Source organism: Lactuca virosa, chromosome 8, assembly GCF_052849685.1.
Source record: "Lactuca virosa cultivar CGN04683 chromosome 8, Lactuca_virosa_CGN04683_v6, whole genome shotgun sequence".
NCBI lineage: Eukaryota > Viridiplantae > Streptophyta > Magnoliopsida > Asterales > Asteraceae > Lactuca > Lactuca virosa.
Window position 1 is genome coordinate 97,500,244 of NC_136433.1, and position 72,089 is coordinate 97,572,332.

A 72,089-nucleotide genomic window follows, 5' to 3' on the forward strand; every position below is an offset into this window, starting at 1 on the left:
ACCACTTTTACTTGTCCAAGTGGAACATTTGCCTATCGACGCATGCCCTTTGGGTTATGCAATGCGTCGGCGACCTTCCAAATATGCATGACGGCGATATTCCATGACATGGTGGAAAAATTCATGGATGATTTTTCTATTTTTGGCTCTTATTTTCATGATTGTCTTACTAACCTCGACTTGAAGCTTGCTAGGTGTGAAAAGACCAATTTAGTATTGAATTGGGAGAAATGCCACTTTATGGTGAAAGAAGGCATTGTATTAGGCCATAAAGTATCCAAGGCGGGGATTGAGGTGGATCGGACGAAAATTGACACAATTGCTAAATTACCCCCACCAACTAATGTAAAGGGCTTTAGGAGTTTTCTAGGTCACGCAGGTTTTTACCGCCGCTTTATTAAAGATTTTTAAAAAATTACTAGACCTTTAACTCAACTACTTTTGAAAGATGCACCTTTTAATTTTTACAAAGAATGTTTAGCTTCTTTTGAAATTTTGAAAGAAAAATTAACTAATGCCCCGATCATTATTGTCCCGAATTGGAACTTACCGTTTGAAATAATGTGTGATGCAATCGACTTTGCCTTAGGAGTTGTACTTGGCCAAAGGGTTGACAAGCACTTTCAACCCATTTACTATGCCAGCAAGACCCTTAATCCCACCCAAGAAAATTACATCACAACGAAAAAAAATTATTAGCCGTGGTGTATGCCTTTGACAAATTTTGTCGCTATTTAATTTTGTCTAAAACTACTGTCTTTACTGACCATTCTGCTATTAAGTACTTGTTTGCCAAGCAGGATGCGAAGCCAAGGTTGATCCGACGGGTGCTGCTACTCTAAGAATTTGACATATAGATCAAGGACAAAAAGGGGGTGGAAAATGTAGCCTCTGACCATCTTTCCAGATTAGAAAATTCGGCAAGGGAAGAAATAGATGAGAAAGGTATTGAAGATAGCTTCCCGAAAGAGTACTTGATGGTGATTATGGGGGGAGAACCGTGGTATGCTGATATTGCAAATTTCTTGGCTGGAGACTTTCTTCCAAAAGGAACTCATCAACAAAAGAAGAAGCTCTTCTCATAAATTAAATATTATTTTTGGGATGAGCCTTATCTTTTTAGGAGTTGTGCGGATGGGATTATTAGAAGATGTGTATTTGGAAAGGAAATCCATGACATTCTAGAGCATTGCCACAATGGGCCGGCAAGAGGACATCATGGTGTACAATTCACTGCTAAGAAGGTATTTGATGTGGGGCTCTATTGGCCTACTATCTTCAAGGATGCTGCTACATACGTAAGGGAATGTGATGCTTGCCAAAGAACGGGTAATATATCGGCAAGGAATGAAATGCCTCAAAGGAGTATTCAAGTTTGTGAAGTCTTTGATGTTTGGGGTGTGGATTTCATGGGACCATTTCCTTTATCCAAAGGCAATAAATACATACTTGTGGCGGTGGATTATATGTCAAAATGGGCAGAAGCACAAACATTACCGACTAATGATGCTAGGGTGGTGGTAAAATTCCTAAAGAAATTATTTTCTAGATTTGGAGTGCCAAAAGCTTTGATTATTGATAGAGGAACCCACTTTGCTAATGATCAACTAGCAAAAGTGTTGCAAAAATATGGTGTGCGCCATAGATTTTCAACGCCATAGATTTTCAACTTAAAAGGATTTTAGTGAGATCGGTGGGTAGCAATAGAAAAGATTGGGCGGATAAATTGGATGATGCACTTTGGGCTTTCCGAACCGCATTTAAAACACCCATTGGAACCACTCCATATAGGCTAGTATATGGTAAGAATTGTCATTTACCCGTGGAGCTTGAACATAAAGCCTATTGGGATTTAAAAACATGCAATTTTGAGCCAAATGAGTTGCGTGCCAATCGACTATTGCAAATGAATGCTTTGGAGGAAATGAGAAATGAGTATTACACTAACTCATTGATTTATAAAGACAAGACTAAAAGATGGCATGATGCAAGGTTGAAGGGTAATAAGGAGTTTGAAGAAGGGCAAAAAGTTCTTTTGTACAATTCAAGACTAAAGCTCTTTCCCGGAAAATTGCGCACTTGTTGGTATGAGCCTTTTACAATCAAGCATGTATATTCATACGGGGTGATTGAGTTATGGAGCAAGGATGGGTCGAGCTTTAAAGTCAATAGGCATAGGATCAAGAGATATGAAGAAGGAATTCCAAAGGATGAAGGACTAGAAGAAGGGTTGGACTTGGAGAAAGCCGCTACAACGTAGAGCGGGAAGGAGTCCAACTAAAGACTCCTCAAAAAGAAGCGCTTACGGGAGGCAACCCGCTGCTTGAGTTTGCATTCTTTTCACCTTTCCTTTTCGCTTTGTTTTTCGTCTTTTTTTTTTCTTTTGTGTGGTTTTCTTAGAATTTCTTCAATTTAAATCTTCTTATTCGTCTAAAATAATTGCTTAAGGACAAGCAAGGTTTGAGTGTGGGGTGTGGTAGAAGTATTTCAAAAAGATCAAAAAATTTTAATTTTTTTTTCAAACAGAATGAAAAAATCGCCGAGTCAGGATACCTGCTCGACGAGTCCATTTCGAAGTGAGTCAATTAAATTGCGATGCTACTCGCCGAGTCGGGACACCTACTCGACGAGTAGACTTTTTAACCCGAAAAAAAATAACTTTTAAACTCTGTGAATTAGGATTTTAGCCCTAATAGTAAAAACATTTTTTCATTCAGCCACCACAGCCTACCACTCGACGAGCAAGTTTTCTCTCAAGCAAGCATCCCCACTTTTCGTGATTTTTAAATTTCTCGCCAAAAGGTAAGATCTTTTAATCCTAATTCTATTAAAGGTTCAATCTTTGGTAGCTTCATGACTTAATTTGTTAGATTCCCGATTTTTGAACTTGACATGAATTTTAGGGTTTCGATTTTGGTCAATTTAGAGTGTTATAGTTAGAATTTTTTGTGAATTAACACTTGGTATACAACCCTAGACAAACCCCTGAAACGAATTTTGAGTATACATGGCTGATTTGTTCCGACTCAGGTCCGATTTCCGCAAGCAGTTCATCTGACTCGCCGAGTCTATTCATGGACTCGACGAGTCCATGCTGCAACTGTCCAGATTTTTAATTTTAATGTTTCTGTGGTTTTGTGCTTTTGTTTTGTGTTGATTTTGCAGAAAATGTTCAGAGTAGGCCAAAGCTCAAGGGGAATCCGAGGGGAATTCCAATGGTTTAATTTTCCACAATTCGTTTCAAAGTCCACTTTGGCTAGGTTGAAGAAGAAGCTCGAGACACTCAAGGGAAAGGACATTTACGTGCCAAATGAACTGAATTGGGAATGGATGGGTCAAGTGGGTTTGACGGAGGCGTTAAATCCTTAATTGACCAAGGTTTTTGTTCAAAATAGGATCTCAATTACTTGCAATGGCTGGAGGAGGTTGTTCCAAATTCAAGAACCAGTGTACTGAGAGCTTTGCCTAGAGTTTTTTGCCACGGTATCATTCCGGGGAGGGAATGATTTTTATAATCAAAATGTCTTAACTTTCTGCCTTGGAGGTGAATACCGTGAATGCAGTATAGCGGAGTTGGGTTGGAGACTGGGCATCTATGATGAATATGAGGTTATGACTGAAGCTTTCGGGTTGTTTTTGGAGAATTGCCACAAAGATCTTCCGTAGGGAACAGTTGGTGCAAATTGGTGGAACACAATATCGAATAGAGTCTACATTCCTTCGGCGGCTCAAGAGGGAAGCATAAGATCCCTCATTCACCGTTTGATTCACCGCTTGATTGCTAGTACCATAAACATGCGGAAAGATGACGACAAGGTCCCGACCCTTGACATCTTCTACTTGTGGAGAATTATTAAGCCAAATACATTTGCAATCTTCCTTATTGTTTGGCGAAGTATTTGGGAGAGGGAGCAGTGAAGAATCGGACTACTTCAAAGATAAATGGTGGAATGTTTGTGACCCGCTTGGCAAGGTCGTATGGTGTGTTAGAGAGAGGAGCTGGAAATATGTTGACTATGTTACCAACACCTTCATTTAGTGTTATGATTTATAGGAGGGAAAGAGTTGTGGAAGATTATGGTGATGGTCACTTTGCAATTCCGAATGATGATGATGTGATAGCTCCCGAGGAACCGGGTAGTGCAACACTATAAATAGAACCCTCATGATCCAAAATCGGTTACGCCTTCTTTTTGAGATAAGTAACTTATTCTCTTAAGCCTCCTTGCATATTGGTGTTTGTGAACCATTAGAGGCATCACACTTGGGGTGCTCAAGCTTTCAAAGGTCAAGAACTACAAGTACTTCTAAGAGGTAAGTAATCTAACTAGTTATATTGTTCATTTGACAATTTGTATGCTACTTAGGAGAATGCTTTGGAAAAAATGAAAATGCATGTATAATTAGAGAAAACATAGATCCAAAGCATATCTACTATATCATGGATCATTGGCCCACACTACAAGAATCATTGATTTACATAATCAATCCCCATATATTTAATTAGTCTCTTTTGACCACAAAATTAATTCCAAATTAATTCTTGATCAATACTAATTAAATAATATGATTTCATATTAATATATTATACTTGTAATATATTAATAAACCATAAATAACCTTATTCTCATAGTCCATCCTATCAAATTGCACTAGTGAAGGACTATAACACTCCTATGGTGCACATGCAACCCTAAATGCTTTGGATCTATGTTTTCTCTAATTATACATGCATTTTCAATTTTTCCAAAGCATTCTCCTAACTAGCATACGAATTGTCAAATGAACAATATAACTAGTTAGATTACTTACCTCTTAGAAGGACTTGTAGTTCTTGACCTTTGAAAGCTTCAGCACCCCAAGTGTGATGCCTCTAATGGTTCACAAACACCAATATGTAAAGAAGGCTTAAGAGAATAAGTTACTTATCTCAAAAAGAAGGTGTGTAACCGATTTTGGCTCATGAGGGTTCTATTTATAGTGTTGCACATGATAGGGTTACACTGTGTAAACCCTAATTACCCATGACTTTCCACATTCTCATGCTCCATGGATTTAATCTCCATGGACTATCCATGGATTAGTTTAGCCCATCTACATAATCATGGATCATTGGGCCACACTACAAGAATCATTGATTTACATAATCAATCCCCATATATTTAATTAGTCTCTTTTGACCACAAAATTAATTCCAAATTAATTCTTGATCAATACTAATTAAATAATATGATTTCATATTAATATATTATACTTGTAATATATTAATAAACCATAAATAACCTTAGTCTCAAAATCCATCCTATCAAATTGCACTGGTGAAGGCAACCCAAAAGGATCATGCTACAATCGGGTCAAGTACATACTAGTTATACTTATGGGCTTAGACACAAAAACCAACAGTCTCCCACTTGGATAAGTCTAATAACTATAGCTGCCAATGTGACTTCAGGATCCGACTTAACATTCGTAAGCTTTCAAAAACCGTTGTCGAACTCTGACCTAGTCAGTGACGCGTCCTTCAGATAAGGGATCATATACTCCTCTATTCTCAAGATATCTATGCGGATAAACACATGGAACATAGTCATACTTATTGTCCTGTAATTTGTTTCCCGATTTCCAATTCGTTTGACATAGACCATAACTGAACACATCAATTTAGTTCTGAACGGGCCCGACACATAGTCAAAACAAAATCATCGAGGGGCCCAAGATATCGCTTTTAATCCTCTTAGGATAAAAGGAACATATAAACTTCGACATTATATGCTTCTACTAACTACTCATCAAATCATGCACAACGACATGTTTTATAACATCAAGTTACTGATGCGTTTTCATGCCATCAATGCACAACAAACTCGTAGTCAACAACTCATATATCTTGGTTTGAAGATTATATGATATTATTGTCTCACAATCACTCGTGATAAATTCCATGAAATGATTCAGGTGAGCGCGGGTTGAATCCAATACTCAAATCTTATTTCAGGAGCACTCATGAATGGTGTAGCAAACTTTTGCTATGTCTAACTCCTTAGAAAATCTACAAGCCAAGTCATGACAGTCTTCTTTCATACTTACTTCCGACGTATGATCGAGTATGGATGGTTTGAATAATTTTATTATTCTGGAAGTCAAAACATGCAAAGTGAAACAATAGTAAATAATCTACACAAGACAATAACTTTACTTATAAATAAAACTCCTTTTATTTAATCATCAAATGTCAATTACAATTTAGCTATTACAAGTTTCGATTTATCTAATTACAAAATCTAATATCATCTGTTAGCCCAATGCCCCTCGCATGCTGCAAGTGCTTAACCATAGTCAGTCCCTTTGTAAGAGGATCTGTTGGGTTGTCCTCTGACGATATCCCCTTTACCACGAGGTGTCCTTCTTCTACTTGATGTCTTATGAAGTGTTACTTTCTGTCGATATGCCTAGATCTACCATGATCTCTCGGTTCCTTGGATAAGGCAACCGCCCCTTCATTATCGCAGAAAATCTCCATAGGCTCCTTTATGGATGGAATGACTCCAAGGTCTCCGATGAAGTTTTTCAACCATATCGCCTCCTTCGATGCTTTGCTTGCTGCTATGTACTCTGATTCACACGTTGAATCAGCTATAATCTCTTGCTTGGAACTTTTCCATGTCACGGCTCCCCCATTCAGGGTAAACACCCAACCCGAATGAGAGCGGAAATATCTCGGTCGGTTTGAAAGCTGGTGTCGCTATACCCTGTCACTCTCAAGTCATCACTCCCACCAAGGGTAAGGACCCAGTCCTTAGTCCTCCGCAGGTATTTAAGAATGTTCTTAACTGCAGTCCAATGAGCTTTACCAGGATTCCCTTGATATCTGCTGACCATGCTCAAAGCAAAGGCCACATCAGGGCGAGTACAAGTCATAGCATACATGATCGATCCAACTGAGGAAGCATATGGTATTCGACTCATTTCTGCTATCTCAGCCTCCGTACTCGGACTTTGAGTCTTACTCAGTTTGGTATTGCTTTGGACAGGTAAGTCACCTTTCTTGGCCTCCTCCATGCTGAAACGTTTCAACACCTTGTCCAAGTAGGTAGTTTGACTAAGTTCTATTAGCCTTTTACTCCTGTCTCACAATATCCTTATCCCTAGGATATAAGCAGCTTCTCCGAGGTCCTTCATAGCTAAACACTTCCCAAGCCAGGACTTGACCTCCTGCAAGGTTGGGATGTCATTTCCTATGAGTAGTATGTCATCTACATACAATACCAGAAAGCTCACTATACTCCCACTAGCTTTGACATATACACATGACTCATCCTCACTTCTCAAAAATCCAAAATCTTTGACTTTCTCATCAAAACAAAGATTCCATCTGCGAGATGCTTGCTTCAATCCATAAATGGATTTCTCAAGCTTACACACTCTATTAGGGTACTTTGCATTGACAAAACCCTCTGGCTGACTCATGTAAACATCTTCAGCCAACTTTACATTAAGGAAAGCGGTTTTGACATCCATTTGCCATATTTCATAATCATGAAATGAAGCTATGGCCAACATAACCCTTATAGATTTAATCTTTGCTACTGGTGAAAAGGTCTCATCATAGTCAACTCCCGGAGTTTGAGTAAAGCCCTTCGCAACCAATCGCGCTTTATATGTGTGTACTTTCCCATCCATGTCGGTCTTCTTCTTGAAGATCCATTTGAACCCGAATGTCTTACGACCCGGTACATTATCAACCAAGTTCCAAACTTGATTGTCATACATGGACTGAATCTCACTGTCCATCGCCTCCTTCCATTTAGCAGATTTGGGGCCTGCCATGGCTTCCTTGTAGTTGTTAGGTTCATCCAAATTTACCAGTGTGCTATCACTGATAAATGTATCACCCTCATATGTTATATGAAAACCATATAACACAGGTGGAACACTAACTCTACTGGAACGCCTCAGAGGTACGGACTCGTCAATCGGATCGAAAGGAGTTTCCTCATCAGGTTGATCGCTAGTGTTTGAGGTTCCTTCACCCCTTGACTCTTGAAGTTCTTCAAGGTCAATTTGCCTCTCACTGTTTCCTTGGCCTATGAGTTCTCTCTCATGAAAGACTCTTCTCCTCGTGATGAAGACAACATTGTCAATTGGTATGTAGAAGAGATATCCAAAGGATTTCTATGGGTAGCCAATGAAAATACATCGCTCACTCCGAGGTTCGAGCTTTTCGTGAGTTTCTTTTCTCACAAAAGCCTCACGACCCCAAACTTTAATGTGGTCTAATGTGGGAATTTTCCCTATCCATATCTCGTGAAGTGTTTTGGAAACCTTATTGGTAAGGACCAGATTAAGGATATGGGCGGCAATCTCTAAGGCATACCCCTAGAATGAGATAGGTAACGAAGCTCGACTCATCATGGAACGAACCATGTCTATCAAGGTTCTATTGCGCCTCTCATCCACACCTTTAAGCTGTGGTGTCCTAGGTGGCATCAATTGTGAAACAATTCCACATTCCTTAAGATACTCAAGGAACTCGATACTAAGATACTCTCCTCCACGATCGGATCGTAGCATCTTTATCTTCCTGCCCAATTGATTCTCCACTTCTTGCTTAAACTCCTTGAACTTTTCAAAAGTTTCCGACTTATGTTTGATTAAGTAAATATACCCAATCTACTATAATCATCAGTAAAAGTCACATAGAAGTGGTTAGCATCCCTTGTGACGGTTCTGAATGGTCCACACACATCAGTTTGTATGAGATCCAACACACCTTCACCCTTTTCACAAGTACCGGTGAAGGGTGACTTGGTCATCTTTCCAAGTAAACAAGATTCGCAATTGTCATCCGAATTTAAGTCGAATGACTCCAAAACTCCATCCTTTTGGAGTTGGGGCTATGCGCTTCTTGTTGACATGTCCAAGACGACAATGCCACAAGCATGCTTTATCCAAATCATTGGATGAATCAATATTCAACACATTATTTCCTAAGTTATCTACAACCATCACAGTTTCATATATACCATTGCAAGGTAATGCTTCAAAATAAAATACACCATTACAATAAGCATAAATACCACCATTTTCATTATTAAAGGAAAAGGTAAAACATTGTTTATACAAACTGTAAAAGGAAATAACATTTCGCGCCATATCGGCCGAGTAACAACAATTATTCAAATGTAAATTTAAACCATTACTAAGCAATAAGGAATAAACTCCAATCTTGGTCACATGCGACACTTTCCTATTTCCCATGATTAAGTTTATCTTCCCGTGCTCCACATCCCTACTTCTTTTTAGTCCCTGAAAATAAGAACAAATGTGAATACCACAACCTGTATCAAGGACCCAAGATTATCATGTGATGAGTTATTAGATTGAATAGTGTAAATACCTGCAAAGGAGGGCTTGATCTTGCCATCCTTTATGTCTTGCAAGTACTTGGGGCAGCTTCGTTTCCAATGCCCTTTTTCATGGCAGTGGAAGAACTCTGCTTCCTTCGGATTTGAAGAGGGATTAGCAGAACCAGCTTTGGTCCCACTTGAAGAGGATCCATCAAGAGACTTTTCATTGCGGCTCTTGTAGGGAGCCTTCCTCTTGTTTCCCTTCCCATGTCCGATTTCTAGAACAGGGGCAGAAGTAGTATTAGGAGTAGACACAACTGACTTGCCTTTCAGGTTGCTTTCTGCGGTCCTAAGAAGGCCTTGAATCTTGCTAAGAGTGAGCTCCTCCTTGTTCATATGATAAGTCATACGAAAATGATCATAACAAGAAGGTAAAGAGTGTAGAATGATATCTATGGCCAAATCTTCATCAAAATTGACATTCAATTTAAGCAAACGGTCCACAAATCTCTGCATCTTTTGCAAGTGGGCCGTGATGGGTTCACCATCCTTCATTTTGGTTGTGATCATGGAGGCAATGATCTCATACCTCTCCTGCCGAGCACTTTGATGGTATCTTTCCATCAAATCTTGATACATTTCATAAGGATAGTCGTCCTCATAGGACTTCTGCAGCTCAGCATTCATGGTTGCAATCATTAGACACGACACCTTTGTCGCATCCCTCTCATGAGTAGTGTGTTCAGCGATTTGTTCAGGAGTAGCAGTGGTGAAATCAATCTCTTTGAGCTCTTTATCTAAGACATATTCTTTGTCCTCATAGCGAATAGCCATTCTGATGTTTCGAATCCAGTCATTGAAGTTCGAGCCATCGAAAATGACCCTCCCACATAGGTTCATGAGGGAGAAAGAGCCTGAAGGGATTGGGTTGGAAGCATTGTTTGGGATAGACATATGTAAAAGAAGAAGAACAAATTTTAGATTAGACGATAATCCTTAATATTACACCCAAATGAAGTATTAAGGCTAGGACCCAACACAATATTATACAATTGCGAAAAGGGATGCCGTAATCCAATTGTAAAATATTTGAAGGTAGGTAAATGACGATTTACCAATTTCCACCATGAAAAACGAAATAGATTATTAAGTTTTAATTGGATTGAAATTCCAAGATCCTTTGAGATTAATTGAACTTTTCAATGGCATGTTTAAATCTCGATTATGTACTTCAAGTTTGTGATTGGGATGCCGATGATCACAAACAAGGTGTGAATAACCATGCAAATTAGCTTCGTAAACCAAATGTTACAAATCACTTAATCAATGTGCCGGTTAACAACACACGCTCCATTGATCTATGATTAACATCAAGCTACCCTTTGCCACATATATTCAGTCCCAGATTAGTGTGTCGGTTAACCACAAACGCTCCACTAACGACTTAACAAGGTGCAAAGTGTAATTTCATGGAATAGCACCATTTTCACATTTTCCTAAAGTAACTAAGATTGAGAATTTAATAAAAGTTTAGTTAGTTTATATTTATCATTATACTTTTAATGAAGGAGAATTAATGTCCTATCCTACCCGTTCAGCTAACGACCCTCCACCAGTCAAGGAAGCAGTCGGTGAGAGTGGACACCCATTAAACTACCATTTTATAGGCAGTAACCTTATACCCTCCTTATAGACCGGCATCGTGAATGAGGCCTAGTAACGGTAAGACCGACTTGTCTTATACATATATATATATATATATATATATATATATATATAATTAAACTTATAATATTATAAAGTATAAGGTTTGAATTTTAACTTTTAAAACTCTAGGGTTTGGAAGTAAATTTTCATTAGTGTGACTTTACAAATTCCAAAACTTGAGGGCAAGTTTTGAAACTTGTAAAAACTCTTCACATTCATAACTTATGAGTTTAATTGGATTTTAATGTATGAGACCTTTCATTTTCCAGAACTTGAGGACAAGTTATGGAGGTCATTAAAAATCATTTAGATCATTTTCTAATAACAAACATTATCACATAATTCATGGATGATCTAGCTAAACTCATAAACAAGATAATTCTAAGTCAACAATTTGCAAGCAATTTTGTTTATCATATAAAACAACAATTATTTTAAAACTTTGACAATTATCTTGTGGTTGGATGAGTACAAGCACTACCATATCATAAAAAAACATTTCCAATGATCTAAAATAGTTTGTGGTAGTGTTCCCAATCCAAACCAGGCAAGAAACTCAAAATTCTGCAAACAGAGCCTTCAACTCGTCGAGTGTATGAACTGGACTCGGCGAGTTGCTCTGTTACTGAGTGGACTCGTCGAGTCAGTTCATGTACTCGGCGAGTTCACCAGTCAGGGGCCAAATTTTCGACTTTTTCAGCTTTGAAAAACCAGTAAGCATCAAATATAATAGAAAACAATCCTAGTCTCTAATACCACTGTTGGGTTTTAAGCACTATAACACTCCTATGGTGCACATGCAACCCTAAATGCTTTGGATCTATGTTTTCTCTAATTATACATGCATTTTCAATTTTTCCTAAGCATTCTCCTAACTAGCATACAAATTTTCAAATGAACAATATAACTAGTTAGATTACTTACCTCTTAGAAGGACTTGTAGTTCTTGACCTTTGAAAGCTTGAGAACCCCAAGCGTGATGTCTCTAATGGTTCACAAACACCAATATGCAAAAGAGGCTTAAGAGAATAAGTTACTCATCTCAAAAAGAAGGTGTGTAACCGATTTTGGCTCATGAGGGTTCTATTTATAGTGTTGCACATGCTAGGGTTACACTTTGTAAACCCTAATGACCCATGACTTTCCACATTCTCATGCTCCATGGATTTAACCTCCATGAACTATCCATGGATTAGTTTAGCCCATCTACATAATCATGGATCATTGGCCCACACTACAAGAATCATTGATTTACATAATCAATCCTCATATATTTAATTAGTCTCTTTTGACCACAAAATTAATTCCAAATTAATTCATGATCAATACTAATTAAATAATATGATTTCATATTAATATATTATACTTGTAATATATTAATAAACCATAAATAACCTTATTCTCAAAATCCATCCTATCAAATTGCACTGGTGAAGGCAGCCCAAAAGGACCATGCTACAATCGGGTCAAGTACATACTAGTTATAGTTATGGGCTTAGACACAAAATCCAAAAGGTTAGGCCAAGACAAGAACGTGCACATGAAGACCCACCGGTAATCCCGGTGGAAGAAGAATTACCAATGGATTGGTACAATGTGGAGTTGAGACGGTATCAAGATGATATTGGACAAGGTATAAATTACAATTATATGGCTCTTACCCATATGATGAACCACATGCACATTCCACCGATGGACGGACCCGGGTACTCGCATATTAGGAATTGGGAAGAGAGGTGGAATGATAGGCAAAGAGGAGTAAGAGGAAGCGGAGGCGGGGATGGAGATGATGAAGAAGATGAAGATTAACTATCCTTTTTGTTTTTTTTTATTGGTGTGTTTCACGACAATTTGTATTTTGCTTGGTTTGGTTTGTTTTGGTTGATGTGTGAAACTTGTAGTAATTAGGATTTTTAGTTGTTTTCTTTTTTATTACATGTGTATGTTTTTGGTCTTTTCAGTTTAAGGGTGAGGGATAAGTGCAAGAGTGGAGTCTAGATTAACCAAGAAAAAAAATTGAGTATAGGCAAGAGAAGTAGAAGTTTTGAGTCCGAGTATGAGTCCGATCATGAAAGGGTTTAAAAGTTCTTATTTACTAGAGGAAAAATGAGGGGGTGTGTCATCTTGATATTGCCCAAACACACCAGAAACGGACCTGAAGCAGAAGATAATTTTTTTCCATACAACGCCTACTCGTCGAGTGCATATCTAGTACTCGTCGAGTCCAAGTGAAAAAAGCGACTTTTGCTGCTTTTATAACTATAACTCGCCGAGTCAGTACATAGACTCGTCGAGTTTCTCAACTTCTTATTTTCCGCTTGATGATTCGATGTCCTTTGATGCTGGTTTTGGCTATATTATTTGAAGATCATTTTTCGAGCATTTCTAAGAGCCTGTTCTTTTATATTTGGAGTTGTACACACGAGATTTGACGCCCGGGGTATGGATGAGCTGTTCCCATTCCTAAAGTCAATTGAAGATGGAGCTTTAAAGGAAGAAGATCAACCCCGCCACTACTATCCCAGGGGAGTTTGTTCCAATTCCCTATTTACTTTTATGTTTTTATCATGCATCATATGCAATGGGGACATTGCATAAATTAAGTGTGGGGTAGGGGTTGGTTACATTTAGTCAAATTTAGAATTTTAGTTAATTTTAAAAACATTTGCATAAAAATTGCTAGGGTTAATTTAGGAAATTTTGGTAAAGCAATTAGGATTCATACTAGTATTGTGTTTAATGATTATATGAGGACCCAAATGTTTAGTTGAGCCTATACACGTTATAATGCATTTGTTTCCCCCTTTATTATGGTGAAATCATGGGACAAAAACACAACCTCGCTTAGTTTGAGGGATGCAACATGTTTAGCATTGTGTACTTGAAATGTATCCAGGAAGACTAATACCTTAACCAATAAAAGATGAAGTTAAGATCCTTGCTTAAGCATGTAGGTTTTGAGTGAAAAAGTGAGCTATATGTTTTAAAAAAAAGAGAGAGAAATTACCAAAAAGTTAAAGAATTTTGGAGCAAATTAAAGTATGAAGTATGAAGATCAAAATTCAAAAGTTGAAGATACCAAAAATCAAACAAAGAAAGTGGTGAATTCAAAGAGATCAAATATCAAATAAGTGAAGAATTCAAAGAGCTCCATTGTGGTATCAAAGTTGTAATTTTTCTAGAATTTATGTATGCTTGGTAGTTTAACCAAAAATGACTTGAGGTTAAGGAAGTTTTCTGTGGATGGGTTCGGAGGGATGCATAAAATGAGCATTGTTCAAAAGAAGTGGCGAGTGTTTATGAAGATTGTGAGTATTTAGGATTAGGGGGGTATTTAGGAAAAAATTTAGACACAAATGCATGCGTTGCGGTCTTGGCATAATGGTTAGGTTTGATTATAATTGTCTTATGTGGTACTGGTGTTAAAATCCAGTTTTTGCTTGGGGGCAAGCAAAAGTCAAGTATGGAGTATTTTGATATGTGCATATTTATTTATATATTTTGTCTAAAATCTTATTACTTTTTGGCTAATTTGTTCTAATTATTGAACAAAAGGTACTTAATTGTGTTTAAATTGTATTTTCAGCCTAAAATACATGCTCGAGTTAAAAAGGAAGCGGGATTAGCAAACGAAAGCTCGGGAAATAAAGAAAGAAGAAAATGAAGCTAAAAGAGTGAAGAACTCGGTGAGTTGGCCATCGACTCGCCGAGCAGACACAAATATTCGCGAACCATCAGGTTCCTTACCATACACGGATTTTAAGTGAGGGACTCGACGAGTCAGTCTATGGACTCGACGAGCCGCCCCTGTTTTCAGAAAACTATATAAAGGGCACAAACTCACAAGACAAGGACTTCTCTCTGGAACTTTGTAGCGACTAATCTGCTAAGAAAAGGATTATTGGAGCTCTAAAACTCGAGATTGCACCCTAGATACCAATTTGGAAGAGATCTAAAGGCAAAATTCACTCTCGTTCGCTTAATCTTTTGATTAGACTATGTTTCAACCATTAGGTTTAGTTTTTGAGATGTTTTCTGCTATAAATATGAGCTAAAACTCATAACTTATGTTTAGGCTAGATGAATTTATAACTATGGTTTGATTTTATGGTTGGATTAATTAGATTTGGTAAATTTGTCTTGTTGAGCTTGTTAAAAACCCTTATGTGTTGATTATGATTATTTTTCTGTTAGTAGTCAAGTTATTGAGTTGCATGAATATCATCTTAATTGCTTGAATCATCCAGATTTGTGAACACAATATTGTATGCCTAGTTTTAGTGATTATGAACCTAGGATTAACTAGAAAAATAAGTAAATCAATGTGTAAGCATGTATGATGAACAACCATACATGAGTTAATTAAATTGATAAATTTAGTTAATATTACAAGTCTCACTTAATCCGAATCTGTAATCTAGTAAGCTTGTTAGTTTAATTAATTGGCCAAATTTTGAATTAATTAGTTTGCTAAGGATTATAATAATGAATATGAACCTAATCACATTAAATCGGTAGCTAATGACAAATTAATCCACTGCACTTGCCATGAAATCATCCATAGGAATAAATGATTCGAACCTGAATAGAAGTCTCTTTTAATATTGAATCTAGTACCTTTTATTTGCATTAGTTGTTAGTTTTTTTAGTTTGAGTGTTAGTCATTTATTTAAGTTTCTAGTCTTGCAAAACTAGAGAAAACCCTTCTTTGTATTGCTAGTTTTAATTAGATAATTTTAGTAGTTAGTTTAATTATTACCGTTTCCTGTGTTCGATACCCCGCTTGCTTGAACTAAACTGCTATCGATAGGTACACTGTCTGCGTGTGTTTGTTTTTATTTGTGTTTGTTAGGATTAAAACTTGTTCGTTTCACACACATCAATTCCTTATTGTGTTTAGCGGTTCAAAGGCACTAATGTCCGCCCATGGTTTATTATGTTAGGATGCTAGATGTCTGAATGACTCTTGCATGTGTTATGCGTTAGTATGTATACCGAGCGGGGCTCGATGCTGGGCGGGGCCCGATGACTGTATTGTATGTTATTGTCTTTGTGATTATCGTATGTGCTCGTATGATTATATGTTTATATGTTTATATGGGGCCCGATGTCAGGCGGGGCCTGATGATTGACAGATCTGTAAACCGAGCGGGGTTCTATGCCGGGCAGGGCCCGAGGCCGGGTGGGATTCGATGTCGGGCGAGGCCGGATGATGGGGGGGGGAGTATGTGTTTATTATGTATGGTATATGGTAGTTTGGGGAACTCACTAAGCTTTATGTTTACGGTTTTTAGTTTATGTTTCAGGTACTTCAGGTTCGAAAGGAAAGAACTTGGGATGATTGTAGAGCACTCACCATCTTATTCCGTATTTTGTGATTTACTCTGATATTTTATGATGTAGTGATACACTCTGATCCATCTTGGTTTTATGACAATGTTATGGATACCGTTTTATTAATTCAAAACTGAATTTTTTGGGTCTTATTTTTAGGATGTTACAAGTTGGTATCAGAGCCTTAGTTTGAGGGATTCATACATACTCTCGGGTGTGTCTGAACTCAAAATGAGGATTTGGTAAAAAAATTCAAAAAGGAAATGTTTTTAAAAGAAAAGGGTTTTCTAATACAAGAAAGGGTGTGGTGCATGCAATCGACCGAGCTCAAGTAAGTTTTCCCAAAATACTCATACATGTTATATGATTTGATTTGTGAATATGTGAATCGCATGCTAGTTAGGGCTAAGAATCTGCTCAGGATTTGCATGATAGAATAATAGGAGAGATGCCTTTATATGCCTTCTATATGAGCTTGTAGACTTGCATGCTAGTACTGATCAATCAGTGATAGGATGTCCTAATTAGCTTATGCTTGATTTCGATTACTCGATGCTCGAATGCTGCTTTCTTTGTGCTTTTTAGGAGTTATCACTAACATTAGTTAACTAGTAAGCGAATATGTTGAGTTACATATTATCGAGATTATATAGTTTTAGAAGGTTAGGTTTAACTCTATTGCGCATCTCTTTTTTGAGTCCAACCGTTGTAGTGTGAGACCTTTCATTTGAAGAATTATCTAGTGTCTGTGATATGTAATTGTATTCGTGAGCTAGTTAGAGGGTGCTGGTAAGAGTTCCTTCTATAGTTGATGGTGGAGAGTGGTGCAGTGGTCGCCCTAGGAAAACCTAGGAAGAGATTTAGGCTGGGAGCCTTATCTTGATAAGGATTTATTTGTGTGAATAAGGAGTGACTTGGAGAATTCAAGGAAATCCTTGAGGAAAGTACGGATAGATGTGGATAGTAGTATGGGCCCTACTACTAGAAGCAAATGATTCGTACTCGAGTCAAGAATAGTTGCGATGAAACCATGAAGCTTGTAGAGTATGAGATTCCTCGATATATATATATATATATATATATATATATATATATATATATATATATATATATATATATATATATATATATATATATATTTGTAACATCCCGTTTATTAAATAAATAAATGGATAAAATTAATAAACGAATAGTAGCCCTAAATCCGTAGAAAGTTACCAGTGTTAGTCATAAGGAGCTAAATGACATAATTTCTGGAAATTAGGACCTTTATTGTAATATTTGGAATTGAATTGTAATAAATTTTAGGAAGCAAGGGCTAAAGAGTAAAGTGGGGGTTTAGATTGTAATGTTTAGAGAAGGAGGGGCTGAATATGTCATAATTTAGATTTTTTGGGGGGTTAAAGTGTAAGTTTCATATTGGTTTTATAATGAATTATTAAATATGATGGTTATTTGGTAAATTATGGATTTAAGTTGAAAAGAATTTAGAGGGATGGGCTGGAAGTGTAATTATGAGCTCAGATTTGAAAATGGATGGCATAACCCGTCACCCTCCTAGTTGCTTCCACATATAAGGTAACAAACCCTAACCCTAACCTTATACAACAGCCGCCACCCTTATATCCCCTTACCACCGGCCGCCGCCGCCTCCTTGCCTGTTGAAGCCGGAGCACCCATCGTCAACCACCGAAGCCAACCACCGCAACTATCCTACGGCCGGATGTGTGCTAGCGTCGTTGGGGGAGGAGCTTCCGGGACCAAAGACGACGGTGAGCGACTGTCGCCACGTTTCATCCCCCATTTCTCCTCCTTTGTCGTCATCCGCAGCCGCAACACGGCAGTTGCCGGTGCTACCCGGCTGCCCTCGCTTTCTTTCTGTCCCGTAGTTGTTGCCGCCGCGGTTACTGCCGACGAAGCCAAGGCTACTAAAGACCGACGCAGTGGCAGTGTTGCTGACACCCTCGGGCGCGCCTCCTTCCTATTATGTTCTACCGTCAGTCGCACCACCGGTACCACCAATTGTTTACGTCGCCACCGCCTCTAGCGCTGCTATTGTCGTGTTGTACGCCACCAGGTGGGTGGTTGTGTTCATCTTTCAAACAAGGACGTGTATGTTTTGGTGTGTTGCATGATCGTGAATCAAAAGAGAAGCCACCACCACCACCACCATGAGGAGGTGGCTATCATCTCCGGCCACCGCCTGCCGCCACAAGGGTGGTTGTATCGTGTGTATTATTGAATGTGGCTGTGTGTATGATTCATTGTGTATCAGGCGTGTGTTTGATGGTGTAATATTATATGTACATTGTATGGCCGAAAAATCTGAAGAAGCCCACCACCACCACCGTGACGTAGTGGCCACCGCCTTCTGCCGCCACCAGCCGTCATGTCGCGTGGCGGTGTGCAGTGTGTGTCATTGGATTTCTATTTGAGATGCTTGGACATGTTTTGGTCTAAAATCATAACCACCGCCACGAGGTGGTGGCCGCCGCCGTGAGCCGCTGTTGACCACCACTACTCGAGGTGGTAGTGGGTGGTTCTCGACTTAATTAACATTAATTAACCTAAAAATTCAACCATTTGACTAATTGGCACGCGATTGGGTTGAAAACCCTAATTAGGGTTAGAAAACCTTAATTTTGGATATGTTAGTTTTGGAGTGTCGGGACCCGCATTTTGGACCATTGGAATTGAATTATGAATTACGCCCGACCACACCGTATGATTGACCTAGTAGAATGATGAACTTAATGGATTAAGTCCTTAATGGGTTAAGTGATTTTAATTAACCCTAATCGTCATTTTATGTGAAAACCCTAATTGTGTTGGGTTTTGAGTTGGGCTTTTCTGTTGGGCTTAGATGTTTGGATTCTTGATGGGCCACCTAATAACAAGTTTATGGACTAGGAAATTTGGATGGGCTTTAGGGTAAGGCCCATGCGAGGGGTTTGGGCCCAATTTGAAAATTGGGCCACATGTTGGGCCTAGGTTGATTGTTTGGCTTTTGGGTCTTCCGAGTGTGTGTTTGGGCCTTGGGCAGGGATCAAGTTTGGTTGGGGGTAAAGTAGTATTTTTACCCTAAGTATGGACTTATGGCTATGTATTGGAACCCAATTATTAACTGGGTGTTGTTTTGATGTTGACAGTTTGGGAATCTGTCATCCAGCAGCTTGAGTTTTATCCACGGGACCCGTCACCCTCCTAGTTGCCTCCACATATAAGGTAACAAACCCTAACCCTAACCTTATACAACAACCACCACCCTTATTGCTCCTAACTACCGACCGCCGCCGCCTCCTTGCCTGTTGAAGCCGGAGCACCCATCGTCAACCACCGAAGCCAACCACTGCAACTATCCTACGGTCGGACGTGTGCTAGCGTCGTTGAAGGAGGAGCTTCCGGGACCAAAGACGACGGTGAGCGACTGTCGCCACCCTTCATCCGCCATTTCTCCTCCTCTGTTGCCATCCGCAGCCGCAACACGGCAGTTGCCGGTGCTACCCGGCTTCCCTCGCTTTCTTTCCGTCTCGTAGATGTTGCCGCCACGATTACTGCCGACTAAGCCAAGGCTACTAAAGACTGACGCCGTGGCTATGTTGCTGACACCCTCGGACGTGCCTCCTTCCTCTTCTGTTCCGCCGTCAGTCGCACCACCAGTACCGCCAAGTGTTTATGCCGCCACCGCCGCTAACGCTGTTCTTTCCATCGCCGTACGCCACCAGGTGGGTGGTTGTGTTCATATTTCAAACAAGGACGTGTGTGTGTTGGTGTGTTGCATGATCGTGAATCAAAAGAGAAGCCACCACCATCACCGTGAGGCGGTGGCTGGCCACCGCCTGCCGCCACAAGGTTGGCTGTATCGTGTGTATTATTGAATGTGGTTGTGTTTGTGATTCATTGTTTATTAGGCATGTGTTTGATGGTGTAATATTGTATGTACATTGTATATCCGGAAAATCCGAAGAAACCCACCACCACCACCGTGAGGTGGTGGCTGCCGCCACCAGCCGTCGTGTCGGGTGGCGGTGTGCATTGTGTGTGATTTGATTTCTATTTGAGATGATTGGACTTTTTTTTTTCTAAAATCATAACCACCATCGCGAGGTGGTGGCCGCCGCCGTGAGCCGCCGTTGACCACCACTACCCGATGTGGTAGTGGGTGGTGCCCGACTTAATTAACCTAAAAATAAAACCATTGGACTAATTGGCACGCGATTGGGTTGGAAACCCTAATTAGGGTTTAGAAAACCCTAGTTTTGGATATGTTAGTTTTGGAGTGTCGGGACCCGCATTTTGGACCATTGGAATTGAATTATGAATTACGCCCGACCACACCGTATGATTGACCTAGTAGAATGATGGACTTAATGGATTAAGTCCTTGATGGGTTAAGTGAATTTAATTAACCCTAATCGTCATTTTATGTGAAAACCCTAATTGTGTTGGGTTTTGAGTTGGGCTTTTTTGTTGGGCTTAGATGTTTGGATTCTAGATGGGCCACCTAATAACAAGTTTATGGACTAGGAAATTTGGATGGGCTTTAGGGTAAGGCCCATGTGAGGGGTTTGGGCCCAATTTGGAAAATTGGGCCACATGTTGGGCCTAGGTTGATTGTTTGGATTTTGGGTCTTCTGAGTGTGTGCTTGGGCCTTGGGCGGGGATCAAGCTAGGTTGGGGGTAAAGTAGTCTTTTTACCCCAAGTATGGACTTATGGTTATGTATTGGAACCCAATTATTAACTGGGTGTTGTTTTGATGTTGACAGTTTGGGAATCTGTCATCCAGCGGCTTGAGTTTTATCCACGGGACTTCAGTAGTACGAGGTTACCTTCCCTGTATGAGTGGGTCGAAGGCACCAATGTCGGCCCACTAGTAGTTGTTTATAATAAAGATGATTGTCTTTGTGATAATTGTCTGGTATGCCACTATCTGTTGAGATTTATGTGCTTGTATGTTATGCTATTATGTGGTAGTGGTAGGAGGGGTGAAGTAGGCCCCGTAACCGGTTGAAATAAACCGGAGGGTAGGTCGGGCTCCCAGATATGCCTGACAGTATGTTATGATATGATGTTATGTGGTTGTGTTAGGGTGAAATAGACCCCGTAACCGGTTGAAATAAACTGAAGGGTAGGTCGGGCACCCAGGTATGCCTGATAGGGGTAGGTCGGGCACCCCGGTATGCTTGACGTGGGTAGGTTGAGCAACCAGGTATGCTCAGCAGGGTAGGTCGGGCACCCATATATGCTTGACAGTATGGTTATTGTATGGTATGTGGTATGATGGGGGAACTCACTAAGCTTCATGCTTATGGTTTTCAGTTTTGGTTTCAGGTACTTCTTCTTCAAAAGGAAAGGATTCGGCATGATCGCAGCGCATCACACTATGATTTTTCCGCATATGAGATCTTTGGGAGTTGTACTATGATAATATTTTCTATGACATGTTTTGGTTAATTGACATACTAGTTTCGATATGGATTGACACTATTGATGTTTAAGACTACTGGTTTTTATAACTACTTATTTTAGAAATGAATTTTTTGGTTATGAATTTTGGGATGTTACCATTTTGATGCGTATTTTGATGGTTTATATGGTCTATTTTCAATATGGTGACTCTTTGAGGCAGACCGGTTGGTAGTTCTGGTGTTGGTGAGGGCTCGGGCTCAGGTTCTGGAGTCGGGCAGTTGGATTATCAGATGCGAGAGTTCATTTCGTCTGAGATTACATGTTGCATACTCGAGCAGACTCCTGTGATCTTTGGTACAATCAAGGAGGGTATTGCGGAGATGTTGGAGGAGCGTTTGGGCTCTTTCTATTATGAGATGGTGGCCTTGATAGGGGTGCGTTCATTGACCTTCAGGGAGTTCCGGGCATGTGGGGTTTCAGACTACTATGGGGGGAAGGACCCGATAGCAAGTAGACGATGGTTAGAAGAGGTTGCTAACGCATTCCACACCAGTAGTTGTCCCGATGAGGCAAAGGTTAGACTTGTTTCCTGTCTTTTGAAAGATAGAGCTCGGGACTGGTGGGAGGAGGTAGGATACGCATTGGGAGACGAGGCGATTGAGTCCATGTCATGGGATAATTTTGTAAGTAGGTTCAGGGCTGAGTTTGCACCAATGATTGAGGTGCAACAGTTGGCACGAGAGCTTCAGGATCTTCGCCAGACTACTGAGACGGTGGCTAAGATCACCACGATGTTTCGTGAGAGAGTGCTTTTGGTTCTGCAGTATGTGGCGGATGAGGAGATAAAGAAGGCGAGGTAACATGATATGTTGAGGAGTGACATTCGGCAGTTTGTGAGCCGATCCAGTTGCAAGACACTGGAGGATATGGTAGTAAGAGCCAGAGAGAGAGAGAAAGAAAGAGAGAGATTGATATTGAGATGGTGAGGAAGTGGATGCCAAATCAGGCCTAGGTTTTAGGGGATCAGGAAAGAGGCCCAAGGTTCATGATTCGAGATCGAGAGGCCAGCAGGGCCAGAGCCGTTGTGGTAAGAGTGGAAAGACGTACGAGGGACCGTGCAGGGTGGGTGGTTTGGGTTGCTTCAAGTGGGGCTGGACAGGTCATTTCAGCAGGGATTGTACTGCTACCACCACCACCCCAAGATCTGATATGATTTGCTTTCATTGCAATCAGAGGGGCCACAAGAAGGCCCACTGTCCGAGTTTGGCTGCAGTAGGGCCGATGTCAGCAACCCCTCGTGTAATTCTTCGGATCACTAATGGATGTCAGTTCAAGGCGGATACCACATACATCACAAAATATTGGGCCCCACCCTGAATAAGGAATCCATCCTTAATAATAGGTCCCGACCTGAGTATTGGACCCCATCCTTAATAATGGGTCTCGTCCAACAAAACATATCAATGGACCCCGCCTAATAAGCACATAAACAGGCCTCGCCCAACAAGCATATAAATGGGCCACACCCACAAGCACATAAACATACCAGCAAAAGTCACAAATACAACAATCATAAATTGACACCCCATGTCCTACGTAGTATAGTGAAAAAAACTCACCTTAGAGATAATTGGATATCACCACAACTCGTAGGACATATGAAGGTTGGTACTATAAACCACCTAAGAATTAAATAAAAGGTCAAACCTTAGTCTATGACCTAAAAACCTAAAGTTTAACTTAAAGTCAAACTCAGTCAAAAAGTAAAAAAGTCAGCATCTTGTAAAACAGGTGCCTCACGCCTACTAGAGGACAAAACAGTCAAGTCTTTTAGCTAAAACAAACACTAAACGAAAAACCCTTAAAAGTGTGTTGTGCCAAGGAAGGACGCACCGTGTCTAGAGCTCATGCAAGGCTAAATTACTTAATGTAACGCCTTGTTACGAATTGTTTCCCATTTTGGGGTGGTGATCAGGTTTTGGGTACTAGCAGACTTAGGGCCCTTGAAGAATTGAGATTTGGGCTCATTTGGAGGTGGATGATGTAATTTGGATGATCCGGGTGTCCGGTTTGTGTTTTGGGGCCAAAGGATATTTGGTAATATGTCAGCTCGAGCTTTTATGGAAATTAGATCTTTGTTCGGGAAATGGTAAGGCCGGTACGAATTGATTAAAGCGTAGATCTGCTCTTTACCTTTTCATGGATATGTGGATCGTCGGAATCAGATTTATAACGAAGAAATTATGGCCTTTAGAAAAGTTAGGGTTTGAGTGGAAACCCTAGTACGCGAGGCATACCTAGGGAGTACGTGGGGGGTACTGATACGAGGGGCATTACATTAGGCGTAGTGCGGTGTACGCTTAGTGTACTACGAAGATTGGATCGAGGGTGCGAGACCTCATACGCTAGGCGTACGAGGAGTACGCGTGGCGTACGAGAGGGTGAATGAAAGCCCTAAATTTTGAGGTTGTACCCTATATAAACACATTAAGTCTTTTGGGATGGCCTCTCTACCAGCCTCCAAGTCCCCAAAACCCTAGAAATCGTCCCTTAGCCTCCATGGTGGTGTTTTTGAGCTCATTAAGTGCATCTTGGTGTTTTTGGGTCATTTTCAAGAAGATTAGAGTTTAGTGCAAGATTGTGGATCAAAGAAGAGCTTATGGATCCTGGTTCTCTACTTCATTTCCAACTTGTTGGAGGTAAAGAGCTATGAACTTGTTCATTGTTGGCTTAGATCTATTATATATAAGTTTTGGTTCATTTTGGCCCTAAGAATGAGATCTAGTGGTTTGAAACCACTACAGGAGCTATGAGTTGCAACTCTTGGTGTTTCTGAGGTTCTAGATTCATAAAGTTGTCTCCTTTAGGGGTTGGAATCCCCCATGTATGAGATTGTGTCCATTTGGTGAAAGTATAATGCTCTATTTTGAAGATGGGTTATTTTGGGGTATGCAAAGATACCAAGTCACTGACTTTATGGTTCTAGACACTTGTTTGGACTCTGTGGTTTGGACTTATGGACTTAATCATTTAGAGCTTAATGAAGATTTTGGCTTGATGGATAAGTACGTTGGGCGTACAATCCTGTACGCGCAGCGTACAAGCCAAATAGCGTGTACGCTTAATGTACAGCTGAGTACGCCCCGCGTACTCAGTCAGGTGGGATTTTGTTTTTTGGGCCTCGAGTTTGGGCTTTCTTTTGGGCTTGGATGTTTGTGTTCTTAATGGGCCATATAAGTACAAGTGTTTTGGACTAGGGAAAAATGGTTTGGCTTTAGGGTAAGGCCTATGTAAGGGGCTTAGGCCCAATTTGGAAAATTGGGCCATATTTGGGCCATGGTTGATTATTTGGATTTTAGGCCTTTCAAATCGTAAGTTTGGGCCTTAGTCTTGGACCAAGCTAGGTTAGGGGTAAAATAGTCTTTTTTTATCCTGAGTTGGTTTTATGGTTATGGATTGGGACCCAAATGTTGATTGGATGTTGCTTTGATATTGATAGTTCGGGGTTCTGTCAGCCAGCAACTAGGGATTATCTATATGTTTCGGCAGTGCGAGGTGAGTTTCCTCACTATGTTTAGCGGGTCGAAGGCACCAATGTCGGCCCATGGTTTGTTATGATTAGTATTCTGGTTGTCTACGTGACTCTTGCATGTGCTATGTGTTTAGGTTTACCGAGCACGACTCGATGCCGGGCGAGGCCTGATGTCCATTCTTTATGCTATGTATCTTTGTGATTATTGCATATGTTTTGTATTGATATGTTTATATGTTTATATGTTTATATGTTTATATGTTTTATATGTATAATGGGCGGGGTCCAACGAATTACAAATCTGTATACCGAGCGGGATTCGATGTCGGACGGGTCCCGATGACAGGGCGGGGCCCATTATATGTTTACTTGTGTATGTATGGTATGTGGTAATTTAGGGAGCTCACTAAGCTTTGTGCTTACAGTTTTCAGTTTATGTTTCAGGTACCTCGGTTTTTAATTGGAAGAGCTCGGGATGATTGCAGAGCACACACCGCATGTTTTCATATTCTGTGATTTACTCTGGTTTGATGATATTTTGATAAATCTTTATTACCTTGGTTTTATGGAAATGTTATGTATTAACGATTTATTAATCTAAAAACTAAAATTTTATGTCATTATTTTGGGATGTTTCAAGTTGGTATTAGAGCCTTGGTTTGAGGAATTCGGACATACTCTCGGGTGTGTTTGAACTCAAACTGAGGATTTGGTAAATTTTTCAAAAATGAAAGAAATATGATTTAAAAAGGGAAAAACAACTTTTCTAATACAAGAAAGGGTGTAGTACATGCAATCAGCCAAGCTCAAGTAACTTTTCCCAAATTACCCATACATGTTATCTGGTATGCTTTGATCTGTGAATTTGTGAATCGCATGCTAGATAGGGCTAAGGATCTGCTCAGTTTTTACATGATGGAATGGTAGGAGAGATGCCTTTGTATGCCTATTATGTGAGCATGTAGACTTGCATGCTAGTTCTGATTAGCCAGTGATAGGTTGGCCTGTATGTAATGCCTGGTAGCCTAGGAAGCATGGGATGTTGGATTGGGTATGATTTGTATGCGTAAGGAAATTAGTAGCGGGAGTGGGAGCTCCTAATATGGGTTGTAGTATGTGGGATTGGATGCTTGTGATTATTCTGCGGATTGGAGTGTTACTGCATGAATGTTGCTTGCTTTGTGCTTTGTGGAACTCTTAGGTGATGGGAGTTAGCTACTAAGTGAATATGTCAAGTCACGTGTGACAAAGGTTAAATAATCTCAAAGTGATGGATTTGATCCTATTGCACAACTCCTGTCTGAGTCCAACTGTTGTAGGGATGAGTCTGTTACTTGAAGGATTATCTAAGCTTTGTTGCATGTGATTATGTTCATGAGGTAGCTAACTGACATTACGAGGAGTTCTTCAGCAACTGATGGCAGGGTGAGATCAGGAACCTATGAAAGCCTAGGGATTGCTTCGGTGGGTTTTGTTGCACTGGGTAGCGAGTGTTTCGTGTATGGATTTGAGAAGATGACTTAGAGGATTCGGGAGGATTCTTGAGGAAAGTATGGATAGGTGTGGAAGGTAGTATTGGGCCCGTACTATTGAAAGCACAGGATCCATACTCGAATCGAGGAGAGTCTTGGATAATCTAGGAAGCCTGTGGGATGAGGATTCTTGGGTATATTCAGATCTTTTACATGTTGTCTCGGTATGGTGTTGAGCACTCAGGAATGGGGTTCATGTTCTGGTTCCGGATCAGGAGCGAGTACTGAGTCGATCGATGTGCGAATACGGGAGTTCATCTCATCGGAGATTACTCGCGGTATTTTGGAATGGACCTTGGTGGTCTGTGGTTCAGCTTGGATCTCTTGGATGGTCATCTCGGGGCCTTTCGGGCCGAGGCTGTAATAGGGCAGTTGGGGGCTCATCTGGAGCCCAAAGCTTGTGGATCCCTATAATCCTTTAGGAAGGAGGATCCTATTGTTATTTCTTGTTATCTAGGAATTGGAGGGGAGTTTTGCACCATGTCCTCAGGATGGTCGGGGTAACTTAGCAGGAGGAAGTCAGAATTCCTTCAGATGCTTTTGCGGGTATGTTATCTTCTGTAAGTTATATCTCGGGGTGGTTCTCTGCTATTGTCTGGTTCATCAAAGATTATTATATTTCTTCCTGCATGCCGAGAGTCGTCAATGAATCTTTAGAGGGTCGTATCTTGTTGGGCGGGTTTCAGTGTGTTCAGTTGTTGATCTGGGTCTTTGTTGGTATCAATTTAGGAGTATTGCTTGGAGGATCTTTGGTCAAGGTTAGCGGGTTAGTTCTCCAGTGAAGTTAGGGTTCAGTGGTTTTATCGGCTATTCTGGTATGATCGGTAGTTTCCTATGGAAGAGCTTGGGTTCAAGCACTACCATTGCTAGGAGAGGAATGGTAGCATGAAGATGGTGGTGTCAGTTCCATGGGTTGTTGGTCATTGGAAATGTCAGGGGAGTTTTATATTCGTATAGGTTGTAGACGATTAGAATTCAATGATTCTTTGAGAATGGAAATTGGGGTGAAGATTCGTCAGTTCATGGAAAGGGTTATGGTTTTTAGTCGCCAGCATAAGAACTCAAAGAATTGGTAAGGTATCATGGGAGGTGATTTGATTATCAATCTGGTTAAGATTTCAAGAGTATTCTTCAGGATTTCAGAAGTAGGGCGATCATTGGGTTTGGCTATTAATGGAACAATAGTATTGATTAGCGCAGATCATGGGCAGTTCATGCTATATGAGGTTGATGGGTCGAGAATCCATCAGATTTAATAGGTGAGAGAGCTTCTTCGAATCCAAGTGGGGGAGAACCGATCAGGATTTCCAGGAGTTAGGAAGGGTGTGGAACTAGGGCAAGTTTCACATCCTGACCAGGAAGAGAGATGAACCAAGTGGCCGTTTAGATTGAGGATGTGTAAGTGGGAGTTCAGGAAACTTCCAACCACTGGTCGGCGTCTTCCTTATTATGCATAGCAGGCTTGTGGTTGAGTCCAGGTTGAGGGATTCAGAATTCGAAATATGACACGAATACCTAATCGGATGCAGGTTTCGGCTCAGGATGAGTGGGGTTGTGATGGTTTGGGTGTGGTAAGACCATAGGTGGTAACCATGGATGGTCAGAAGTGTTGTAAGACGGTGATGAGATCGTAACATTCACCAGCTCGAGGTAGACTACCGTTGGAGGTGGTCATGAGCATAAAGGTGGAATCAATTTGTGCCTTGGGCATGCCGGTCAGGATTGGCGAAGAGTAATTCTTTGTTTAGGTTGAGGACCATTGGGGTCCGAGGCAGATTCGGGCCTGTGTAGCTCTAGATGGGTGGGACCCGTGGGCGAGGCCTCTCCATAGTATCGTTGGGTGCGACCCATGGTTGAGGCCTGTGTGATTATAGCAATACAGGTGGGACCTGGTAGATATTGTTGGGCCAACCTTTTGGATCTTGAGTTGCAGGATTAAGTGGGTGGTCAGTGTGTGACGCAGAGGGGTTTATAGGCTGGTTAGCCTTGTTATTTGGCTCTCGGGAACCTGGTGGTTGGACCAAGTGTGAGACTGGTAGTCTCAGTGATGGTTTGGCAACCTTTATATCTCGGTCTAGTGAGGGGTTGTCGTGAATCAGAAGGTTTGGGGTGAAATGCAAGTGCAGATCTGTGGATCTCGGGTTATGAGTTGAGTATCGGGTTGGTTTTTTGGTGATCTCGAGTTGGGAATCGCGAGTGCTTATTTGCAGAATTTTCTTTTAAGTGGGATAAGAATTGGGGTATCCATATGCCAAGGGCATCAATCTAAGGGTTCAGGGGTAAGGAATTGTGACAACCCGTAATTTCAACTCTTGTAAAAAGTCAAATCTTGGTCAACAAAAGTCAAACATGTCTAATAAAGGTCAAACTTATTTCTCTTTTATCTTGTTAAGGTTAGTTTAATAAGTTATAAATGTATAGACCTTGTATTCAAAGGTGTTGTATGTTTAAGGAAGAAAACACTTGGAACCGAGAACCTTGTCCGAACCGCAAACCCTCGCAGCCGCAAACGAGGCTCGCAGCCGCAAACGGGTTCGCAGCCGAGACCTCACTCCTCGGACCGTAAACCCTCGGATCTTATCTCCTCGGGAAGTGTTTACTACCAAAAACTATAATGTATATATAAGAGTTCGGCCGAAATCATTCATCACTTCTTCATTTCCTGTCAAAAACTCACCATTTCACACTCAAGAACACCAACCGAAAACCCTGAATCTTCTTAGGATCTTCAAGAGCTTCATTCATCAAGAACACTCATCCGAAAACCCTTGAATCTCCTTGGTTTCACCAAGAACACCAAGAACACACACTTGAGTTTACAGCCGAAAACACTTGAATCATCAAGTGGCCGTGAACCGTTTACAGCCGTAAACACCGAAGCCCAGCCGTGAACTCCAAGCAGTCACTCGATTTCTCTTCTAACACTTCTTTTGTAAGTAATTCTTACATCCTAGGTTGTTTCCTTAACTCCTTTGAGGTTATATTCACTAATTTCATGCCAATATATCGCGCGAAATGCATTTTAGGACTTGTTTTGTCTCGGGATCTAACTTGTGGAAACAATCATCCTATATCGAACATTCAAACGAATCACTCACACAAGGTGAGTTCATACCCCTACAATTTACCTTTTTCAATGTTTTTAGGGGGATACAAGTTGAACACAATAGAATTTTATTACCTTTTACATGTGAAAACAAACAAAGGATTTCTTATGCTTTTATAAGTTGTTAAAATCATTTCAAAAACTCTTTTAAACTATTTTAGATTTTTGTTTACTTATCAAAATCGTATGCTTTTATATATTTATGTATAATTATGCCTTAACGGACTTAGGACTATTGCTAAATACCGTAACTCCTGTTCCTTGTTTGGTTGTGGGCTTAGGGTAGGATCACTAGTCCGACTGTCGGCTAAATCATAATTATACTTGCTAAATATGTACATGAATATTAAACCCCATTTTCAAAGAACATACTTAACTCTGTTGCATGTGTTGGGAAATTGAGTCTTTTCTCCAAAGCAGTTACAGTTCAATACAAACATACTAGTAATATATAATTGGTATAGTTTAGAGGATCAATACGTACTATTTTCTAGAACAGAGAAACAGTACATGAATCAATACATACATACTAGCACTATTCATTACAAAGTATACTATTCAACTACAAGAACAAGAAGGAACTTACATACAATAACAAGAACAAGATAACTAAAATGTGAGATACTATTTCATGGCATAACAATATTCTTGCTAAGTCACGTTTTGTAACCAGTGTCTCTTGGGGGGAGAGCGTGAGTTTGTGTATAGATCTATACAGGATTGACTATCTCACACCTTGCTACCAGCTACAGTGGGACCTGCAAGTCTACGGGTGACAAATGTCATATCATTTTCGACGCTTGAAGAACGTCGTGTTTTATACTAGTAAATCTAGCATGGTTATAACCTAATCACATTTAAACCTTAGTTAACCAGTTTGGTTACAAGGCAGTTAATGCATCAGTAGTGTATTTTATACAATTCTACTGTAAACCTTCATTTTCCATTACCTTCATACAGTGATATTCTCGTATGAGAAATGCATACTATTTTTTTCTAGTAAAGATGGTACAAATATGGAAAACATACATTTTATACTATTTCAAGTACAAACATACATTTTACACTATTACAAGGGAACAAATATACAAAACAGTCGGGTCTTGGATAGAAGACTACTTTCCATTTTTAGAAGAAAATATAGGATTTTTTTGGGAAGTATACAAACATTTCACTAAACAAATACAAACATTTTCATGATACAACTACAAACATTTGACACTAAATACTTATGGACTCACCAACTTAAATGTTGACACTCTCTTTCAAAATAACTTGTATTCTCAGGGAGCCAGTAGACAGGTACACTGGACCAGGTTTGAGAAGACGGAGCATGTTCAAGACTTGTCTTTTATTTTGATGTTTACATTTTTGGTGTCTTACAAATATACAAAGAACACGCATGTATTAACTATTCTACTAATTCAATGGATGTTGTTGCTTTTTTTACTATTGTGCATTGCTATGATATTGTACATGACGTCCTCCGCCCCCGAACGTTTCCGCCATTCTAGGTTTGAGGGTGTGACAGATTGGTATCAGAGCTTTGTTTATAGTGAACTGAGTATATCAACCCATAAAATATATACAACTATAAACACATCGGGATTAAAACACTCTGACCAAGAGAATATACTTTTTAAATAATAAAATATTTTACTAAAGTATATATACATGCATTCATACTAAGAATAGTGTCATACTAGATCAGAACAAAAGTATTACGATTGTTGAACAACACAAGTAGGCTTGGGGATATATAATCAGATTTGGGATTGATATAGCCTGATCAACTATATTTATCCGAGAAGTGATTAGCATATTCGTAGGAATGGTTGTGGTGTTGCAACAAGTCTAAAAACTTACCAACTCTACAACAATGAAACACTAGAACATAACATAAACTTAAAATACTATAGGAGTATTTTGTTGTACTATAATTACTTATGTGAAAACTAAAAACGACCCTTATTAGTAGGTCTATAGTTGCTGAGTGGATACGTTTAGGTTATATGTGACCAAGATGTTATAGACTTAGAATCTATGATTTTCGCTTTACTTCATGTTCCTTGTTCGGTTGTGGTATTAGAGTTGGATCACTTACTTAAAGGTCTATTCTATCTTAGGTTATATATAACTGGTATGCACTACGTAAGTATAGAAGTAACTTGTAACACCCAGAATCAGGAAGACCTGGAAAGGAAAGAAAAGCCCCAAGTCAAAGGAGTCAACTCGTCGAGTCCAAGGAGGAACTCGACGAGTCGGAGCGTGACCCGTGTCGCGGATTAAGTGACCGACTCGGCGAGTCGGGGAGACTGACTCGGCGAGTCTGGTCTGGGTTGGGAAACCCTAATTTCGGGACTTGGCACCCAATTTAAGCATCTCATTTTCATTTCTAGGGTTTCATTTACAGCCCCCACTGTCCAGAGTGAAACCCTAATGTCCTCCATGGAAGTGTGAGCTATTATTGTGTTTTCTTGAGTGATTTGAAGTCTAGAAGAAGAAGAAGGAGTTAGAAGAGCTAAGGAGTGATTGTAGATCCAAAAGGAGTCCCTCTTCCTAATCACTTTCTGGTAATCAAGCTCTTACCTTGATCTATGGTTTCTTAAATCTCTTCATGTCCCTTTTATGAGACTTTTGGGACCATTCCCAAGGCCAACCCGAGTATTGAGCCTTTGAGGACGAATAGAGATTAGATCTGAGCATTTCTGAGCTCTAGAAGCTCTGAGTGAGAAGCTTTACTCAGATATGGCTTCCTTTCATGACTTAGACCTCCATTATAGCTTGATTTTGGTGTTCTAGCCTCATAACCCCTTGCATGCACGTAAAGTGAGCAACTTTACGTGCAATGCTAGCATAAGGAGTCCAGATCTATGAGTTGGAAGTGTTGGAATAGACTGAAATCGACAGAATAGAGTTGTCACAAGGAGGACTCGGCGAGTCAGCTCATGAACTCGGCGAGTCGGGTCTCAAAAACCCCAAACCCTTCTGTTTATGAGTCGGATCAGTGAGTGGGGTTAGAAAAGGACTCAGCCGGTCTGTGTCTGTGATGGACATGAAGATCATGGTACTCGACGAGTTCAAGGAGGAACTCGGCGAGTCCAAGACAATCTTCTTAGCTGATGAAGATGAACTCGGCGAGTTGTAGAACAACTCGGCGAGTCGGTTGAAGATAGTCCCGAAGTGTTAGATGAAGGAGAACTCGTCGAGTTCTCGCTAGACTCGACAAGTGGAGTCAGGGTTGTTTGGGATTTGAGGAGCATGGACTCGGCGAGTTGGTAGAACAACTCGACGAGTCGAGTCAACTGGAAGGTTGACTTTGACCAGGACCATGACCAGAGTTGACTTAGTTGACCTCTGGAGGACAGTTTAGGCTAAGTTCCATTATTTGGTGTTGGTAGCTCGGTGAGCTAGGAGAGCAGCACTTCAGAGAATAGTCGATTAGCAGCCAGAGGATTATCAGCAGAGTTCAGCACTACAGGTGAGTTTCCTTCCAGTAGGAACGGGTCTACGGCCACAATGTCGACCCGTCTAGTTAGCAGTAGTTCCGGACTTCGGTCTGATGCAGTAGTTCAGTGTGCTGGAGGTCTTTGTGATTCAAGCATGTCTTTGTGTTATGTGATCCGGACATCGGTCCGATGCAGTATGCAGTATATGTGTTATGTTAGTAGTTATGATTATGTTATGCTATGTTCAGTCAGTTTCCGGACTTCGGTCCGATGCAGTCTCCGGACATCGGTCCGATGCAGAGGGCAAGGCCCTGGTTAGTTCCGGACTTCGGTCCGATGCAGTCTCTGGACTTCAGTCCGATGCAGAGGGCAAGGCCCTGGTTAGTTCCGGACTTCGGTCCGATGCAATCTCCGGACTTCGGTCCGATGCAGAGGGCAAGGCCCTGGTTAGTTCCGGACTTCGGTCCGATGCAGTTAGTCCGGACTTCGGTCCGATGCAGTGGGCAAGGCCCAGTAGTTGCTTTATATGTTATGTATGGTATGTGGTAGTTTGGGGGAGCTCACTAAGCTTTGTGCTTACAGTTTTCAGTTTTGGTTTCAGGTACTCAGTTTTCAAAAGAGGAGCTCGGGAAGATTGCAGTGCACACACCATTTGTTCAGCCTGGGATGTTTATACTCTGATATACTTGACAGTTTTTATAATATTTTGGGATACATTGGTTATGATTTTTATACGAGGTTTATCGACTATGGTTTTTATTATTAAATTAAACGAAATTTTCAGACTGTGTTTTTGGGATGTTACAAGTTGGTATCAGATCCTTGGTTTGAGGGATTCAGGCACACTTTCGAGTGTGTCTGAACTCAAACTAAGGAAGTGGTATAAAGTTTTCAAGAGAAAAACCATGTTTACAAAAGGATTTTGAGAAAAGAAATTTTTTTTTAGAAAAAGTATAAAGAAAAGAGTTTTAGAAAAAGCGAAAGGAATTTTGAAAAGAGAAAAGGGTGTGGTGCATGCAATCAGCCGAGCTCAAGTAAGTATTCCCAAATTACCCATACAAGTTTATGTTATGATTATCAGTTTCAGTTTCAGTAGGACAGCATGTTAGATTAGGACTAAGGATCTAGGAAGGATGCCTTATGTGCCTATTGTATGTGTATTAGCTTTATCATAACATCATGCTAGAATAGGACTAAGGATCTAGGAGGATGCCTTATGTGCCTGCTATATGTGTTTCAGCTTTATGAGCATTGCATGCTAGTATTGAGTAGACAGTAGTAGGATAGCCTGTTTAGGTTATGCCTGATAGTATGAGCTTAGCATTGTATGATAGTACAATTTCTCGTTATGAGAATAGATTTGCTTAAGTAGTTTCCTGTGTCCGAATGTTGCTTGCTTTGTGCTTTGTAGGACTCTGAGTGATGGGAGTTAGCCATTAGGTGAATACGTCACGTCATATGTGATCAGGGTTGAATAATCTCAGAGTGCTGGATTTGGCCCTATTGCGCAGCTCTTGTCTGAGTCTAACTTTTGTGGGGACGAGCCTTTTACTCGAAGGATTATCTGAGCCTCGTCACATGTGATGGTATTCAGGTGATGGCTAATTGGCATTACAAGGAGGCCTTCAGCAGCTGATGACTGGTTTGGGTCGGAGATTTCCCTAGGGCAAGCCTAGGATGAGATTAGCATGAGATCAGCAGTAGTAGTAGAAGGGACTTGGTAGAATCGAGGCAGTACTTGAGGAAAGTACGGATAGATGTGGAAGGTAGTATGGGCCCGTACTACTGAAAGCAGAGGATCTGTACTCGAATCAAGGAAGGCTGAGATGAACCCAGGGAACTTGTAGTGTGTGAGATCCCTCGATTTTGAATGAGTATTGTGATGTTAGTGATCGTATGTTGCCGAATATAGTGACGCTACATGGTAGACCAGATGGTAGTTCTGATGTCGACGAGGGATCAGGTTCGGACTCTGGAGTCGGGCGGATTGATGATCAGATGAGGGAGTTCATTCCATCTGAGAATTACTCGCAGTATCATTGACCAGACCCCTATGATCCTCAGTGTGATCAAGGAGGGCATTATAGAGATTTGTGATGAGAGGCCGAGTGCATTCTCCACTAAGATAACAGTCATGATAGAGTCCCGTACGTTGATGTTTCGGGAATTCAGAGTTTGCGAAGCTTCAGATTGTCCTGGGGATTAGGGACCCCATTGTTAGCAGCAGATGGTTGGCAGATGTCGCCAACACTTTTCGTACCAAACATTGTCCCGAAAGGAGTCAAGATCCGACTTACTTTCTGCCTCTTGAGGGACAGAGCACGAGATCGATAGGAAGAGGTTGGTGGAAGGTTGAGTGGTGATGCGGTTGATGCTATGTCATGGGATGAATTGTAGACCAGATTCTGGGCAGAGTGTGCCCATGCGTTTGAGGCGCTACAAGTTGGCGCAAGAGTCGTTAGATCTCCACTAGACGACTGAGACTGTGGCAGAGATCACTACCAAGTCTCGGGAAAGAGCTTATATGGTACCACAGAATGCAACAGATGAGGAAATGAAGAAGGTAAGTTATCAAAACATACTGTAGAGTGATAGCATGGAGATCGTGAATATCTCGGGGTGCAAGACCCTGAATGATATGACTTCTAGAGCTTGAGAACGAGATATGGACTTGGAGCACATTGGTAAGAGGGAATCAGATCAGTTGCTTATATATTGAGGGGTCTCGGGAGGGGACCTTAGATTTTAGGACAGCTGTTGAGAAACCAGCAGGGTTAGATTCAGTCCAGCACGTGCGGGAAACTGCACGATAGAGTCTTCCGTTCCAGGGGTTGAGTAAGTGTAACCGTGAGTTATCCTTGGTTTGTGTCTGAATTATATTTTCGAGAAATGTCATATGCCAATTGCATGCCGAGAAGCATTAGCGAATTGTGATAGAGCAATTCCCCAGATTACGGGATTGGGAAAGTACAGCGTCATCTTGGTTTATTCCAAGACTGAGGAGCAGCACGAGAAGCACCTGAGGGAGGTGCTAGAGACTTCGAGGAGGGAGAGAATTTTCGCAAGGTTCTTCAATTGTGAGTTTTGGTTGCGCGGGGTGCAATTCCTTGGGCACCCTGTCAACCAGAAGGGTGTACTAGTCGATCCGGCCAAGTCAGAGGTCGTGATGTAGTGGGGGATTCCGAGGTCTCCAACTGAGATTCGGAGCTTCCAGGGTCTAGCGGGTTATTACTGGAGATTTATTCGGATTTTTATAAGTTGTGTGATCTTTTGGATTAGCTGGTGTTGAAACCCTAGCACGGATAAGCATGAGTTCTAGCAGATTAGTCATGGGTGGTGAGAAGGATTGGGAATTCTTCCAGTTTGGTGTGCTGTAAGGCATTAGCTGAATCAAAGTGGGGGAGAATCGCCCAAGGATTCAGAAGCGGGAGCAGTTTTGAGACTAGGATAAGTTTTGCATCCTTGTCTGAAGGGAAGACAGCCCATGTGGCTGTATGGTTCAAGGAAAGTGTGATATGGAAGTTCGGAAAAAATTGCCAATGATGAGATCGTGTTCTCGTAATGTTTGCTAGCAAGCCTTAGGGAATCCGGTTGGGGATTCCAGTCAGGACATGAGTTCAGCAGAGTGCGGGTGTAGCCGTAGCATTCACTAGCAGCCAGATAGTGTTAGAGTGTTGTAAGTCTGCGGGTGTAGCCATAGCATTCACTAGCAGCCAGGTAGTGTTAGAGTGTTGTAAGTTTGCGGGTGTAGCCGTAGCATTCACTAGCAGCCAGATAGTGTTAGAGTGTTGTAAGTCTGCGGGTGTAGCCGTAGCATTCACTAGCAGCCAGATAGTGTTAGAGTGTTGTAAGTCTGCGGGTGTAGCCGTAGCATTCACTAGCAGCCACATAGTGTTAGAATGTTGTAAGTCTGCGGGTGTAGCCGTAGCATTCACTAGCTGCCAGATAGTGTTAGAATGTTGTAAGTCTGCGGGAGTAGTCGTAGCATTCACTAGTAGCAGATAGTGATAAAGTGTTGTAAGTCTACGGGTGTGCCGTAGCATTCACTAGGTTATTAGATAGCGTGAGTGTGTCGTTAGGACGCGGGAATTACAGTAGTACCCACCAGTTCGGGTATAGCAGTGAGGATATGGAAATCCACAGATTGGATTTCGGAGTTTCCCAGACAGATTAGACTTGGTTAAGCCAATGATAAGACGGTAGAAGCACCACTATAGAGAAGAGAACAAAGAAGCAGTGGACTGCTTAAGGTCATTTATGGCATAAGGCTACCGGTGGTCATGTAGCAATCACTTTTAGCCTTGGGTTTGGTGACGTCAGGATTCGACGCATGGAACCAATCAGTTAGATCAGAAGGCCGTTAGGGCCACAGTGACAAGATAACTAGTAGCAGCTAGATCCATAGAAGGATTTAGTTCAGAAGTCGTGCGAGGCGGCTAATCAGGTAGTCCTTTGACTCCGCAGTTGGGCTGGAACCCGATATTTCAGATGATTGGCGGAAAATTGAGACCGGGTAGATCTCGGTAGATGTCAGGAAGCAGCCATGTGGCAGCATACAGTTTCAGGTAGTTCAGTGTTCAGGTAGTTCAGTGTTCAGACAATTCAGTGTTTCAGGCAATCAATTTTCAGGCAGTTCAGTGTTCAGGTAGTTAAGTGTTCAGACAGTTCAGTGTTTCAGGCAATCAGTGTTCAGGCAGTTCAGTGTTCAGGCAGTTCAGTTTTTAAAGCAGTTCAGTGTTTTAGGCAATCAGTGTTCAGGCAGTTCAGTGTTCAGACAGTTCAGTGTTCAGGCAGTTCAGTGTTTCAGGCAATCAGTGTTCCAGGCGGTTCAGTGTTTCCAGGCAGATCAGTGTTTCAGACAGTGTTGGGTCTCCGGCGGTAATGGTATTTTGGATTTTCATGAATAGCCTGGGGAGTGACAAGTCACTCATAGCACGATTATCCGAGTTATGGCCAAGTATAAGTGGATCGCAGGGATAAGTGGATCTGTGAATTCTACTGTTCTAGTAGGAATCTAGAGTAGTTAGCATGTAAGGAATGGTAAGGAATGATTTCGAGGATGGAATCAAATTTAAATGGCTGGAGTAATGGATAGAGTGAAAGGTATGTTTTTCGCAGTGGCAGAGGAGATGGTTAGTTATGGAGAGTTGCCTTGGGGAAGCCAGAAAACGCTCAAGGAAAAGAGGGTGAGCCCCTAGAATGTTCATCATAAGTACTCGGGGAGTACCAGATGGATGGTCAGTTGGGTAAGATGTGTTCTCAAGATTGTTAAGAATTAAAGTGCACTTGAGGATTGTTATCTGCGATGATTACTTTTAGTCTGAATGACCGGGTGAAAGGTCAATGGAAGTGCCAGCGGGAGTTAGACTCTTCCGGCAGCAGTGTTGAAAGCAGATTGCAGAACAGTTGGACGTAGCGGACTTCGAGGATGAAGTCTAGTTTAAGTGGGGGAGAGTTGTAACACCCAGAATCAGGAAGACCAGGAAAGGAAAGAAAAGCCCCAAGTCAAAGGAGTCAACTCGTCGAGTCCAAGGAGGAACTCGACGAGTCGGAGCGTGACCCGTGTCGCGGATTAAGTGACCGACTCGGCGAGTCGGGGAGACTGACTCGGCGAGTCTGGTCTGGGTTAGGAAACCCTAATTTCGGGACTTGGCACCCAATTTAAGCATCTCATTTTCATTTCTAGGGTTTTATTTACAGCCCCCACTGTCCAGAGCGAAACCCTAATGTCCTCCATGGAAGTGTGAGCTATTATTGTGTGTTCTTGAGTGATTTGAAGTCTAGAATAAGAAGAAGAAGTTGGAAGAGCTAAGGAGTGATTGTAGCTCCAAAAGGAGTCCCTCTTCCTAATCACTTTCTGGTAATCAAGCTCTTACCTTGATCTATGGTTTCTTAGATCTCTTCATGTCCCTTCTATGAGACTTTTGGGACGATTCCCAAGGCCAACCCGAGTATTGAGCCTTTGAGGACGAATAGAGATTAGATCTGAGCATTTCTGAGCTCTAGAAGCTCTGAGTGAGAAGCTTTACTCAGCTATGGCTTCCTTTCATGACTTAGACCTCCATTATAGCTTGATTTTGGTGTTCTAGCCTCATAACCCCTTGCATGCACGTAAAGTCAGCAACTTTACGTGCAATGCTAGCATAAGGAGTCCAGATCTATGAGTTGGAAGTGTTGGAATAGACTGAAATCAACATAATAGAGTTATCACAAGGAGGACTCGGCGAGTCGGGTCGCCAAAACCCCAAACCCTTCTGTTTATGAGTCGGATCAGTGAGTGGGGTTAGAAAAGGACTCATCCGGTCTGTGTCTGTGATGGACATGAAGATCATGGTACTTGACGAGTTCAAGGAGGAACTCGGCGAGTCGAAGGCAATCTTCCTAGCTGATGAAGATGAACTCGGCGAGTTGTAGAACAACTCGGCGAGTCGGTTGAAGATAGTCCCGAAGTGTTAGATGAAGGAGAACTCGTCGAGTTCTCGCTAGACTCGACGAGTGGAGTCAGGGTTGTTTGGGATTTGAGGAGCATGGACTCGGCGAGTTGGTAGAACAACTCGGCGAGTCGAGTCAACTGGAAGGTTGACTTTGACCAGGACCTTGACCAGAGTTGACTTAGTTGACCTCTGGAGGACAGTTTAGGCTACGTTCCATTATTTGGTGTTGGTAGCTCGGTGAGCTAGGAGAGCAGCGCTTCAGAGAATAGTCGATTAGCAGCCAGAGGATTATCAGCAGAGTTCAGCACTACAGGTGAGTTTCCTTCCAGTAGGAACGGGTCTACAGCCACAATGCCGACCCGTCTAGTTAGCAGTAGTTCCGGACTTTGGTCTGATGCAGTAGTTCAGTGTGCTTGAGGTCTTTGTGATTCAAGCATGTCTTTGTGTTATGTGATCCGGACATCGGTCCGATGCAGTATGCAGTATATGTGTTATGTTAGTAGTTATGATTATGTTATGCTATGTTCAGTCAGTTTCCGGACTTCGGTCCGATGCAGTCTCCGGACTTCGGTCCGATGCAGAGGGAAAGGCCCTGGTTAGTTCCGGACTTCGGTCTGATGCAGTCTCCGGACTTCGGCCGATGCAGAGGGCAAGACCCTGGTTAGTTCCGGACTTCGGTCCGATGCAGTTAGTCCAGACTTCGGTCCGATGCAGTGGGCAAGGCCCAATAGTTGCTTTACATGTTATGTATGGTATGTGGTAGTTTGGGGGAGCTCACTAAGCTTTGTGCTTACAATTTTCAGTTTTGGTTTCAGGTACTGAGTTTTCAAAAGAGGAGCTCGGGAAGATTGCAGTGCACACACCATTTGTTCAGCCTGGGATGTTTATACTCTGATATACTTGACAGTTGTTATAATATTTTGGGATACATTGCTTATGATTTTTATACGAGGTTTATCGACTATGGTTTTTTTTATTAAATTAAACGAAATTTTCAGACTGTGTTTTTTGGATGTTACATAACTGGTAAGGATCATCCTATAAATATCGTTAGTAATATATCTATTATGTGTCTCTTACCCCTTTTTCTCGCTTAGATAACATGGCTGGATTCCATCTACCTAGTGACCCGTACTTTCCCGATCAAGGGAACGGTGGATGGCTTGAAGCTGAACAAGAAGAAGAGAACCCGATGGTCCCAGTAGAGGAAGACCCCGAGGAGAGTTCTGAGGAAGAGAACGATGATTAAGCTCAAGAAGACTCTGAATCAGAACCCGAGGTCTATAATCCACCTCGAGTTGCCCAAAATCCTAACCCTCGTCAGGATTTTCAAGGCCTGACGCCTCTATGGGCAGTGAACTTGGGAAGATGGAGCCACGAACAGGGACAACCACCTCCTTATAATGGAGACCAAAGCTTCTACAACCTGAACGAGGGAGGCTCAGCTGACAGAATCCACTCTGTCTTAGTTCGTCGCGTTGCTCGTAATGCTGAACAAGGAAGAACAACCATCGACCAAGTCATGGAAATTCGTGCTAACTCAGGAGTCAACACAGTTCGCCTCCGCCATCTGACTGATGACCAGGAGTTATCAAGGACTCGCACTGATGCACTACAGATGGAACTGAATGCCAGTGGATCCGAAGTTAGAGAACTTCGACAGGGTCAAGTTTCATTGGAAAGGCGTGTATGGGAAATAGAATACTAACTGGCTGAGTCCAGAGCAGAATCTAGTACAAACCAGAAAAACACTTCTCGCGAGTAGAGCATACTCTACTCACTCTTTTGGATATAGATTAAGTCTACTTGTAGACTCTAGTGTTATTTTCCTGTTTATATTTAGACCTTGAACTTTCAGTTTCGTTAGGTCTTTATTGCTGTCAAAATTTTCTCTATATTGGTATGTCGTAGACCTATTGCAAGGTCGAATTTTTCTGAACTCTATACATCTATAATACCAATGATATTGAAAGGCATCTAATTCTCTTGGGAAAAATCTCTATCCAAATTCTTTCATCTTTCTAGTGGTATACCTCTATTGCAAACACTTAAACAATTACATGTTGAACTAGGGTGATTAGTTCAAGGAGCACTCACATTATACTCACTATTGATGTCTTACTATATTTACATCTTTTAAATCTTAAAAGGATGCCTCCAAGAAAAATCCAAGACGTTTCAATGTTAATGCAACCCCGACACCACCTCCACCTCTGCCGCCACCTCCACAGTTTGACACAGCTATGTTTCAGGCAGTGGTCACGACAGTCGTGGCAGCCCGCCATGTCACACATACACACAACAGGTACCAGTGGATCTGGAAGTGGTGCTCACCCCTCCAATCATGGTGAAAGTCATGGACATCCTAGGGAGTGTTCCTATAAATATTTCACCAACTGTAAACCCAAGAACTTCAATGGGAGTGGAGGAATCATTTCTCTATCGCAATGGATAAAGAAAATGGAATCTATCTTTCAGATCTGCTCCTACCCAGAAGGAAGCAAAGTAAAATTTGCTGCCTGCACCTTCTCAGACAGGGCCCTCACATGGTGGAATGACCATGTCAACTCACTTACCCTCATAGTGGCTAACTCATTAGGCTGGGAGAATCTAAAGACACTGATGACAGGGGAATACTGCCCGAAGGGCAAAGTTCAGAAACTCGAACAGGATCTTTGGAGCCTGACCATGAAAGGCTCTGACATAGTAGCCTACACGACTAGGTTTAGTAATATAGTGGATCTATGTCCAGGGATGGTCCCCACGGAGAGAAAAAAGATCGAAAGGTACATTTGGGGACTGGTACCTCCATTTCAGGGGGAACATTTTGTCTTCAAACCCCTCTACATTCGACAGTGCCAAATGATTGGCACAGAGACTCATTGACCATGGAGTCCACACACAAGTAACAACCCCTGTCCCAGAACCAGCCAAAACAAACGACAACAAGAGAAAGTTTTGGGACAAGAAGAAGAACCCATCAACACAGAACTCTGCCAAGAAATAGCATATTGTGGCTATTCATGCTGCAACGACCCCTGCTTTCCCTGCACTAGCAAAGCAGTACGGTGGGAGTTTTCTGAAGTGCAACAAGTGTAACTTCCATCACAACAGACCCTGCCGGGAGATACAGTGTGCTAACTGCAACAGGAAAGGGCACACAGCCCGTTTTTGTAAGGCTCCGGCAAGACCAATCACCCGGGAACATGGTATTAGAGTGGGCCAGGCCTGCTACGGGTGTGATGAAGTTGGACACTACAAGAGGAACTGTCCAAAAGCAGGGAATACTGGTGGAGTACCGAGAGTACTCGCTATTGGTCATGATGAAGACGTGGCAGACCATACGGTGGTCACGGGTTCGTTTCTCCTTGATAACTCTTATGCATGCATACTATTTGATAGTGGAGCGGAGAGGAGTTTCTTGAATCAAAAATTTAAACACTTACTTAAACAACCATCACAAGCACTAAAAGAAACGTTCATCATAGAAATGGCTAACGGGAAGACTGAGATCACTAACGAAATGTACATAGGATGCACCCTAACTCTAGATAGTTATTCATTTCAAATCGACCTCATGCCTGTCTCAATTAAAAGTTTCGACATCATTATCAGCATGGATTGGTTGAGTCTTCATCATGCTGACATCATGTGTTTTGAGAAAGCCGTTCGTCTTAATCTACCGAATAGCGAAACCCTAGTTATCTATGGCGACAAACCAGGCACGAACCTTCCAATATTCTCGAGTATTCAAGCCCATAAGTACTTACGAAAGGAATATCATGCAATCCTTGCTCATGTGGTAGATATGAGCCAAAAGGTGAATGACATAAAGAACATCCCAGAAGTTCGTGACTTTCCTGACATCTTTCCCAAAGATCTTCCAAGATTACCACCACAACGTCAAGTCGAGTTCAGAATCGAATTAATTCCAGGAGCTACCCCTGTAGCCAAATCGCCTTACCGACTAGCACCAGCTGAGATGCAGGAACTATCCAGTCAACTGAACGAACTGCTAAACACGGGATTTATTAGACCAAGCTTCTCACCCTGGGGAGCACCGGTTTTGTTTGTGAAGAAGAAGGATGGATCGTTCCGTATGTGCATAGACTATCGTGAGCTAAACAAACTTACCGCTAAGAACTGATACCCTCTACCACGGATAGATGACTTGTTCGACCAACTTCAAGGAGCAAGCTACTTTTCAAATATTGACTTAAGATCTGGGTATCACCAGTTACGAGTTTTAGAGGAAGATGTTCCCAAAACAGCCTTCTGAACTCGTTATGGTCACTACGAGTTTGTAGTGTTGCCTTTCGGATTGACCAATGCGCCCGTAGTGTTCATGTACTTAACGAACCGGGTGTGCCGTCCTTACTTAGATAAGTTTGTGATCGTATTCATTGACGACATACTCATCTACTCACGCAGTAAAGAGGAACATAGTCAACACTTACGAAAGATCTTGGAAACACTACGAGCAGAGAAGCTATATGCGAAGTTCTCTAAATGAGAATTTTGGATTCGAAGAGTCGAATTCTTGGGTCACGTGGTTAGCGAAGTAGGAATTCACGTGGACCCTTCCAAAATCAAGGCCATTGAGAACTGGTCAGCACCAAAGACGCCTACGAAAATTCGTCAATTTCTAGGCCTTGCTAGCTACTATCGCAGGTTCATTCAGAACTTTTCAAAGATTGCGAAACCACTTACCACATTGACCCAGAAATGTGTAACCTTTGACTGGGAAGAGAAACAAGAAAATGCGTTCCAAACGCTTAAGCAAGCCTTATGCAGTGCATCGATATTATCCCTCCCAGAAGGGATAGAAGATTTCGTGGTATATTGCGATGCATCCAACCAAGGGATTGACTGTGTTGTTATGCAACGAGGAAAGGTTATCGCCTATGCCTCAAGGAAGCTTAAGACACACGAAGTCAACTACACTACACATGATCTTGAGTTAGGAGCAGTGGTATTTGCTCTGAAGATCTGGGGACACTACCTGTATGGTACGAAAACCACTATCTTTACGGATCACAAAAGCCTTCAACATATATTCGACCAGAAGGAGCTCAACATGAGACAACTATGGTGGGTCGAGCTACTAAATGACTACGAATGTGAAATTCGTTATCATCCCGGTAAAGCCAATGAAGTAGATGACACCCTAAGTCGGAAAGAGTACTCAAGTCGTAGAGTCAAATCAGTGACTATGCCGGTCCATTCACATCTGTCCACACAAATTAAGGAGGCTCAGTAGGAAGCCTTGAAACCTGAAAATGTGGCAGGTGAAACCCTAAGATGGATGGATAAGAACTTAGAAGTCAAGGGTGACGGAGTCTTATACCTCATGGGTCGGATCTGGACACCGAAGTTCGGTGGATTCAGAGACGTTGTCTTGAACGAAGCAAACAATACTCGATACTCCGTTCATCCATGTTCAAAAAAGATGTATCTTGATCTCAAAAAGTTATATTGGTGGCCTAACATGAAAGAATATATTGCTACCTTTGTAAGCAAGTGTCTTACTTGCGCCAAAGTTAAAGTAGAATATCAAAAGCCCTTAGGTTTACTACAACAACCGGAGATACCTGAGTGGAAGTGGGAGCGGATTACAATGGACTTCATAACCAAGTTTCCCAAGACAACGGGTGGACTTGACACCATTTGGGTGATCGTCGACAGATTAACCAAGTCCGAACACTTCCTACCAATCAAAGAAACCGACAAGATGGAGAAACTGACAAGAACATACATTAGAGAGATAGTACGACTGCATGGTGTGCCCATATCTATTATCTCTGATAGAGACAGTAGATTCACCTCAAGATTTTGGCATTCGCTACAAAAATATCAGGGAACTAGGCTGGACATGAGTACAGCCTACCACCCACAAACTGATAGACAGAGTGAGAGGACTATACAAACGTTGGAAGACATGCTGAGAGCTTGTGTGATCGACTTTGGTAAAGCGTGGGATATCCACTTACCACTGTTCGAGTTTTCATACAACAACAGCTACCATACTAGTATCAAAGTTGCTCCATTTGAAGCCCTCTATGGCCGGAAGTGCAGATCCCCTCTGTGCTGGGCTGAGGTGGGTGACACGCAACTAGCAAAAGGACAAGTTCCTGAAAACACTCTCACTGGTCCGAAAATCATTAGAGAGACGACTTAAAAGATTGTACAAATTCGTGAACGATTGAAAGCCTCTAGAGACAGACAGAAAAGCTACGCTGACAAAAGACGGAAACCCTTGGAATTTCAGGTTGGTGGCCTTGTTCTATTGAAGGTCTCACCCTGGAAGGGCATGATACGCTTCGGAAAGCATGGAAAACTAAATCCAAGGTACATTGGGCCTTTTGATATTCTCGCTAGAATCGGCCCTGTAGCTTACAAACTTCGACTACCTCAAGAACTTAGTAAAGTACACCCTACCTTCCACGTATCGAACCTAAAGAAGTGTCTATCTGATAAGACTCTTGTTATCCCACTCGATGAAATCGAGATCAATGAGAGCCTCAACTTCGTGGAAGAACCAGTAGAAATCATGGATAGGGAAGTCAAGCAAACAAAACAAAGCCGTATCCCGATAGTGAAGGTTCGCAGGAATGCAAAGCAGGGACCTGATTTCACTTGGGAGCGGGAGGATCAAATGAAACATAAGTATCTGCATCTTTTCCCTTAGTTCATGAGTACCTGTTAGGCTTAATTTCGGGATGAAATTCCCTCTAACAGGGGGATGACGTGACAACCCGTAATTTCAACTCTTGTAAAAAGTCAAATCTTGGTCAACAAAAGTCAAACATGTCTAATAAAGGTCAAACTTATTTCTCTTTTATCTTGTTAAGGATAGTTTAATAAGTTATAAATGTATAGACCTTGTATTCAAAGGTGTTGTATGTTTAAGGAAGAAAACACTTGGAACCGAGAACCTTGTCCGAACCGCAAACCCTCGCAGCCGCAAACGAGGTTCATAGCCGCAAACGGGTTCGCACCTGAAAACTCACTCCTCGGACCGTAAACCCTCAGATTGTATCTCCTCAGGAAGTGTTTACAGCCGAAAAATATAGTGTATATGTAAGAGTTCGGCGGAAATCATTCATCACTTCTTCATTTCCAGCCGAAAACTCATCATTTCACACTCAAGAACACCAACCAAAAACCCTCATTCTCTCTCAACTATCATCCTTCAATCCTTTGAATCTTCTTAGGATCTCCAAGAGTTCTTCATTCATCAAGAACACTCAGCCGAAAACCCTTGAATCTCCTTGGTTTCACCAAGAACACACACTTGAGTTTACAGCCGAAAACACTTGAATCATCAAGTGGTCGTGAACCGTTTACGGCCGTAAACACCGAAGTCCAGTCGTGAACTCCAAGCAGTCACTCGATTTCTCTTCTAACACTTCTTTTGTAAGTAATTCTTACATCCTAGGTTGTTTCCTTAACTCCTTTGAGGTTATATTCACAAATTTCATGCCAATATATCGCGTGAAATGCATTTTAGGACTTCTTTTGTCTCGGGATCTAACTTTTGGAAACAATCATCCTATATCGAATATTCAAACGAATCACTCACACAAGGTGAGTTCATACCCCTACAATTTACATTTTTCAATGTTTTTAGGGGGGGGATACAAGTTGAACAAAATAGAATTGTGTTACCTTTTACATGTGAAAACAAACAAAGGATTTTTTATGCTTTTATAAGTTGTTAAAATCATTTCAAAAACTCTTTTAAACTATTTTAGATTTTTGTTTACTTATCAAAATCGTATGCTTTTATATATTTATGTATAATTATGCCTTAACGGACTTAGGACTATTGCTAAATACCGTAACTCCTGTTCCTTGTTTGGTTGTGGGCTTAGGGTAGGATCACTAGTCCGACTATCGGCTAAATCATAATTATACTTGCTAAATATGTACATGAATATTAAACCCCATTTTCAAAGAACATACTTAACTCTGCTGCATGTGTTGGGAAATTGAGTCTTTTCTCCAAATCAGTTACAGTTCAATACAAACATACTAGTAAACTATATTTGGTATAGTTTAGAGGATCAATACGTACTATTTTCTAGAACAGAGAAACAATACATGAATCAATACATACATACTAGTGCTCTTCATTACAAAGTATATTATTCAATTACAAGAACAAGAAGGAACTTACATACTATAACAAGAACAAGATAACTAAAATGTGAGATACTATTTCATGGCATAGCAATATTCTTGCTAAGTCACATTTTGTAACCAGAGTCTCCTGGAGGGAGAGAGTGTGTTTGTGTATAAATCTATACGAGATTGACTATCCCACACCTTGCTGCTAGCTATAGTGGGACCTGCAAGTCTACGGGTGACAAATGTCGTATCATTTTCGACGCCTGAAGAACGTCGTGTTTTATACTAGTCAATCTAGCATGGTTATAACTTAATCACATTTAAACCTTAATTAACCATTTTGGTTACAAGGCATTTAATGCATCAGTAGTGTATTTTATACAATTCTACTGTAAACCTTCATTTTCCATTACCTTCATACAGTGATATTCTCGTATGAGAAATGCATACTATTTTTTCTAGTAAAGATGGTACAAATATGGAAAACATACATTTTATACTATTTCAAGTATAAACATACATTTTACACTATTACAAGGGAACAAACATACAAAACAGTCGAGTCTTGGATAGAAGACTACTTTTCATTTTTAGAAGAAAATATAGGATTTTCTGGGAAGTATACAAACATTTCACTAAACAAATACAAACATTTTCATGATACAACTACAAACATTTGACACTAAATACTTATGAACTCACCAACTTAAATGTTGATACTCTCTTTCAAAATAACTTGTATTCTCAGGGAACCAGTAGACAGGTACACTGGACCAGGTTTGAGAAGACAGAGCATGTTCAAGACTCGTCTTTTATTTTGATGTTTACATTTTTGGTGTCTTACAACTATACAAAGAACACACATGTATTAACTATTCTATTAATGCAATGGATGTTGTTGCTTTTTTACTATTGTGCATTGTTATGATACTGTACATGACGTCCTCCGTCCCCAAACATTTCCGTTGTTCTAGGTTTGGGGTGTGACAGGAATGGATTTAGTTTTTGATGAGAGATCAAGCCATTGTGATTGTGTCATGGATTGGTTCTATTCGTGAAGGGCATCAAGATAAATCAAGGCGGTATTATTGATTCATAACTCCTGTGTGGAGTCTCTTGTTATTCGGAGAATATGTTAGGTCACTTGCAGTTGGGTTCAATAATCTCAGAGTAAAAGATTTGACCCTGTTGTGCAGCTCTTGTCTGAGTCTAACCGTTTCAGGGATAAGTCTTCTACTCGAAGGATTGTTTGAGACGTCTGTCAAGTATAAGTGTTCTGCAGCGATAATTGATCTGTGATTCTGTTTTCTAGTGGGAACCTCAAGTTATCAGGAGTTGATTAGTTAGTTGGGAGATAAGTTTAATGGATTCAACAATGGTTCACTATGGGTGGTCTGTCAGGGAGTCAGATCATCTCAAGACTTCAGGTTTCAGATTGAGTAGACGTGGTTGTTTTGTAAGGGATTATTTTAGGTTGAGAAAGGATTCATTCATCTTCGGATTGGAGAGCCCTGCTGGGTTGGTTTCGGTTGCCTTGGGAAGGATGTGGTATGTTCGGGGTTGTGGACGTGTGCACATGTTGTCTGTGTTGGGTTTTGAGCATTCTAACACTCCTATGGTGTACATGCAACCCTAGATGCTTTGGATCTATGTTTTCTCTATTATACATGCATACATTCAATATTCCAAAGCATCATCCTAACTAGCATACAATGGAGTATAAACAACATGAAATAAAAGTTAGATGACATACCTTTTAGTGTATTTGGAACCTTGGACCTTTAAGAACTTACTGCCCCAAGTGTTGCACCTCAAATGGAATCACACAACACCACTAACAAATGGAGGAACTTGAGAAGATGTCACTTGCACTCATAAAATCGTTTTGCCCTCTTGTGTTTCCACTCTCTTAGGTCTAGGTAACCACTAGTGCAATTTCATGAGCTAGAGGAGTTCTTATATAGTGTGGCAAACTAGGGTTACACCATGTAAACCCTAATGACTTTTCAAATCCCTCATGCTCCATGGGTTAAAACCTCCATGGAGTATCCATGGGTCACCACATGGGTTTAGTCCAAGATGAAGAACTATGGATCATAAGCCCACATTATAAGAATGAATGATTTACATAATCACTCCCCATATATTTAATAGTCTCTTTTTATCACAAAATTAATTCCAAATTAATTATTGATCAATACTAATTAAATAATATGATTTCATATTAATATATTAGAACTTATAATATATTAATAAACCATAAATAACCTCTTCTCAATTATCCATCCTTCAGATTGGTCCGGTGCCATGCAACCCAAATGGACCATGCTACTCTCGGGTCAAGTACATACCAATTATAGTTATGGACTTAAACACTAATCCAACAGTCTCTCACTTGGATAACTCTAATAACTATTATTGCATGTACAACTCCACAACCCGACTAGCAATCGTAGCTCTTAAAAGCCGTTGTCTAACTCTGACCTTGTCAATGACGCGTCCATTAGATAAGAGATCATATATTCCTCCATTCTAGATATCATATGGACTAAGACATGGATTATAATCATTCTCTCTGTCTATATGTTGTTTCCCAATTTCCGATTTATGACGACCGGCTAATTGAACAAATCAAATCAGTCCAGGCCTGGTGTCATCACTAAGTCATCGAGGGGCCCATAGATATCGCTTTAATCCACATGTGATAAAAGGAACGAATAAACTTCGACCCAAATGCTTGTTTGTACTTACTCATCAAATTACACACAACGATATGTTTTATAACATCCAAGTTACTGGTGCGTTTACATATGTCAATGTTCAACCGAATCGCAACTACAACTCACATGTCTCCGTTTCAAGAATATAAGATATTATCGTCTCACAATCACTCGTGATAAAATCCATGAAGTGATTCAGATGAGCGTGGGTTGAATCCAATACTCGAATCTTATTCCAGGAGTACTCATGAACACTATAGCCACCTTTTCCTAGACAAACTACAGACCCATTCATGACAGTCTTGCCTCAATACCTACTTCCAAAGTATGATCGACTGTGGATGGTTTGAATAACCTAGTTATTCGGAAAGTCAAAACATGCAAAGTGAAACACAAGAATAATACTAATCCTATATGGCCCCAAAACTTTTGAGTCATATTGATTAGTCATTATTCATTGTATAATGTTTCGAATAATCAACTTAATACTTGAATTAAAACAATAGTTATGCCATGCTCCAAGCACACACACTATGTTTGTCTAAACAATAGTTATGCCATGCTCCAAGCATGCACACTATGTTTGTCCATGGTCCTTACTTTGTGAAATAGATCAATTGAAAAACATTTCAATGATGCTCATTTCAAAATTCCAAATCCTTATTGTAAGTGTAAGAATTCCAAATTCTTGTCACTACTAGAAAGTGTTAGATTCTAAACTATCATGCAATTATTCTTTTGTAATGTCTAGGTGCCAAAAGTCACAGAGACTTGACCAATGATATTACAAAATATTCCTTTGGAGATTGTTACAAGACAATTCCATGGAAATGAAGTCTCAAATTAGAAGTACTTTCCTTTGAACATCCTTCTTGCATAGAAGTTTCTAACTTTCTCATCTATTCTTCAACTCCTAATATGAAACATTTCATATTTTCCATACGACAATTCATTATTAATAGACTCCTGTCTGTTCATAATAATGTCAGTATGGTCCTTCCATTACTGTACTTCCAATTGTCCTTAAGCGACCAATCCTTGGCGAACCTTAGATTGTCCTTAATAGTTGTTTAACCACTTTAGTCATAGTTCTATTCCTTTTTCCCTCTAAACGCCATAGGCATTCGGAAAATTAGAACACGAGAATATTATATCATATACAATCGATCCTATACCCGGAGCATATGGGATACGGTTCATAATGTATAACATAAAGACATGATATTTGATCAGTCTTTTGCTATAACATTTCTATTTGCCAAGTTCTCATAATTTTGACTCTGAAGAGGGATGTCGTAATCATAATCAAATTTTTTTGAGAACGCAACTAACATTTCCATATATAGAATTTCCTTATGTTGAACCATTCCAACATAAAATTCATATATATATTTGACTAAATTTGATTAAAATCTCAATCTAATTTTAGAATTGAAATGAAGTATAAATTCCTTTTCCTTAATTATAGCAAAACAACTTTTCAAACCCTGCAACTTTTCGAATTGAAACCTGTGTTTTCTATAATTAACATTGCTAACTTGCAACACTAACCATAATAATTATGCTCCCACTAGCATAATAATTATTATTAGAATAATACTTATGCTCCCACTATCTTTGACATGTATTCAGAAATCAGCTGGACTTCTAGAAATCAATACTTATTGACTTTCATTACTAAAGTTTAGATTTCTAATATGAGATGCTTCGATAAGACTTTATCTAGGCTTCTCAAAATCATATACCTTTCCTTAGATAGCTCACATGTGTGTCTTAACAATTTTAGAACTTACATCCATAAGTTTGAAAGGTTTAGAACCTTTTCCATTTCTCACAATTCAAATTCTGAAGAGGGATGCCGTAATCATAATTGAATTTGAGAATGCAGATATCACAATTCTATCTCCTTAAAATCTACTTAGTGAAAGCGTTTCCTCACTATCATTTTCATGAATCAAAGAGAAACCTTATGACACTTAGATTTTATAGTGTATGTGTTCCTATCCATGTAAATTTGTCATGACCATAATCACAAGGCATGGTTAGTGACAAATCCAAACTCATATGGACTTCACTTGTTCAATCTTAATTTCTTTCCACTTGGCAGCACAAGGGCCTACCATTACTTCCAAGTAGTTATGCAAACAACTGAGAACTCATAGAACTCACATGCATAGTCAACTTTAAGTGGAATGGGCACAGAAACAAGAATATGTCAACACAATAGGTTATAAACCTCAAGTCGTGTGATAGTGATAAACAATAGGTTTTATTCTTGATTAGTTCTTGAAGCTTTTCCAAGATCTTTAAGACTCCCACTGCCCTCTTGACATATAAGATTCTCTTGTCATGAATGATTCCTTGACAAAACAAATATTCAATAGTTAGTGCGGATTCTTATTAAGACAAACACTTCACACAATTGGTCTTAGTTGGTATTTGTTTTATCCAAAACATCACAACTTACCAATTTCAAATGTACAAGAGTAGAAAACTTTTACTCTACATTTGATAAGTGTTTTAAACCTTTCTTAAGATTATGTCACTCAAGGTTACAATCTTGGAGTATGACTCTAAGACTTGTTTTGGGAATGAAGTATGACTCATCTTCTTGATTTAAACTATTTCAACAATTCATGATTCCTCTTCTTAGCCATATAAATGCACTAAGATGTCTTTAGAGGATCAATTGTGATATGGTTTTTCCATAAATATTAAGATGATCATAAAACACGACACTAAAGTACTCTCCCATCTTTTCAGATTGGAGAAACTTTTATCTTTCTGCCTAATTTGATTCTTCTCATTTGTTCTGTCATACATTGAACCTTTTTCCAATGTCTCGGAATTATACTTAAACTTGTAAGCATAACCATGTTTACTAAACTTTAGTAAATCATGACGAATAGTCTTATCGATCTTTGTGGTGGATCTTGACTAGTGCACACCCAGTGTACCCGATCCCCTAGTCCTTCACTTGACTCACATATACATGTGAATAAGCAATTAGTCTTAATTTACCAAAGATGAAAATTCTCATCCATCATACAATACAACTTGCATGATTCCAAGTTTCTGTCCAATTGAAACTTGGGTGATGTGAATCTTTGGAAAATACTCGACACTACCACAAACGAAAGAATCAAATTCATATTGCTAACATAGAAACATACAAACATCAATTTTCACAAATTCCATTTCAAGGAGATATAATAAAAATAATAACAAAATTTTATTTATTTATAAAATGCGGAAAAACTTTTCCTTACAATGCAAGTTACGAGTTGATTAATGAGTAGAGCTTGTCATTGCCTTTTCATGGATATATGGATCGCCGGAATCAGATTTATAACGAAGAAGTTATGGCCTTCAGAAAAGTTAGGGTTTGAGGGGAACCCAAGTACGCGAGGCGTACCTGGGGAGTACGCGGGGCATACTGATGCGAGGGGCATTACGTTAGTCGTAGTGTGGTGTACGGTTAGCGTACTGTGAAGATTGGATCGGGGGTGCGAGACCTCGTACGTTGGGTGTACGAGGAGTACGTCGGGCGTACGAGGGGGTGAATGAAAACCATAAATTTTGAGGTTGTACCCTATATAATCACATTAAGTCTTTTGGGCTGGCCTCTCTACCAACCTCCCAGTCCCCAAAACCCTAGAAATCGTCCCTTAGTGTCACAACTAGCATTTCTGTTTAGGAAATTCTATCCATGCATGAGAAACTCTCAATGTATCTTGTAATTCAAAGTTTGATGATATACATATTACTCATTCAAAAACAACTATTCAAATCAAAACTCTCTCATGAAGCCCTAAACCTAACTCAATATACTACATTCTCTCGACTTTGGGTTTGTAACCCTAACTTCCCGGTTCAAAACATTTATTGGGCCAAGAATCATTTGTTGGGCCTAATGAGCCAATAAACTCTCGATTGAATTATTTTGGGGCCATAAGACTTTTATGGGCATTATTGGGCCTAAAATGTGTGACATCCCCATTTTTACGGTCAGAAAAGACCGATTTTGTTTATGCTTTTTAATAAAAATCAGAGTAACTTCTTAAGAAAAGTATTGCGGAATTTATTCCCAAAACAAAATATGATATAAATTTTGTCAAAGCATTTCTTAAAGAAATGTATTTTCATTACATTACAAAAACTCGGGATGTCAATCATCGATACAGACCATAAGCATAAACCAAAAAGAAATAAACATCTTAGGCCACAAAACACAATCTGGTCTCAAATCCATAATCTCTCGTCAAGTCATCCAACTATGCTTTTGCCACTACCTGTAATACAAGAAAACTGAGTGGGTCAGGCTGGGGAGCCTGGTGAGCATATAGGGTTTTTAACCCACAATAATAAGTTCATTATTTATTTTCATCAAATTACTAACCCGATTACCTATTCCCGTTATCCTCACTTTACGTCCCTAAACCATCTATTATAAGGGACCTATCCTAAGGAATTTCATCGGGATGGACACTAATGCTAAGGGGATTCCTCAGCCATATGTGTCTGTAAGGCAACCATGGGGGGTGGAGTACATCTTCAAAGAAACACCTACACGTTGCGAGCCTGCTAGCGTTCCACTGGACTGTCTAGAAAAGTCTGTGGTCGTCATCTATACTCCGTTAGACAACTGGATCATATTAATCATCGTAAACATCGAGGCCTCTCATCATTTTAACACACATCATCTATTTCATCTACCCATTGTTCTACCCAACATATTTGTAGATATAAAATACATACACAGTCCAGATCTGAAAAAAACAATGTTTACATCTTTCATCCAGCATAACTTTCAAAGCATAAAATATTTATATAGTATAGATCTGAAAAAAATTATGTTTACATCTTTCATCCAGCATAACTTTCAAAGCATAAAATACATATACGGTCTAGATCTGAAGAAAAAGTTCAGATATGAAGGAAAGAAGTTCAGATCTTTCATCCAACATAGATCTCAAAGTATACAGTTTAGATCTGAAGAAAAAGTTTAGATCTAAGATGAGAAAGTGTAGATCTGAATGAAAAGGTTTCAGATCTGAAAGAAAGAAGTTCAGATCTTTCATCCAACATAGATCTCAAAGTATACAGTTTAGATATGAAGAAAAAGTTTAGATCTGAGATGAGAAAGTGTAGATCTGAAGGAAAAAGTCTCAGATCTGAAAGAAAGAAGCATAGATCTTTCATTCAGCAACATCTCAAGTAAATAGCTAACATATACATATACACATAGCACATAAAATACTTCATATCTATGTGTAAGATGAAAGTGACTATACACTCACCTGATACGGAGTGATCCGGATAGCACTTCGCTTCTTAAAATAATCTTCTTTGACGAAACCGGGAAGTTTGCTTGAAAACCGGGCTCCACGCGGGCAGAGTTTCAAATCGAAAAACTCTTTTTCTCGGAGACTCCGGGCTCTCCGAGGTTTTCTTCAAGTGCTAGGGAAGTTTCCTAGGCTTTGGGGGGGGGGGAGTTAGAGAGAGAGTTTAGAGAGAGAAAGTGAATGTTGAAGGTGTGAGTTTGGAGGCAGCCCCCGCACCTCTATTTATAGGCGTCCTGGAGCGAATCCACGTCGTGGTCTCGTGTAGACTCCAAGGCTTCGCCTGATGCTGACATGTGGCGCCGAACACAGTAGGTAAAACAGCCAATCTTTAAAAATTCATAACTTTCGCATACGAGCTCCGTTTTTGACGTTCTTTATATCCACGCGTAGGTAAAGACAAGATCCACAACTATCCTTTTGACTCTGTCGGCTAATTCTTGATCGATTTTAAATTTAACAGTAGGAGGAGATTAGACTGTTAAATGACCGCGAAGAATTCATAACTCCTTCATACGGACTCTGTTTTCATCTGTCTTTTTACCGTTGAGTTCCTATTAATGAGATCTTCAACTCTCATTTAGGCCGTGCACTGATATGCCGAATCTTAGAAAAATCATAACTTCCTCATACGAAGTCAGATTTGGGCGTTATTTTTATGCGCGCTCTCGGTTTAAAGTATACTACAAATTTTGTTTAGATTTATAAGGCTAAAAAGTCTTCTATCGTAAATTCACTATTTATGTTTTCCGGTGTCATGCCGGTTTTGCCGTAAAACTTCGACATGCCATAACTTCTTCGTTATAACTCGGATTTCGGCGTTCTTTTTATCTCCGGAATCCTTCTCACGACTACTACAACTTTCTTCATAGATATCGGGTTTATATAACATTTTATTTTTGATGCTTATTTTTATCCTTAATTTATTATATTATTATAAACAAGTAATAATCACACAAAAGCACATAATTCACATAATATTCAAGTAATTCATCTTTATTAATTTAAAATGGGTTGCAATGGTTGACCTAGACTATTACATCATCTACTAATGCTTAGCCCCGAAACATGGACGTTACAATTCTCTCCCCCTTAGGATGATTCCATCCCGGAATCATACATCAGCAAACAGATGCGGATAGCGACTCATCATGTCACTTTCTGTTTCCCAAGTGAGATTCGGCCCATTCGTATGTTTCCAACGGACTAGCACTAAGTCGACCATCTTGCGTCGTAACTTCTTAGTCTTACGCTCAACGATTGCCTCGGGCTCTTCGATTAGCCTATTATTCTCATCCATCCTTAGCTCTGAGATTGGAATTACGTCGGGAACTTCTCCCGTAAATTTCCTCAAATAACACACATGCAATGTGTTATGAATACCATCTAGTTCTTCTGGTAGTTCGAGTTTGTAAGCTTGGTTCCAATCCTTTGAAGAACTTTGAACGGTCCAATAAACCTTGGACTCAACTTTCCTCGTTTCCCAAATCTTATAAGTCCCTTCCACGGTGAGACTTTGAGCAAAACTGAATCCCCAACTTCGAATGTCATCGGTCGTCTCTTCTTATCAGCATAGCTCTTCTGACGATCCTGAGCTGCTAACATCCTTTCCCTGATCACCTTTAACTTCTCAGCAGTCTGATTGACTATCTCGAGGCCCATAAACTGCTTTTCCCCGACTTCAAGCCAACAAGACGGCGTACGACATTTTTGTCCATATAAGGCTTGATAAGGTGCCATCTTGATGCTCGAATGGTAACTATTGTTGTAGGAAAATTCTACCAGAGGTAAGTGTTCATCCCAGTTACCTTGGAACTCTAGGGTACACGCTCTTAGCATATCCTCCAACGTTTAAATCGTTCTTTCGCTCTGCCCATCGGTCTGCGGATGATAAGCTGTACTTAAACACAATTTCGTACCCAATCTTTCAAAATCACCTGTGAGTGTTAAGAAACCTAAATGCCAGTGGGTGCCTAAATTATCTTCCAACCAATCATCATCATCCTCTGAAAATGTTTTACATGATGATTCAAAATCAAACGGATGATGCCAGATCAAATGAAGAAGAAGGAGAAGAAGAAGATGATGAATCTTGTATGAATTGATATGAATTAAGATCCAGATACAAGATTCACACACACTAACACACACTAAAGCTCCTATTTTCTCTCTCATTTTCTCTCTCTACAACACCTTGGGTTTCATACACTTAAGCTCCTTTCTTCTCTCTCACTTTCTCTCTCTACAATATGGTCTCACTTCTATGCCTCACTTATCTCTCACCTACCACTCCTCACCCTATATAGTAGACATGGGCCGTAAATGGGTTTATGGCCGTAAACCCGTTCACGACCGTAAACACAACCGTAAACACGTATACGGCCGTAAACACCAAGTCGTTTACGGTCCAAGACACAAAAATACATTTTCCTAGAAAAGTAAAGTATAAACCATAATTTTAGACCCAACAATCTCCCCCTTGGTTTATAGCTTTCTTTTCTAATTGACCCAACAAGCTCCCCCTTAAAAGTAGCTGGCTTTTCTTGTTAATCTTCATTCGGAGCTTGGCTTCAACATTTATCTTCGAATTCTTCACAACTTCAATATGAACTTGATGAACGTAACACTAGTCAAAATAGGTCAATAAGACAATCACATGTGATTAGGCCAATCATGAAATGTAATTTTGTTAAACTAGTAATGTGATAAGAGTGCTATGTAGTTCATGATAAATTATAATACAAATATGAACTTTCTTTATGATACAACTCAAAGTATACGATTCCAAAAATATAGAGAATGTCTGAATCTGACTTCGCATGAAGAAGTTATGATAAACCGAACACTATAAATCTCTATAATAAGAGGAATTTAAAACAGACTTAGAATTAGCTATTGGAGTCTAAAAGAGAGTTGTAGTACTTGTAAATACCTACGCATGCATATAAAGAACGTCAAAAACGGAGTTCGTATGTGAGAGTTACGACCTTCCGAAGATTCAGTTGTCAGAAACCCTAATCTGACTGAGTTCACGACGTGAGCACATAACTCACGACGTGAGGAGTCATTTATCCACATCTCGGAATCTAGAAGGTGTGTGACGAGGCTGCGAGGGGATAAGATCCAAACTCACAACGTGAGCAAGGATATCTCACGACGTGATAAGTCACATGGCCACCTTCCGAAGCTAGGGATGCAAATGGCAAGTCTACGGGGATAAGATCCAAACTCACGACGTGGGCCTTATAAAACTCATGACGTGGGGATCCAAAATCCTTACTATAAATAGTAGGTCCGACTTCAGCCATTCTTACACCTAAACTTCTTTCTCCTCTCTCCTTTGCTGAAGCCATCTTGCATCCCGAGCCCCGACGACCTCGTACGCTGACCGTTTCTGCTTAGATTGCATAAAATCACGCTACTAGGGTGAGTTTCACAACCCCACTTTCTAATATTTCAGGGGAAAACGCATGCTAAATATTATATATATATATATATATATATATATATATATATATATATATATATATATATATGATTATTATATCTATATGATAGTATATTAGTATCAACATAGATAGTTATGATAACTGGGATATAGTTATTTCGTATCTGAAAGTATACAACTATCGTAAAGTTGTTAGCATGTTAGTGTTATAGTAGTATACTAATATAGATCTTGAGTTATACTTAGGATTCTATATATATATATATATATGTTGTGTGCGATATAGTTCCGAAGTTATATTCGGAAGTTCTATATGTTAATTTATAAAGTATGTTGTTATTGTTAGTTTTATGACAAGATAAAACTTGGTATGTTATATGTTGTTGTTGTTGTTATTGGTTTTATGTCAAGATAAAACCTGGTTTTACTTCAAGCTATAGCTGTTATATTGCCTAAATGTTATGAAGTTAGGAGTAATGTTTAAAAGCATAGTCTACTAACTTAGGGTTTTAGACATGAAGATGCTTTTGTTGTTAGAGCTATAGGAAGCCGTCGAAGTCTACATGAGTAATTGTATTCATCAACTAAGATTGGGGATCTTAGCGGAAATCCTCTGAACTGTAACCGTTAATCCCGTGTGAGCGAGGAAGTCGTGTATAAGTAGTATACGGGTTGACCACCCCACTTGTGACTGTTAGCTACAGTCAACCATAAGCAAGTGACGAACTATCCTTTTACTTGTTATTGTTCCGGCGTCGATGAAGCGTGCGGTGCTCCTCATGTAAATCATGAGTGGGTTTTCCTCATGTAAATCATGAGTGGGTTTTATCAGAGGTATTATGTCATAGCAGCGGTTACAGGCTCATGGTAGCAAATTATTAGAAACATTATACTTTGTCGTATACAAGTATTAATGTTAAGTATAAGTTTCCCCCTACTTATACCCTAGGTACTACTTGTATATTAAGTAGATAATTATACCTAACACACATACTCGTATAGAATTGAAATAGATTTATACGTAGCGGTTTTACTCGTATAGAATTGAAATAAGATTTATACGTACCAACTTTCGTTTGTATGGAATTACAAACATTTATATTTATAATATATGAGACTTATAGGTATATACTTATTTGGTAAGTAAACCATTATACCTAGGATATATATACTAAACGTTGGAGAGTCAAAATGATACTTTCAAAACTATATTTTTGAACGTGGAAAATGTATTATTTTATGGAGTCAAAACCTGTGCACTCACCAACTTTATGTTGACGTATTTTAAAATGCATGTGTTTTCAGGAACTTGAAAAGCTGGTATGTATTCGAACAGAAGAAGTTTTACTATTACCTTTCTGTTCATTAAGAAGTATGCCATAGTCGGATATTATGTAATAGTAACTAGAAAAACAGTTATGTAACTTTCAGTTATCAATAAAGGTATGTATTTTCTTTAGTACTGTTCAATGTATGTTATATAACTATGATACGAAGAATGACGTTACACCACCCGGTGTTTCCGCCGATGGCTGGGGGTGTGACAGAAATTGGTATCAGAGCTATTAACTATAGTGAACTAGTACTTTCTTAGGAAAGCACGTCTATAGTTTAGGGCTTACTCTATTAGGTTTAGGTATATCCCTTAGCCTACAAATAAAAAGTATTATTAATTATTCTACTGAAGGACTACTTACGGGAGCGGTGACAAGGATAGACATGTCGATTTGGGTTGCTGGATTTCAGAACGGCTATATGCTAAAATGATCCTGCCCTTTCGACTGTCCTGACTGGCCGGAGCCTTATCGAATAGACCTGAAGGAACAAACAATAGTTAAAGCGTGAATACAATAAATAAGAATATAGAGTCATATATAAAGACTCAGACCCGCGATGAGAATACACCTTAATACCCGGAATGTTTTTTATCTCAAGGATTTAGATCAAATATTCCAACTAAAGTTTATATATGCATATATCCCAGCACAACTAGGTGTAGGTGCACAACTACATTTTATTATGATTAGATCATATGAACTATTTAATTTGGGAGTAATATTTGATAGACTAAAACTCTTGGCGATCCCAAATGTATAGGAACTCGACATGGCACATTCACGAGAATGGATAATCATCGAGGATACGGATGAAGAAGAGGAAGTTTCATTCCCTATGATGGTAGGCGATCCTTATTACCCTATAAATCCAACCACCTTTCATCTAATACCTTCTGTCGATGGAGCACCTTTACCCTCCAACGAATGGGAAGAGAGTGAATCAATGGAAGAAAGCGAACCAATGGAGGAGACAGAATCGGTGGCATCATCTTTACCACCAATGAACACTCTTTACCGTCAAGTTCCAAGAGGGGCAAAAATAAAACGCACGGCACGTAAATCCATACCAATATGGAAAAGGATTAAGAAGAATCAGAAGGCGACATCTTCAGGAAGTCACGGAGTTCAAGATGAACCTGCACGGATCGCACAAACCGTTGATAGGTGGGTGGCGGAAGAAATAGCTGCTAAGATGTATGAGACTGGTCAATCATCTCGACCACATCTCCCACATTCTTCCGAAGTTAACACTTTATCTTAATTGTTTGAAAAAAATGTGAAAATTGAAGATAAGATGGAAATTGTCGAAGGAAGGGCTACTCATCTCTCCGGAAGAGTACGAAGGATAGAAGGACAAAGGACGCGAGATCAGGAATCGGTGATGGATGTCCATCATCGTATAAATTTCGCTTATAACGACATGATTACTCACGATGCAAGGATTGAAGAGTTAGAGCTATACAATCAAACCTCAAGAAATGAGGAACGCACGGGAAGTCTTGAGCAGAGAACTCAAGCACTTGAGGAGCAAGTGGTTAATGTCACTGACGTGCTAGGTCATCACTTAGGTTTCTGGTAGATAAGCTAAAACTAGTGGTTGTGTAAATAGAGAAATCAGACTAGTTAAGGCGAAAAGAGGAAAGTTTATAACAAGGATGTAGAAAACCTTGCAACTTTTGCAATGTTTATAGAAACTTTTCTCTTATAAGCCTAAATAAACTGATGTAACCACTGGTAATAATATGAAGCATATATTACAGTAATCATTGTGTTATCCATTATGTTTTACACTTTGAAGAATAATTAAAGTATTTAGTACTCGTATAGTAAATGACTAATTCTTCATGAAACTTATAAAATTCTTATTATTTATAATAGGAACTAAAACAAAATGCCTAGAAGGAGTAGTGCTCGGCTAAACCCTAACCGACCATCAGCACCACAACAACAACCACCAGAACCAAACCCCCCAATAAGTACAGTACAACTTGAAGAAATCATAGCTCAAAGAATTGTTGCGGCTCTATCTAATGTCACAAGAGATGGAGTTAGAAATGAAGGCCATGTAGGGACCGCTAGAACGTGTACCTACAAAGATTTTATGAATTGCAGGCCAAAAAGCTTTCATGAAAATGAAGGGGTTATTAATTTGACTAGGTGGATAGAAAAGACAGAGTCCGTCTTTCAAATAAGCTTCTGTCCAGATGATTGTAAAGTACGATTTGCAGCATGTACTTTCGCTGATGCAACACTCACATGGTGGAACAGCCATGTGAATACAATGGGAATTGATACTACAAATTCCATGAAATGGGAAATTCCATGAAATGATGCTAGTAGAAGAGTATTGTCCTAGGGAGGAGATATATAAACTGGAACAAGAATTGTGGACCCTAACCATGAAGGGTTCAGAGATAAAAGCTTATACCGCTAGATTTAATGATCTTGCAGTAATGTGTCCAGCACTTGTAACCCCTGAATATAAAAAGATTGAGCGATATATCTGGGGTTTAGCATCGCAAATCAAAGGCATGGTGATCGCATCAAAGCCTACGACCTATGACAGCACCAAGAGAATAGCTCATCAGCTAACCCTCACAGAGATCCAAGGAACAGAATTGGTCTCAAAGGCTGAGTCTCCCAAATCTGGAACAAACAAGCGCAAGTTTAATAGAAAGAATCCCAAACAATCATCTGAGAAAAGACAAGAAGTGGCAACTAATTATGCAGCCACGACAGCAGTACCTACGCAACCAAAATCTTCATGGTGCAATCAGTGCAACCGTCATCATCCAGGTGACTGTTTTGTCTGCACAAAGTGCAAGAAGAAGGGACATACTACTAGTCACTGCAGGAGCACAACACCTGCAACAGTGAATCAGGGAAAAAATACTGGAGCAGGCCATGGTGAAGGAAGAAAGTGTTATAAGTGTGGAGAGGTTGGACATATCAAGAAAGAATGTCCAAAGTTAAGGAGTCAAGGAGGCATAAGGCGTGGCAGGGCGTTTGTGATCGGAAGCAGAGAGGCTATCCAGGACCCTTCGGTCGTATCTGGTACGTTTCTCATAGATAATTTATATGCTACCATACTCTTCGACTCTGGGGTAGATAGAAGTTTTATAACTCCGACATTTAGAAAATTGTTAAGTCATGAGTCTAGTAAATTAAAAGAAATCTATGAAGTAGAAATCGCTAATGGTCAAACCGAGAGAACACATGAAATCCTAGAAAACTGTCTGTTAACTCTTAATAACTACCTTTTTCACGTCAACCTCATGCCAATGCCTATCGGTAGTTTTGATGTCATAATTGGCATGGATTGGTTATCTTCACACCACGCCGAAATTATATGTCATGAGAAAGCCATACGACTACCCTTACCAAACGGTGAAGCCCTGATTATCTATGGTGATAAATCTGGGAAGAACCTCAAAGTCATCTCTTGTACTAAGACCCAGAAATATCTACATAAGAAATGTAGCACATTCTTAGCCCACATTGTAGATAGGAAGAGAAAGATAAAAGAAATCAAGGACATACCTCAAGTATGTGATTTCCCTGACGTGTTTCCTGAAGATCTACCTGGAATACCTCCCGTCCGACAAGTCGAGTTTCAAATCGACTTAATTCCAGGAGCAGCACCAGTAGCGAAATCTCCTTATCGGTTGGCTCCATCTGAAATGCAAGAATTGTCTAGCCAACTACAAGAACTTCTTGACAAAGTCTTTATCCGACCAAGTTTTTCACCTTGGGGAGCACCAATTTTGTTTGTCAAGAAGAAGGACGGATCCTCTCGAATGTGTATTGATTATCGGGAGCTGAACAAGCTAACGATCAAGAATCGTTATCCGCTTCCAAGAATTGATGATCTATTCGATCAACTGCAAGGATCCAGCTACTACTCAAAGATAGATCTCAGATCAGGATACCATCAACTTAGAGTACAAGAAGACGACATTCTAAAAATAGCATTTAGAACTCGTTATGGTCATTATGAGTTCTTAGTTATGTCTTTTGGATTGACCAATGCCCCAACAGTGTTTATGGATCTCATGAATCGTGTTTGCAAACCATACTTGGATAAATTCGTGATCGTATTTATCGATGATATATTGATATATTCACGAACCAAGGAAGAACATGTTCAACACCTGCAAATAATCTTGGAACTACTAAGAAAAGAAAAGTTGTACGCTAAATTCTCCAAATGTGAGTTTTGGATTAGAGAAGTATAATTTTTAGGTCATGTAGTTAGCAACGAAGGAATTCATGTTGACCCATCCAAAGTTGAAGCAATCAGGAATTGGGAAGCACCAAAGACGCCAACAGAGGTGCGTCAATTCCTAGGACTTGCTGGCTATTACCGCAGATTCATAGAGAATTTCTCCAAAATATCCAAGCCTCTTACAACACTAACCCAGAAGGATACGAAGTTCAACTGGGAAGACAAACAAGAAGCTGCTTTTCAGAAACTGAAGCAAATGTTGTGTAGTGCACCAATCCTATCCCTTCCATATGGGACAGAAGATTTCGTTGTATACTGCGACACATCAAATCAAGGATTGGGATGTGTGTTGATGCAAAGAGGAAAAGTTATCGCCTATGCATCACGACAACTTAAGGTGCATGAGAATAATTACACTACCCATGATCTTGAATTGGGAGCTGTAGTTTTTGCACTAAAAATTTGGAGACATTACTTATACGGTACTAAGTGTACTATTTTTACCGACCACAAGAGTCTCCAGCACATCTTCAACCAAAAAGATCTTAATATGAGACAACGAAGATGGGTCGAATTGTTGAATGATTACGAATGTGAGATTCGTTATCATCCCGGAAAGGCAAACGTGGTAGCCGATGCCTTGAGCCGGAAAGAATATATTAAACCCCGTCGGGTACGAGCATTAACTATAACTATCCATTCTAACTTTACCACACAAATTAGAGAAGCTCAACTTGAGGCTCTAAAAGAAGAAAATATCAAGAACGAAGCTTTGCGAGGAATGAAAAAGCAACTTATACAAAAAGATGATGGAACGCGATACTTTATGAACCGAATTTGGACGCCTAAGTTTGGTGGAGTTAGGGACTTGGTCTTAGAAGAAGCCCACAAGTCCAGATATTCCGTACATCCAGGCTCTGACAAAATGTACTTAGATTTAAAAGTACATTATTGGTGGCCAAACATGAAGGCAGAAATTGCTACTTATGTGAGCAAATGTTTAACTTGTTTTAGAGTAAAGGCAGAACATCAAAAGCCTTCAGGTTTACTTCAACAACCGGAAATACCTGAATGGAAATGGGAGCAGATATCAATGGACTTCATCACTAAGTTACCTAAAACTCCTAGTGGGTTCGACACTATTTGGGTAATAGTCGATAGATTGACTAAGTCCGCCCATTTCTTACCAATTAAGGAGAACGACAAGATGGAAAAGCTAACTATAATTTATCTTAAGGAAATTGTCAGATTGCATGGAGTTCCAAATTCTTTTATTTATGACCGATATAGTAGATTTACTTCACGATTTTGGCAATCTCTACAAAAATCCTTAGGAACACGTCTAGATATGAGTACAGCTTACCATCCACAGACTGATGATCAGAGTGAGAGAACCATTCAGACTTTAGAAGATATGCTCTGAGCCTGTGTAATAGACTTTGGAAATGTGTGGGATACTCATTTACCATTAATTGAGTTTTCCTACAACAATAGTCATCACACCAGCATCAAGGCTGCACCGTTTGAGGCTCTTTATGGACGAAAATGTCGTTCCCCAATGTGTTGGGCAGAAGTTGGAGATACGCAGATGGCCAGAGAACGTAAAGGCGATACCTTACGTACTGGACCAGAAATAATCCACGACACAACTGAAAAGATCGTGCAAATTAAGGATCGATTAAAGGCTGCACGTGATCGTTAAAAGAGCTATGCTGACGTAAGACGTAAGCCTTTAGAATTCCAAGTTGGAGATAAAGTAATGTTGAAGGTCTCTCCTTGGAAAGGCGTAATTCGATTCGGGAAACGAGGCAAACAAAACCCACGGTATATAGGACCTTTTGAAATTCTAGCAAGAATTGGTTCTGTCGCATACCAACTCAAGTTGCCTCAAGATCTAAGTAATGTACACGATGTTTTTGACGTATCAAATCTCAAAAGATGTCTTTCCGATGACACTCTTGTTATACCTCTCGAAGAGATACAAGTCAATACGAAACTCAACTTTGTAGAAGAACCTGTTGAGATCATGGATCGAGAAGTCAAACGATTAAAGCAAAGTCGTATTCCCATAGTGAAAGTTCGATGAAACTCTTTACGAGGACCTGAATTTACTTGGGAACGTGAAGATCAGATGAAAAAAAATACCCCCAACTGTTTGACAAAACCCCATCCATAAGATAAATTTCGGGACGAAATTATTCTAACGGGGGGAGAATGTAACACTAGTCAAAATAGGTCAATAAGACAATCACATGTGATTAGGCCAATCATGAAATGTGATTTTGTTAAACTAGTAATGTGATAAGAGTGCTATGTAGTTCATGATAAATTCTAATACAAATATGAACTTTCTTTATGATACAACTCAAAGTATACGATTCCAAAAATATAGAGAATGTCTGAATCTGACTTCGCATGAAGAAGTTATGATAAACCGAACACTATAAATCTCTATAATAAGAGTAATTTAAAATAGACTTAGAATTAGCTATTAGAGTCTAAAATAGAGTTGTAGTACTTGTAAATACCTACGCGTGCATATAAAGAACGTCAAAAACGGAGTTTGTATGTGAGAGTTACGACCTTCCGAAGATTCAGTTGTCAGAAACCCTAATCTGACTGAGTTCACGACGTGAGCACAGAACTCACGACGTCAGGAGTCATTTATCCACATCTCGGAATCTAGAAGGTGTGTGACGAGGCTGTGAGGGGATACGATCCAAACTCACGACGTGAGCAAGGATATCTCACGACGTGATGAGTCACATGGCCACCTTCCGAAACTAGGGACGCAAATGGCAAGTCTACGGGGATAAGATCCAAACTCACGACATGGGCCTTATAAAACTCACAACGTGGGGATCCAAAATCCTTACTATAAATAGCAGGTCCGACTTCATCCATTCTTACACCTAAACTTCTTTCTCCTCTCTCCTTTGCTGAAGCCATCTAGCATCCCGAGCCCCGACGACCTCGTACGCTGACCGTTTCTGCTTAGATTGCATAAAATCACGCTACTAGGGTGAGTTTCACAACCCCACTTTCTAATATTTCAGGGGAAAACGCATGCTATATATATATATATATATATATATATATATATATATATATATATATGTTATTATTATATCTATATGATAGTATATTAGTATCAACATAGATAGTTATGATAACTGGGATATAGTTATTTCGTATCAGAAAGTATACAACTATCGTAAAGTTGTTAGCATGTTAGTGTTATAGTAGTATACTAATATAGATCTTGAGTTATACTTAGGATTCTATATATATATATATATATGTTGTGTGCGATATAGTTCCGAAGTTATATTCGGAAGTTCTATATGTTAATTTATAAAGTATGTTGTTATTGTTAGTTTTATGACAAGATAAAACTTGGTATGTTATATGTTGTTGTTGTTATTGGTTTTATGTCAAGATAAAACCTGGTTTTACTTCAAGCTATAGCTGTTATATTGCCTAAATGTTATGAAGTTAGGAGTAATGTTTAAAAGCATAGTCTACTAACTTAGGGTTTTAGACATGAAGATGCTTTTGTTGTTAGAGCTATAGGAAGCCGTCGAAGTCTACATGAGTAATTGTATTCATCAACTAAGATTGGGGATCTTAGCGGAAATCCTCTGAACTGTAACCGTTAATCCCGTGTGAGCGAGGAAGTCGTGTATAAGTAGTATACGGGTTGACCACCCCACTTGTGACTGTTAGCTACAGTCAACCATAAGCAAGTGACGAACTATCCTTTACTTGTTATTGTTCCGGCGTCGATGAAGCGTGCGGTGTTCCTCATGTAAATCATGAGTGGGTTTTCCTCATGGAAATCATGAGTGGGTTTTATCAGAGGTATTATGTCATAGCAGCGGTTACAGGCTCATGGTAGCAAATTGTTAGAAACATTATACTTTGTCGTATACAAGTATTAATGTTAAGTATAAGTTTCCCCCTACTTATACCCTAGGTACTACTTGTATATTAAGTAGATAATTATACCTAACACACATACTCGTATAGAATTGAAATAGATTTATACGTAGCGGTTTTACTCGTATAGAATTGAAATAAGATTTATACGTAGCAACTTTCGTTTGTATGGAATTACAAACATTTATATTTATAATATATGAGACTTATAGGTATATACTTATTTGGTAAGTAAACCATTATACCTAGGATATATATACTTAACGTTGGAGAGTCAAAATGATACTTTCAAAACTATATTTTTGAACGTGGAAAATGTATTATTTTATGGAGTCAAAACCTATCGACTCACCAAATTTATGTTGACGAATTTTAAAATGCATGTGTTTTCAGGAACTTGAAAAGCTGGTATGTATTCGAACAGAAGAAGTTTTACTATTACCTTTCTGTTCATTAAGAAGTATGCCATAGTCGGATATTATGTAATAGTAACTAGAAAAACAGTTATGTAACTTTCAGTTATCAATAAAGGTATGTATTTTCTTTAGTACTGTTCAATGTATGTTATATAACTGTGATACGAAGAATGACGTTACACCACCCGGTGTTTCCGCCGATGGCTGGGGGTGTGACAGAAATTGGTATCAGAGCTATTAACTATAGTGAACTAGTACTTTCTTAGGAAAGCACGTCTATAGTTTAGGGCTTACTCTATTAGGTTTAGGTATATCCCTTAGCCTACGAATAAAAAGTATTATTAATTATTCTACTGAAGGACTACTTACGAGAGCGGTGACAAGGATAGACATGTCGATTTGGGTTGCTGGATTTCAGAACGGCTATATGCTAAAATGATCTGGTTAATCACCGGTATTGTGGTCCAGGTAAACACAAAGGATGTTGACAATTTGGGCAGATTATAAGTGACAAGTCATTGTGATATATATTCCTAAATGGACATTTAACTGACGACGACCAAGGATATTGTTGTCCACTGAAATTAAGCAGCAAGATCTACAGACAACCTATTAAATGGTTCAATTTTAGATGTACTAGAACATCTTTCCCACTTCCTGATATACACCGGTAATCAAGAACTTCCAAAGAACTCCTTACTTTAGGTGAGTATTCAATCATTAAGAAAGAAGTCAGATATAGAAGTGCATATGTTGTATGCCAGGTCGGATGTCTTCCAATCACACAGAGGGAACAACATATGACTAACAGAGATAGAGGGATTGAGATGTAGAGTGTTGCATATGCTGTGTCCCAGGTCGGATCTTCCGATCACGCAGAGGGGACAGCATATGGCTAACAGATAGGAAGAATTTGATAGATAAGAAGGTGCGTAGAGATAGAGTTGCATATGTTGCATTCCAGGTCGGATATGTTCCAATCACGCAAAGGAAGCAACATATGACTGACAGATAGAAAGCAAGAAAATAATTTCCTACATACCTACTTTATCAGAACCCCCCAGTTGCCCTATCAATACCGGAATTAAGGACATGAGTCCATACATCAAGGAAATGTTGAGCCACAGTTCTAGATAATTAACTTTTAGTGTATCTCGTGGGTTCCCGTGTTTATCTCACTACTCAATCTACCCGAGCGTCATATGGTCAGTCCAAATGAAACTATCTAAGTCTATATTAGTCAAGTCCTTTCAATTTTCAAACTGAGTCTAGTCCTTTTGAATCCTTTGTGCCTACCAGCACATTGAATACAGAGTCTAGACAATTCGGCTTTAGTGCATTACACACATCATAAATTTCCCTTTAGCACTATACTTCATATCACTTCCCAAAACAACCTAGTAACGAAAAACTATAAGAAACATATTTTTGATTTTCTGATTTTCTAATATTTTTGGATTTTTTTAAAATTTTCTAATTTTTGTTTTGTTTTTATTTCTCCCCCTAAATTTGTGCATAGGAGAGAAACGAAAGTAAATGCGCAAATTTAAACCATCCTAAAAAAAATTTGTATTTGAAGAGAATCAGCTTAAGAAAAACTCAGGAGTATCGAGAAGAAAACGCAAACCGTAAGTCACCGATTGAATTTGCATCCAGAAGGTCTGAGAACAGCACGCATAATCTCAGAACAGATCCGAAAATTCTTCATGTCATTAAGCACTAACCCCATGAGTGATCCCCTCCTTTCTTCCTTCCCCGCAAAGGACACATACTCTCAAACAATGTCCTGAGTGTTGTACGGTTGAGAGATGCCTCCTATCATGTGCCAGGAACAACCACTATCAACAAACCGAAGTCTGATGATATGCCTCCATAGCTGCTCCGACACATAGCGGGATTAGTTAGTCTTTGGAACCCAATCCATTTTGAAACTGGGTTGACCTTTGTCATTCTTGCATGGTACTCTCTCCCATGACATATCCTGTTTATCACAAACAGAAGATGTGGAAATATTAGAATCATTAAGTGATTTGGGAGATTGAACCTTTGGTACCCATTTGTAGTTGGGTTTAACCCATTTCTTTTTCGCTCCGATGGGTGCCTCGGTACTTGATTTTGAACTTGAAGCCGATCGTTGAGATGACTTTGATCTGACTGATCTTGATTTCGCTAGATCATCTCTTGGATTGGACTTCTTGGCCGGCATACCCTTCTTGTTGTTGGGAGTTGGATTCTTGGCCTTGGGAGTTGAACTCTTGCCCTTCGTGGCATTCCAGTCGCCATTGTCTGAACGTGACCTTGATGGGTTTCTTTTGTAAAATCTCCCTCTTGGTGCGTTCTGCCAGCCATGTGCGTAGTAGGGAACGTATCCGCGATTAGGACAATTTCTGGCAATGTGTCCTGGTGTTCCACAGTGAAAGAAAGTATTTTTCTTTACTGGGAAGTTGTTTCTTCCTGCCCCTGGCGGTGTTTCCTTGCCTCGTCTCTGATTGTTCCCACAAGCACACTTGCAACAGGCACTCTGTTTCACTGGAATTGGTGGCCTGTATTTCTCAACAGCAGGTTGATCATAAGCAACTGAGTTCGAAGCAGCAGATTCAGAGTTCAATGAGACATTGGTTTGTTCAATAGTTTTCTCCTTGTTCTCATCTTCCGTTACTTTACCTGCACAAGAAGTAGAA